Source organism: Podarcis gaigeae, assembly GCF_964106915.1.
Source record: "Podarcis gaigeae genome assembly, chromosome: 16".
In the NCBI taxonomy this organism is placed as follows: Eukaryota; Metazoa; Chordata; class Lepidosauria; order Squamata; family Lacertidae; genus Podarcis; species Podarcis gaigeae.
The window spans coordinates 22,920,151-22,972,252 of NC_139693.1; the positions used below are offsets into that span (position 1 = coordinate 22,920,151).

Here is a 52,102-nt window from a genome sequence, read left to right on the forward strand (position 1 = left end):
CACCGCGCTCCTCCTGGTCAACTGGATTGGCGGGTGAGAAGCAGGAGGAGGGGAGGGTTCTTTAAGCCTTTGATTGATTGGCAGCTCGGACGGCCAAGAGCTTTGCCGGCTCGCTCTCCCTTTCCCGCCCATTTTCCATTCAAGAGGCCTGCGAGGCCGCCGGCCCTCGCCCGCGCCCGAGAGCCAATGCCGGCTGCGTAGGGGCGGGCTCGGGAGCGATGGCTCAGCCAGTGGGCGTGGCCGGATCGGCTGAGGGAGAGGCGGCCCGGCCGGATCGACTGTGGGTTTCGTCCGATGGCGGCGCCCCTTCCTTCCCGCTGAGGCGGCCGCGTATGGCCAAGAGCCGAGCGGGAGGAAGCGGCGGCGGTGACGACGGGGAGGCTGCCTCCGCCGCCCAGGCCGGCGGCATGGGCTCTGCGCCCCGCGGACCCCTGGCCGAGGCGGAGGACGACGACGACGCTGCCGAAGACGAGGCGGCGTCGGCGGCAGCGGCCAGCGAGATGGACTCGCGGAGCTCCTTGGGCGGCGGCGGCAGCAGCTCCGACGGCGAGCGCCGCGTCGACAAGTTCGGCTTCCTCGTCGCCGACGGCGGAGACGGACCAGAGCAGGAGGCGCCGTGAGTGGCGGCGGCGGGGGGGGGAGTGAGCACTGGGCGCTCTTGCCATGGGCAGGGGCACTCTTGCCCCTTTCGGGAGTGGGTGCGTATGGGCTCGCCTTGAGCCCGGGAGTGGCCGGCCCGAATCAGGAGGCAAGTGGTGTCCCACCTCTTTGTAGTAGCCTCAAGTGCGGCAGAGGCGCTCTCGCCATGCGCAGGGGCACTGTTGCCATTCCCCGGAGATTGGCCTGTCTCTGCTATTGGCATAGGTTCCTTCGCCGCCGCCTCCCCCAATAAAATATTTGAGGGGGCCGCGCCCACCCCCAGAGTTGATGGACATTGCCTTACGAATGGTGTGCGCGTGCAAAGCACCATGCGATCGATTATACGGGGTGGGGCTTACTTACCTCTCCCATTACAGTGGGACCTCGGGTTACAGACGCTTCAGGTTACAGACTCCGCTAACCCAGAAATAGTACCTCGGGTTAAGAAGTTTGCTTCAGGATGAGAACCGAAATCACACGGAGGCAGCGGGAGGCCCCATTAGCTAAAGTGGTACCTCAGGTTAAAAACAGTATCAGGTTAAGAACGGACCTCCAGAACAAATTAAGTTCTTAATCCGAGGTACCACTGTATTTTATTCAAGTTGGCATCCCATATTCTTGGGGAGGGTGGTGGGTGGAAGTTTCTGTGTGTCACACACACACGCGCACACACACACTTAGCAGGGCACTCTTGCCATGGTCAGGAGGCACTCTCTGTGCCAAGAATGATGAGCTGTGGTAGGAAAACCCTGTGGAAGGGAAACTGCAAGTGGTAGCTATATGTTTGTGGTGTAGAGGCGCTCTGTCTTGTGGGCAAGGGTACTCTTCCCTGTTTGGGAGCTGGCTTTTGTCACTCCTGGGGGTGGGTAGGTGTGGGTGAGGGTGAACAGCTGGTGACTAAGTTTCTGTAACACCCCCCCCAATGGGCTGGAGTTTGCACCCAAGAGTTATAACCCCTGTTGAGGGTGAGGGCAAGTTTCTTTAGGCCCAGTGACGCTGAGGCATTTTTGCCATGGGCAGGATCACTCTTGCCTTTCTGGGAATTGTCCTGTCTTGCTGGCGGGCTGGGTGGGTGAGGCTGGCCATCAGTGGCTGTAAATTTCTGTAATCCCCAGCAGCCAGGGCAAGGGGGCACTCCTGCCATGGGGTGGGGAGGGGTGCTGTTTGCATCCCAGAGGGATGAGCATTGACGGGGAGCCCTGTGAAGGGAGAACTGTCGGTGGGAGCTATATGCATGTGTAACCCTGATGGCCAGGGGTTCTCTTTCCATGGGCAGGGATATTCTTGCTTTTCTGGGCCGTGTTAAAAGTTGTTTCTAGGCAGAAGAGAGGTGGGTAAGCAATTGCTTTGGTAGTAAAGCACAAAGAGCTTCCTATTTATGTAACCTCGGATGGGCTGGAGGACGCTTTCCCCATGGGCAGAGGTTCTTTTGCTTTTGAGAGTTGGAGTCTAATTGTGTCTGAGGGTGACCCTAGGCTGAAGAATATCGCTTTTGGCTACAGATGTCTGTTGCCTTCAGAGAGGTACCAGGCTCCAGCCTGCCTAGATTGGGGGGTGTCCCACACCTGGCTTGGAGGGATGTGTGATTAAAGGGATTCTGAGGACCTCTTGTTACTTTAAACTCCACTGTGGTCCAGAATAAAATGGGGCCAAGGCTACTTGGTTGAAGCCTCCTATCCAGCTCCTCCCTGGGATGTCCCAGGATATGGTTGAGTAGAAGGCACTTTTCATGAGCTTGGGTTTTCACACTTTTTATTCACCCTCTCTCTGTTTAGCGCTCTTGAGTCTGGAAACTGGTTTAGGGACTGAGTACTAAGGCATGGAATGGGGAGGATGTGTAGATTTTGGATTGCCAGAGTTAGGGGAGGCCTCCCCTGTTCTTCCCAGTGAGAGGTGGAGGAAAAATGGTTATTGTCTCAGTGCAACAGTAGTGAGAAGCTGTTGCTGCTGAACTTCCCCTCTTTAACAGTACCAGAGCCCTTCTGAGATATTGAAACAACTGAGGGGTGAAGGCTTTAGGCAGCAAACCCAGTCTACGGGCATCTGGGCCACAAGTGCCTGAGGGTGACCAAAGTGAAACCACCCTCATTGTTTCTGATCCTGGATGACGTGGGAATTGCAGTGCAGGGAGTATTCTTGTTTTGAAGTGAAGAGGTGCTTTATCTGAGGGTAGCAGAGTAAGGCAGGCTTTAGGAATGCAGATGTTGTGGCTTGGGGAATGGATCTTGATTGCCAAATCACCCTTCTCTGGGATACCTTCATCCCAGTCTCCACTGGGTGGGTGGTGGCAGTAGGCTAGAGCTTGCTATATGGGCCCTCTTAAAATCAACCTCTTTCCCCAAGTCTTCATGCACTGTTTTGGAGGGGGTGCCCTCCATTGTAGGATGTTTTGACTTCTTATGTAAGCACCTTAAGTTGCAGTCTTACTCTATCTGAGCCAGCCTGGAACTGGGCTTCCCCATAGCAATTTTCCCTCTCAGGGGCTGGTCTGCTGTAAAGCATAGATGATCATGTCCAAAGACACTAGGCAGTTGTCTTGGATAATTACCCTTCTCTCAGTTGACCGTGAGGCAGGTTAATGATTGTAAAGCATTTTTTCTGCTGCGCCACAGACGCAGCAACTGTTTTGTTTTGCTTTGTATGGCTTTGACTCTGTGGCCTGCTTCCTCCCCATTCTGAAAGAAGACAATTGATCCAGGAGGAAACATTCCCTTCAGCATGATTCTTTTAGGAACTGAAGAGCATGATATCCACTGAACTGAAGTAAAGGTGGGGGGAAGAAGCCACGTAACCCGTGACACTCTGGGGTGGGCGAGCCTGGAGAATGATTAATGCACACCTTGCAAATGAGACGTGTATTGCATTCCATCATCTCTTGTGTGAGAGTAGGTATACCTGTTTTGGTGAGAGCAGGGTCACTGTGGAAAGGTGGTAAGCTGGCTAGCATCCAACACTGGCCCATCCCAGCCAGTTGGCACTGTTCACTTACCCACGTGACGCTGTAAAACGCATGTCTCGATAGCAATATTTCCCATAGGGCAGCCTTCCTTTCATAGCCACCCAGCAATTAAAATATAACCCAGCCTTACAAATAAACCCGCGGATAATTTATTATATTTCTATAAGGCATTTATATACTTTCTGTCAAATGGATCCTGCAAAGCAGTTTACAATAATGTTTGTACAATGAAACGAGACAATAAAAATTTTGTATACATGCAAATGGGGGGGGGAGTTTTGAAGCAGCTGTTTTTCAGCTTCTTTTTCTGCTACCCTCAGGACAAAGGGGTGTTTCAAAAGCCCCTGTGGTGGGGGAAGGAGGAGCCATGGCTGTTTAGATCAGGTGTGGGGAACTTTCAACCTCCAGATGTTGCTGAAATTCAGCTGCCATCAGCCCTAGAGAGCACTGCCAGTGTTTAGGGATGGTGGGAGTTGCCATCTGGAGGGCCAAAGCTTCCTCGCACCTGGTTTAGTTTACCAGCCTGCTTGCTAATGTATATATAGTCATATATATAGTCATTTGTGGCACATTAAAAACTTGAATGCATGCTGAAGTGGAGATGCTGTCTTTTCCGCTTCCCAAATGATTTCCTGTTGGATCATGTGGAGAGGTGATTGGTTTTTTGTTTTGTTTTTCCTACAGGTGACCAAGTGAGTAGCCTGCCATGTCTAACCTTTGTGAGTTATAGGGACAAGATGCCTTGCTGTGAAGGGGGAAACAGTACTGTTGAGCCTCGTCCCCCTCTTCCTAGGATAGGAGCATTGGGTCCTTTAACTGCAGAACCTAAACTGCTGAGCTTCATTCAGTGAGCTGTGACTCACAAGTGGTTTGTAAATGGACCTTGGGTGGGGTGTATCAGTGGTGCTGCCACTGTCTCATTTCCCAACTTATAATACCATATTTTTTGCTCGATAGGACTCACTTTTTCCCTCCTAAAAAGTAAGGGGAAATGTGTGTGCGTCTTATGGGGCGAATGCAGGCTGCGCAGCTATCCCAGAAGTCAGAACAGCAAGCGGGATTGCTGTGCAGCGATCCCTCTTATTCTGGCTTTTGAGATTCAGAATATTATTTTTTCTTGTTTTCCTCCTCCAAAAACTAGGTGCGTCTTATGGTCTGGTGCATCTTGTGGAGCAAAAAATACGGTAGCTGCTTTTTCAGGGTAAAATCAGGTGTTAGATGCAGAAATAGCCACACTCCACTATGGAGTGAAGCTGCTTTTGGCCACTTTTGTACACCAGCAAGCAATATGATGGTTCAGACCACCTGAGGGGGGGGGGGGGGAAGCAGAAGCAGAAAGGAATAAAGATATGAAATAGAAGCACCTCCTACGACATAATGGGTAAGTGTGACCAGCTGTTAACCGGAAGGTTGTGGTGGAAGCTCACCCAGGGACAGCTGTGGGCTCTCTGTTGAAGCCTGAGATTGAAGGTGGATCCTGGTTGGCTGTAAAGGAGTTCCGCAGAATTGATTTGTTTTTGTTTTTTTCAAATGGGCTTGTCAATTTCACTTTTGCTGTCAGAAATGAGGAAGTGAAAATGACACATCCTGTTCACTACCCTGGAACAATAGGAGTGGGTGGCCTTCAAACAGTATGCCAGTAGGCAGATTAAAAATCGCAAGAGGTTCACAGAATGGGTGAGGCACTCCCTGACTGGGGGGTAGGGAGAGAGAGAGGAGGATAGACTTAAAGCAGTGAAAACACCCTGTTTTTGTTTATTAAAAAAACCACATAAATTCGGATTCGAACTTGTAAACTGGGGCTATACTGCGAGGGAGCACTGAGCCTACACAGTATATCCAAAATCTACTGACAATGTAGGCGTTGGACATGGGATGGCAGAGGAATTTGTGTTGCTCAACTTGTATCTCTCTGATTTCCCTTTCCGCTCATGCCTGCAGCATTGGCCTGTACCAGGGGTCAGCAAACTTTTTCAGCAAAGGGCTGGTCCACTGTCCCTCAGACCTTGGGGGGGGGCTGAACTATATTTTTTTGGGGGGGTGAACAAATTCCTATGCCCCACAAATAACCCAGAGGTGCATTTTAAATAAAAGCACACATTCTACTCATGTAAAAACACCAGGCAGGCCCCACAAATAATCCAGAGATGCATTTTAAATAAAAGGACACATTCTACTCATGTAAAAACACACTGCTTCCCAGACTGTCCGTGGGCCGGATTTAGAAGGCAATTGGGCCAGATCTGCCCCCGGGCCTTTGTTTTCCTACCCATGGCCTATACTGTACAGTATTACATATTGCCACTTATTAAAGGGTTCCTGCACTGTCTGTGCTTTTCCTTCTTCTGGTAGGAATCTCAATGAATGTGGTAGCTGGAGAGAAACGGTTATTTTCCTAGCAACTAAAAATAAAATTGTGGCACTGCCTTCATTGAGGAAATACATCTTGGATACTTGATTTTGGTGTGAATATACCTAGCTCTGAAATATTGTCCAGCACCTTCTGACAGCCTTGTATTGAAAGGAGCAGGGGCACAACTGGACAGCCTCCTATCACAGCAGACCTATTAGCTTTTACTGTGACCCCAAATGGACTGAGATATCTAAGAACATGCTACCTCCTGTTGGGGGTTCCAAGGTAAGCCATTGTTTACCAGGCCCAATTGACTTAATTCAGTTGCTTCCAGTATTGGGAGGAGATCTGGTGTGTTTAGGAAGAAAATAGTACGCTGAATCAAAGAGGCATAGGGATTGGAGTGTGGGTTTCTCTGGTTGAGTGTATGGAGACTAGGAGTCAATACTTGCCACCCACACATAGCAAACGGTTGATGTTCAGGGCTGTTGAAGGATATGCAGACTGAGTGAATGTTGCTTTTTATGAGAGCCTTTGCCAGACTGCGAGAGCTCCTTAACATGCAGGAGGAGTGTCTGGAATATGTAGCAGAGGAGATAAGTGAGAGTGAAGGAGAGAGCAAGCAGCCACTACTGCAGTGTGCTGGTGCCAGAGCTACTCCCTCTTGTTGCTTCGTTGTATATATGAGAGCAGGAATCTCATTCGCTGGGAGGCTATGGCTGTTGCACAAAACACCCAGAAAAGGTTGCAACAATGAAAGGAGATTTGGGAAATTAGTCCTTGTTACCTTGGCTGCTCTGAGTGTGGTAGTGACTCCCAAACTGGGTGCTGTGTCCCCCACTATCTCTTTGAGCTCAGAGGCCCCATGGGGGATTGATCCTGTCTCCTGCTCATATGAACAGTGACATCAACTTGAGGGCGGGCCTTAGGATGTATCGGGATTCCACAGTGCAGTCTGCTGCACTACTGTGGATGGGCACAGCATTACCATAGAAGCATCTCCGTTAGCTAGGGAACATGGTGCCATCCCTGAGTCCTGACTGACCGATCCAAAGGGTATGATCAGAGGTTTGGAGGCAATATAAACTGGGCTATTTGGCAGTCTTAAGAAGGTTTCCAGGTCAAGGTGATCAGGAAAACCTATGTGCATTTCATAAGTATACTTGAAAGATGACAATCTGGAACAGGCATCCCCAAACTCGGCCCTCCAGCTGTTTTGGGACTACAATTCCCATCATCCCTGACCACTGGTCCTGTTAGCTAGGGGTGGTGGGAGTTGTAGTCCCAAAAGAGCTGGAGGGCCGAGTTTGGTGATGCCTGATCTGGAACATAAGAGTCCGCCTTCTACTTCTCCCCACTGGAAATGGAATGAATGAGAAGAGGGGGTTTTCCTCCCTGGCTGGAGCCTTGACAAAAATTGCTCCTCTTAAGGAACTGGCAACAACAAAAAATTAGGTAGCAATTTAAGGGAAATACCCCAGGAAGCAGCCTTATACTGAGTGAGGGCATTGGTCCATCTAGCTTAGCATTGTCTTCATTGACAGGCAGCAGCTCTCCAGGGCTTCAAGTGGGTTTCTCTCCCAACCCTGCCTGGAGATGCCAAAGATTGAACTTGGGACCCCTGCATGCAAAGTGTTCTATCTCTGAGCTACAGGAAATATTAAAAGGGGGCAACAAACATTTGAGTCAAGGCAACTGTATGCAAAATGCATCTCTTAGGAACTTTCATCATGATCATTTTTGCTTGGAGTTTCTGTTCTAAACAAAACAATGCAATAATAATCTGAGATGCAGAATAAGTTTTTACTGTCCTATCTTATCCTGGAAGTCATGGATAGATTTAAAACTCCATTAAAAAAAAACACCAAAATCACAGAATCCCCGAGCTGGAAGGGACCCAAGGGTCATCTAGTCCAACCCCCTGCAATGCAGGAATCACAGCTAAAGCATCCATAACAAATGGCCATCCAGCCTCTGCTTTAAAATAGCATAAGGGTATAAGGTTTCTTCCATCTTAACCTACCTTCCATTAAACTTTTCAGAAGCATTTCAGAAGCTCTCAAATGGCCCAGAGTCTGTCTCTGCAGCTGTGAGGTCTAAAGAAACCAACTTACTCTCTCACGGCTCTGTGGCAGTTATCAGAGTTTGATTAGAGGCTTGTAGGTGCCTCCCCCCCTTTCTGTTTGTGGTGCTTTTAGATCTCTTCACATTCCTAGGTTGCTGGCACGAAAGTTGCAAGTGAAACCACTGACTTGGAACAAACAGTTACTGAGACTTCTGCTATCTCAGGCTTGCAGATAAATCCACAAACCTAACCTATTACTTATTTTTGGCTTACGAGCATTTAATAGCCTATCCTTTAGCCCACACATAATGCTGTAGTGTTGCTTGTTACCCGACAACAGCCTGAAAGGAAACTGAATGATCCAACAACAGTCTCTCTCTTCCTGTTTATCAGACTTCCCTTACCTGGTGGCCAGGAAGGCAATTATTCCACACTGCAGGTGAGCAGCAAGTGGCTGTTGTGAAAGCGACACTCTCATCTTAGTCTCATTGCCTAATCCTTGTTTCATGAACTGCCCTGTAGCTACAGGCACTTTGCATATGCCACGGGGCATGCTAAAGGAGTGCTTCATTCCATAGCTCGAGTCAAGAACCTAGAAAGTTGCCATGCTGAGTCAGACCATCGCCCTGTATTGACCACAGTGGGGCTGTGGAACATTTTTCAGCCTGAGGGTTGCATTCCCTCATGGGCAACCTTTCAGGGGCCACTGCCAGGTGTGGGCAGGGCAAAGGGGTAAAAAAATAGATGGGATCAGAGGCAAAAGTGGCTGGAGCAACACATGGCTCTTTCCTTTGTACATTACTCTGTTTTCCAGACAAGCAAACATCAAAGGGTTCTATACACACCCCTCTCCCCATACAGGTAGGAGAGAGCATTGATCACAGTTTAAGGACGCATTGAGAGTTGAAGCCTGGGAAGGAGGCACGGCTAGGGCGAGGCCTGAGGCCTGGATTGAGAGACCGTGCTGCCTAATTTATATGCACACACGCGGAATACACATCCTGTTAATGTGCAAGAAGCAGTTTGGTGCCTTTTCCAGATTACTCTGATTTTGCTGCAGTTTTAAATATTATTTTGGTCCATTTCCAGGAAAGGGGCTAGAGAACAGAAAAACAAAGATTAGAGGGAGAACAGATGCAGCTGTGGTAGGAGGCAAATACATCCTGCTTGGATGGGTGCCTGGGGGCAAACGGTGGAAGACCTGGAAGACCTCCGCAGCTGGGAGGTTGACCAGCAGACTGCATTAAGCACTTTGAGTGGTACATTGAAAGTATGCTTAATGTAGCCTTCTCCATTCAGGTGTCTTTCCAGACCCCCTTCTTACAAAAATTGAGAGGTTTTGCTTTGTTTTTCTAGTTTTGTTTGTGATTTGGGAGTTGCCTGTTTGGGGCTGTGCATCTGCTTTTGTCTTTAGGTTGATGCAGGAGGCAAAGTACAAGACACTTTCAACTTGCATAAGGGTTATGTTCCGGGGACATGGGCATAGCTAAGATTTATTTTAGGGGCGCAGGCTTTATATTCGGGGTCAAAACAGAGTTATCTGCAACACAGTTGGTTAGTTAGCTGCAGGCAATAATGCTTCAGAACACCAGTTGCTGGAAACCACAGGAGGGGAGAGTGCTCTTGTTCTCAGGTCCTGCTTGTGTGTTTCCCAGAAAAGGCATCTGGTTGGCCATTGTGAGCAAAGGATTCTGGACTGGATGGACCACTGGCTTCATCCAGCAGGCTCTTCTTATGTTCAAGGGAGGAGGGAAGGAAAGGGGGTTGGCAGAGAGAAAAAGGTAAGGTATTTCACCCCAGACGTCAGACCTTTCCCCATCCATTACCAGCAAGTGGCCCCCACTTGATTACCTTTGAAAGGAGTATAGCCTTCAAAGGAAAGAAAGTTCCCTGCCCTTTCAGTAAATGAGATGAACTTAAGCAATATCTTTGCAAAAGGCATGCAGCTTTGAGAGATCACCGTGCACAATAAATGAATAGTAGTAACTGGACAGGGCAGGTCTCCCTGTGGGGAGATGTCATGTAATATTATGTTTGCATACAAACATACTGGGTGGGGCATACCTGCAAATTGGGTGTGGGACAGCTCTTAAATATCCTCTTTTTAAAAAAAACACAAAAAACAACAGCATCAGTTCCCCCAAAAGCAAATGTCCCGAGCCCTCTTCCCTCCTGCTACCTTGTCTGTGTTATCCCTCCACAATCAGGAGGCAGAATGCCTCTGAATGCCAGTTACCAGGAATCCAGGTGGGGAGAGATGTGTGCACTCAGTTGCAGCTTGACAAGCTTCCCATTGGGGCATCAGATTGGCCAGAACAGGATGCTGGACTGACTAGATGGGTCACTGGCCTGACCAGAGGCCAGACTCTTCTTTTCCAGCTGAGCCAAATACACGTAGAAAACCTTCTTTAGCTAGAAGCTATTTTTTAAAGCCTAGGTTAAAGCTCATCAAGTCGTCATCTTGCTGCATGTGGACATTATAGCCCTATAACTGGCCGCACCTACGAAAGTTTGACTCAGAATTGTTGAGACAACTTGCTCCTGAGCTTGGAGGAGAAGCAGAACTTCCTTCATGCTAAGTTGCAACGACCCATTTTTTTACCTCAGTGGTTGTTTGCAAATGGTGCAGGTCTAATATGCCTTTAGAATTGGGTAAACCATTTCCTTCACCCTAAGGGCAGAGTGAGATGTCAGATTCTGGGCATCTGTCATTTAAATTATAATGTGGGGAGCTGTCCTCCCCATATGTTTTGACAATACTTGTACAGCTTGCCTGTAAATAACATGTCTTTTAAAAATTGGATTTATTAGCAGCTCATCCTCATCTGTTCTGTGCTGACAAATAGCATCAGAAGCAAGATCTAGCCTAATGAATCTGGTGGTTTGCTCTTTTTTAAAAAAAGAAAGAAAAAAGAAGGTTGACCGGTGTGTGTGAATTGTGGGTTTAAAACTAGGTCAAAGCAGGGCCTCTGCTCCCATCTAGTTCCTAAAGTAATGCTGCACTAGGCAGAGTGGTGGGATTGGGATGCTGTTGCAAAAGTGATTAGCCTAGGGGTGGCCTGCACCTAAGATGTGCCACATTCTAACTGAGCTGTTTATCACAATGAAGCAAGCGGTTCCACTGGTTTGTTTTCAGACAAAGAAGCGGAACAAATCTAGTGTGTAAATCAAGCTAGAAAATACTTCAATAAAGCCAGTACATGATTGATGGGGAAGCAGAAGCTTTTATTATCTCACTTCCCAATATTTGGTCATTAAAAAGCTGTGTGTGGTTATTAAGGCAGATATGGAAAACCTTTGGCCCTCCACACATTGCTGAACTGCAGTGCCTATCATCCCTGGCCATTGGCCACTTTTGCTGGGGCTGATGGGAGTTGTAGTTCAGGAACATATGGGGCAAAGGGGTGGGCAGAGGCTCCTCACACCTAGGTTAAGGGGAGCAGAGGAAAGCAGGAACCTGAGGAAGTGAAATGGGAAATGGGTTGTTGAGAGCAAGGGATCAGAATGAAGGAAGGGGTAAAGCCTTATGAGTCCAGGGTATAGGAAACCCAGGGCTTAACTTGAGAATAGAAGCTGGTGACTAAAGGGGTTGGCAAGGGACGTTGTGTAGTTTACAGTCCATTTTAAGCATGGTGGTAGGCCTTTTTCCAGAGTAAAAAGCTTGAAGGCTTTTTCTCATGTTCTTGGGTATGGTTAAGAGCAGTTGGCTAGCTGGAGGTGGTTTATTATGCTGGTGGTTGAAGTGTTCCAAACTTCATTGTATTGTTGGCCTGTGGTCGGAACAACCGGCTGGGGATTTACTCAGAGGCCTGCAGCCAAGGTTATATCCTTTGACTCTTCACCTCTTAAGCTGACTTATGTGGCCTCCTAGTTTTCCAACTCTGACTCCTTCCTCTGTTTTTCTTCCCTCTGCCCTCATTCTGACCATTTCCTCTTGGACCTTTTTTGATATTCTTGCTGCTTACATCTCCTTTCCTAGGCCCATCCATGTGCCCTGGTTCTCTAGGGTAAGGGCAGCTCAGCAAGACCTCTTAAGAGTCAGAGCAGCTGAGCCAGTGGCAGCCAGAGACTTCAGGGCAGCCCTGCCGATCACTGCCAGGACCTTGCCACTGGACATTACATGCTTTGTGTAATTTGAACATGACTCACAAGTTGTGCTTCTTAAAGTTTGACTTACTTTGGTGCACAATGTTGTGTTTAAAGCACAAAGTACACCCCACCTTTTGGTATACCTGCCTATTCAGTTTAACTAACAAGCTTCTTCATGCATACGTTACAGGTACATACAGTGGAACCTCAGGTACCCTCTGGTAACGTAAACTTTGGGTTGCGAAAGCGGCAAACCTGGAAGTGTTTCACCGCTCGTGCGTGGCAGAAACAGTCTACTGCCGCATGCGCAGAAGCGGTCTCTCCGGTTGAGAAAACTTTGGGATACAGCCAGACTTCCGGAATGGATCCCGTTCGCAACCGGAGGTACCACTGTATAAAAGATGCTAGGGAGATTTGAATAACCTCTACTGAAGTGGTTGGGCAAATTTTGCCTTTGTTCACCAGCATTCAATGGCACTGTGGAAATTGGGCTGGCCTGATTGATCTGGTAGAGCTTCTGCTTGGCATGCAGAGGGTCCCAGGTGCAATCCTCAGCATCACCAGGTAGGGTTGGGAGGATTCCCTGCCTGAAATTTGGGAGAGCCACTGCCAGTCAGTGTAGGCAACACTGAACTAGATGGTCTGACGCTGTATTTGGCAGCTTCCTATCTAGTGAAGCATGGGCCTGAGCATGTAGATTCAGCTGGGCCTTTACAGTTAGGAAAGACACATGGCTTAGATGTCTCATCTGCTCCACCACCAGTAACAGAAGTTTAGCAGGCACCAGCTACATTAAGTGGACTAGAAGAAGGCCCAGTGCTGTTACAATCTGCAGGGAATGAATCTCTGGCAGCTATTCCAGGCTCCAGGATCTTGCTGTTCCGTTTCCGTCAAGCCATGCCAGATTCTTGTCTGCTGCAAAACTGGTTTTTCCATTCAAGCTCAGGATTTTTGCGCATTGATGTGCACTTGGCTTAAGCATTGTCAGATAAGCAGCTTTATCTGGCTCCCTTCAGAATCTCCTTCCTACAGGAGGAATGGGAAAATCTCTCGCTTTTGTGAAAAGAGTGGGTGGGTGTCACTTTGGAGCTGCGGATGAGCCTGCTGTTAAAGCTCGCCCGTGAATTTTGGAGGAGTTCATACTTGGCAATTCTTGTGCAAAAGAGCAAGGCTGACTACCTGTACACTGCCTCCCATACTTCTTGAGACAATTGTCATTGACTGTAAAATGGCAGCTCGTATACAAGCAGGGACTGAGGTGCAGAGAGAGTGGGGAGTTTTGAAGCACTGACTTGGCATTCCCAATTCATGCATGGCCAGTGCATATTCAGAACTACTTTGGAGAGCCAGTGTGTTGTTGAGACTAGAAGGTTGAGTTTGGACTAGAGAGGGCCAGGTTCAAATTCTGTCACCAGCCCTCAAGCTTGCTGCCTGGGTGGGTGTGCTCTCTCAGCCTCACCTACCTCACAGGGTGGCTGTAGGATTAAAAAGGAGCTAGTCTGGAGAAGGAGGCTGGGAGAATACCTTAACTAAAAATGTTAGTTCTCCCAGTAGAGCCAGATTAGGTCCTTAATTTCCCACCCTCCCAAAAAAAGATTTGAAATTCTTCTTATGCCCAGGTCTCTTGCTGTCTTCTCTGCTCTGTAAGTAGAGAGGAAGCAAGGAGTCCTGAATAGTGTTAAGGTGGTGGGAGAGTGCAAATTCATCCTGATCTGTCTACTAGAGGAAATCCAGCAAGCAGATTGAGATGTAATGTTTGGAGACGATCACACCCTCTATACTAAGAGGGGTGTGTGTGTTGACCCTATGGCCCTCCAGATGTCATAGGACTCCATATATCTCTTTACAGAAGACTGAAACATCACTAGCAGAATTCTTGGAATCTCAAATTATGCAATAATACTCCATGTGTTGGTACATCTCCTTGAAGAAAATTGTAATTACCATATTTTTCAAGGCTTCTATTAAGCAAGGATTGGTGGAATTACAGAACTGTTTGAGCTGATTTCATCTCTCTCTTTTCCCCTTCCTGCCCCTTTTCTCTTTTGTGTTGTGTCTCTTAGACCGTAATATTGTCTCTTAGAGCGCTAACTGTTGGTGGGATTGATATTTGTAAGCTGCTCTGGGAGTCCCCTTTCTCCCTCCCCAGCCCCAGTTAAGAGCGGAGTCAGGATCCTTCACTCAGTCCAATGTCTAAATAAAATACTGCTGCAGCTGTGTGGGGGTGTTCCCAGAATGGTTTGGTTATAGAATTAATGTGTATTTTTGTTAATAAGCAGTTTTGAGCACACGGAGAGGTGGAGTTTTAAACCACATCCAATAAATAGATCTTGTGGCTACTGCTCTTCCTTGGAGCGGTTCCTCTGACTTTTGCCAAAGTCAGAGCCTGAGCATCTTTCTAGAAGTGCTTTGTAGAGATTCTCATCTTTGGGCCTGTTTTTGATGGCAGTCAATTCTTTAAGTAGGTGGAAGCTGGGTGTAACTAGGGATGGATGAATTTGTCAAATTTCACTTTCTCATTTCCCCATCCCTATAGGTTCTGTTATCTACATTTCTCCATCAGTTTCTGATTTTTTAAAATACAGTCGTACCTCAGTTCTCGAACAGAATGCATTCCAAGAGTCCGTTTGACTCCTGGAATCGTTTGAGAACCAAAACGTGGTTTCCAATTGGCCGCAGGAGCATCCTGTAGCCAATCAGAAGCCGTGCCAGATGTTCGGCTTCCGAAAATCAGAACACTCACTTCTGGGAGCTAAGATGTTTGGCTTCCAAGGTACGGCTGTATAAAAAGTTATCAGAAAAATTCATCAGCCCTTTACTGTGTACAATCTCCTGATAATGCTTTTTTTTGTTAGCAGTTTTGCCTTATATTAAATGTCTTTTGCTAGGTTTTCTACTAATATGTGCATTTTATGTATGCTTTCCCCTAACATTTGTACTTTTGTATAGCGTATTTTTCGCCCTATAAGACGCACTTTTCCCCCTCCAAAAATGAAGGGGAAATGTGTGTGCGTCCTATGGGGCGAATGCAGGCTTTCCCTGAAGCCTGGAGAGCGAGGGGGGTCGGTGCACACCGACCCCTCTCGCTCTCCAGGCTTCAGGAAGCTATCCACTAGCCGTGGGAGACCCAGCTCTCCGAAGGCTAGCGGAGACCTTGCCGGCACGCAGAAGCTTGGGGCGCGCTGAGCTCCGCACGCCCCAAGCTTCGGGATTAGCGCAGCGCTCCGCTAGCCCTGGGAGAGCCCCACGGCTCTCCCACAGCTAGCAAAGACCTTGCCGGCACCCAGAAGCTTGGGGCACGCTGAGCTCCGCTCGCCCCAAGCTTTGGGATTAGCGTAGCACTCCGCTAGCCCTTGGAGAGCCGCGCGGCTCTCCCACGGCTAGCGGAGACCTTGCCGGCACCCGGAGGCTTGGGGCGCGCTGAGCTCCGCATGCCCCAAGCTTTGGGATTAGCGCAGCGCTCCACTAGCCCTGGGAGAGCTGCGCAGCTCTCCCAGGGCTAGCGGAGACCTTGCCGGCACCCAGAAGCTTGGGGCACGCTGAGTTCCGCTCTCCCCAAGCTTCGGGATTAGCGCAGTGCTCCGCCAGCCGTGGGAGAGCCGCGTGGCTCTCCCACAGCTAGCGGAGACCTTGCCGGCACCCAGAAGCTTGGGGCGCGCTGAGCTCCACTCGCCCCAAGCTTCGGGATTAGCGCAGCACTCCGCTAGCCCTGGGAGAGCCGCGCAGCTCTCCCAGGGCTAGCAGAGACCTTGCCAGCACCCAGAAGCTTGGGACGCGCTGAGCTCCGCTCGCCCCAAGCTTCGGGATTAGCGCAGCGCTCCGCTAGCCCTGGAAGAGCCGCGCAGCTCTCCCAGGGCTAGCGGAGACCTTGCCAGCACCCAGAAGCTTGGGGCGCACTGAACTCCGCTCTCCCCAAGCTTCGGGATTAGCGCAGCGCTCCGCTAGCCGTGGGAGAGCCGCGCAGCTCTCCCAGGGCTAGCAGAGACCTTGCCAGCACCCAGAAGCTTGGGGCACGCTGAACTCCGCTCTCCCCAAGCTTCGGGATTAACGCAGCGCTCCGCTAGCCGTGGGAGAGCCACGCGGCTCTCCCACAGCTAGCGGAGACCTTGCCGGCACCCAGAAGCTTGGGGCGCGCTGAGCTCCGCTCGCCCCAAGCTTCGGGATTAGCGCAGCGCTCCGCTAGCCCTGGGAAAGCCGCGTAGCTCTCCCACGGCTAGCGGAGACCTTGCCGGCACCCAGAAGCTTGGGGCGCACTGAGCTCAGCACGCCCCAAGCTTCGGGATTAGCGCAGCGCACCTGGGGGGGAAATAAAAGTTTTTTCCTTTATTTCCCCCCCAAAAAACTAGGTGCATCCTATGGGCCGGCGCGTCCTATGGGGCGAAAAATATGGTATATTTTTTGGTTTGAGAATGCATTGCAAAATTTGGAGAAATGTGAGTTTGAGAAGGGTGGCTGCTTTAAAGTTTGCATATTGTTTCAGCAAGTGTGAGTTAGGAGGGTTCACTTTCAGATTCATACCAACCCAAATTTCTCACCCAATACGTAGGTGTAATGTTGGCTTTTCCATCAGCAGCCAGGAGTTGAAGAGCAAACAGGGAATTCTGAGTTGAGAGAAACCCAGCAGGTCTAACAGAAACTGAAGCAGCTTTCCACTGGGGAATAAAATGGGCAAGTCTTGGATGAAAGCTGCCTTGCTTATCGCTCTAGCTTCAGTTTTTATTAGACATGCTGGATTCCCAGGAATTTCATAGACTTGCTGGCTCTCGAAACCCCTAAACTGCTGATGGGGTGGAGGGAAGCCCCTGCATCAGGGACTCTCGATTTAGTAAGGCCACACACTTCTGTGCAAAGAGCCAGTTAGATCTCTGTGGAATGTGCTGTCCTGGCTGCCCCCAGTTTTAATTTCAGTCTGGTTTGGCAGCATTGCTTGTTTCTAGAGTTATGTCTCCTTTTTCGGCAACACCCGGAAAAACTGAGTTGTGCTGGTTCTGTTAGCTGTGCCTCCGGTCACCCTCCTGCACTAAGACTGCATCTGTCAGTGCAACTTTGCTTGGCTTCCTGCTCCTAGAACCTCTCCCACATTCATAGATTATTATTGTCTGTTACTCCTTCTCCCTAGCCTGAAACCGGTAATCTAGCCTGGAATAGGGCCAGTGCAGCTAGGCAATGTGTCGCCAAACTGTTTATAAGCTGGTGCAGATTGTATTATTAAATCAACCTGTGCAGGCTTCAAGTTCTCAGGAAGGTCAGGCAAGCACAGTTGATTTATCTGACACAAGAAGTCAGATTGGGATTATCGGCTTTGGTGACTCTGGTGCAAGCATAGCAGTTTGAATGTAGGTTTTGTGCCCAGGGTTCAGAAGAAGGAACCCTGGTTGATGTTAACTGTGGTTAGGGTTGCTGCTGATGGTACCCCTTAACCATGGTTGAGATGAGTGAATTTGCTCTCTGGAGGGGATTCAACTGTCTCCTCATGATCCCTTACAAGTGAGTCAGTGGTATTTCTTGACTTGCCCATATGGGGTGTGTATGGATGAATGGATGGAAGAGAGATTTATGGCCACAGCAGATGGTCTGTATCCATTTTGGATTAAAAGGATGGGGCTATCTAGGTCAGGAGGTATAAGAAAAACATGGCTGTTTTCTCTAGATTAAGTTTATCATTATTATTAATTACTTATTGGACTTACTAGGCACTTTTTATGGCATACAATACAATATAGATAAGCATTAAAACCAATGTAAAGCCAAAACAAAAGCTGAAAACATTGATATACATAAAAAGAAGTCTAAGAAATGCCTCCCACTAACAGAAACCATGATGTCTACCACCCTCCAAATTAAAGGCCAAAAGCCTAGCACCTAAAAGTAGCCTGTGTCGGTGCCAGGCTTGCTTCCCTGGGGAGAACATTCTACAAGCAGAGAGCTACCACTGAAAAATGCATTATTGTGCTGTCACCGTCTGGACGACCTGAGATGATGAACACAGAGTTAGAGCGGGCACGCTAGAGATGGCAGGTGTGGATGGCCCTTTGCCTCCTGGTATTCCCCATGTGACAGCTGTGGGGTAGATTAATGGGTTAGCAGCCAAATTTGTGGTGAAAGGGGATAAGTGCTCGTTCTTGCTATCCAAGGGAAACTGTGCCAGGGTGTGTCCTTTCCAGTCATAGTAACACCATGATTCTGCTGACTTTGTCGGTAATCCTTAACAGCCCCTTTAAGGTAGGTCACTATTCCTTCCATTGCAGTGGTAAGTGTGTGCAATTGAGGCTGAGACAAAAAGAACTTGCCTTAGGACAGTCTGTAACAGGTAGTCATGCAGCTAAACTATTAAATCCAGAGCCTAATTACCTTACCCCCACCACCACCCTCCCTCTTCTGTTGGTAATATGTATACCAAAATGTGGTGAGCAAGTCCTGCTCCATTAGGGGCCCCCGTCTGCTGACTGTGCTGTTGGAACCACTGGACAGAGGCACTTACCTGTTTAATGTTTATTCAGCTTATTAGTTGCTTGCGTGTGAGAGTCTCTGAGTGACTTAAAACATTTTAGCAGCGTAAAGCTTGACATAGAATTGGGGCTGGGGAATCAGTTAGTTGCAATAAGAGTCATACAATAACGTATGGAAAAAAACAGGGAAGATTTCAACAGCAAAAACATGCCATTAATAGAAAGCACAACTGCAGTAATTACCCAAATACCTGGGAGAAAATTTTTTAACTGGCACTGAAAGGTGGTTAATGGTGGCACCAGACAGAACCCACCAGGGAGATGTGAACTGAGTCGACTTTGCTGGCTCACAGCCCTGTCTCATCACCTGTGTGCTAGCTCTCCTAGAAAGATTGGGCAATGGTCATAGCTCAGTGGTAGAGCTTTAATGCAGAAGTTCCCAGGTTCAATCCCTGGCATCTCCAGGTAGGGCTTGGAGTGATTCACTTTCTGAAACACTGGGCAGATGCTGCCAGCCAGTGTAGGCAGTACTGGCTCTGTATAAGGCAGTATCCTATGTTCCTGTGCTTTCACCTAGCATCACTGTAGACTCAGAGGATTGGCCCTAGTGGGCTGTTCTTGATGCGAGTTCATCGGCACACTTGAACCGGGGCCTCAAAATGTGCCTAGGTGGCATTCCTGCTGTGTGTAGCACCAGAAGGCCATCACAGAGGCAACCTGGTATGTCTGCTGGCAGTGAGCTGTGCACTTACTTCCTCTTGAGGCCGTTCTGCATCCCAGCTTTTTTCCAGCCCCCATGTGAAAACAAAGGGGACCTTGTCCAGCCCCCCGAACTCCTAATGAATTGTCTAGCCTGTTCACAGAGGTACACAAAGGCCTGTTTAGGCAGCCCTGAGAGCCTCAAGCACAAGCAGTTGGGTCCATTCCAAGCATCAGATTAAAAGATCCCTAGCCCCCTCCTCTCTACCCCCCTCCAATGAGCAGGCCTTACTGCCTCAGCCAAATGATTCAGGAGGAAAAAACATTAGAGCACCTGTTCATCCTGCACCAAGAATGAGGAACCTGTGGCCCTCCAGATGGTGCTGGACTTCTTAGTAAAGCAGCTTCCAATGCTGGCCATCTGTGGAGAATGTTTGAGGCTTTCTGCAATGGATGGTTCCCATTTCCTTCATGCTTGGCTCAGAATGTGTTGAAGGAGTGCATTATAGGCTCCCTACCGCTCAGTGCCCGCAGCTGAATTGCATGTTTAAGCCAGGCACGGAGCTGGTTCTCTCTTCTCTCCCGCCCCCCCCCCCCAAAAATCCCAGGTGCTTTGGCACAATCTCAGCACAATCAGCCAAGGAATTCTTGGCATTTAGTTCTGTTGCCTACCTTAAGCCTTTGCTGGAGTAAGTGGGTTTAAAATGTACATTCTCTAGTACTGTGAGAATGCAAGTGACTCAAAAGGATAAAAAATGAATAAACCATGTACAGTTATTGATTATACAGTTATTGGCTGCTTGTTGAGACTTGTTCAAGGGAAACTGGCCTTGGTGGTGACTTCTGCCTATTGATACATCGAGGCATTGTTGCCCGATTACCATGCTTATCGGCAGGCCTTGGCTTATGTCTTGCATCTGCAGGTGTGCAGAATGGAATCTAGATTGAAACTGTGTGATGTGGGGCCGGGGGGGGGGAAACCCTTCCAGTTCTGGGGAGGATGTGTTTTTAAAATAAGCACCTGGAGAAGGTTTAGGGCGCTGGTGGAGAACCTCAATCCTGTGAACAAAAGGTGGCCTTCCAGGCTGCTCCACTTACTGGCTCTGCTTCACACCTGAAATGTGTTTGCTTGGCTTGGCTTGTCCTTGAACTCTGATTCTGCTTGCTTCCATGGATGGAGGATGCAGAGGGAAGTGTGAATGTGTGTGGGAACTAGCCTGCTGTACTAAGCTAAAGTTTGCATTGCTTGCTCTGCCCCCATTGGCCTGTGGCCCTTGGAAGGTTTTCTAGGAGGGAATGTGGCCCTTGTTCCCCACCTGTGGTTTAGGGCTGATTCTCTGTAAAGGGTGACTTAAGACTTATCATGGGCAAGCGCATCTGTGCATTGCCTCAAGAAGATTTTTCTCCCGACCTTCTTTCTTCCTACCAAGGGTGGCATTTGGCCCTCACTGGACTACAATTCCCATAATCACTTATTATTGGCCATGCTGGCTGCTGCTCATGTGAGTTGAAGTCTATTGACATCTGGAGGGCCCCAGGTTAGCCACAAAGTGGTGAGAGTTCAGCTCCTATTCTGTGCTTGAAATCCCACCTCCCCATTTCATAGTACATTGACAGGACGTGCATTGAGTTCAGTCACCACTGCCAAGCCTTATTGTGCTCTTGGAAAAAGCTCCTGCTAGTTGAAAGGATCTGTACAAAATTCTCCAGGCCAAAAAATCCTCTTAATTTTTGACCTTGTGACCTGGAAAAAATGGTCTGATTTATCCTACTGGGGTCACACACACACACACACACACACACACACACACACACCAGTATTTGGTATTGCTTGGGGACAGAGTTTTGCCCTAGTTAAAGCAAGCCAGTGAACTCCTGGACATGATGTTTAGGGCTCAATTTCCTTCACCAGCCATTCTCTGTGCATTGCTGTCACTCCTATCTGCCCAGTCTTTTGACTGCAGCCTGTGCTGGCTTCTCCCTTCTGCTACTCTTCTTGCATTGCAAGAGGCCCGGAGGGGGGAGGAAGTGAGTGGACTGGGCTTTGGCTTTTCAGTGTTAGAAATTCCATAAATGCACATTTCCGGCAGAGAAAGTGGGAGCAGCCAGCTCAGTTCCAAGGTGGGCGGGATGGTTTGGCCTTGTCTACTTCCTTTTTTTCTATTAAAAAAATGCCTCCTGATTCCCTGGCCCAGCTTCTGAAAACTTTGCCTGACCCTGATTTGCAGATTGTATGGTAACTAGTTGTGCTTGCTGAACCTAGGGAGTTGCGTAGCTGGTGCCTGTTCTGTGTTGGTGGTTGCTTTCCTCACTTATGGGGTGCTCCAGCTCTGCTACCCCCCTCTTGTGCTGCACAGATGGGGTTTATTGGGGCTGGCTCAAGACTGTTTGCTGCCTGAGGTGCAGGATAATATGGTCCCCTTCTCCCAGGTTTCCATGTATACTAAGCCAATTACTGTCATGTGCTGTGGGGGGCAGGGGAGGCTATGCTTGGGGTTGGTCCAGGGACTGTATCTGCTGCTGAATGCAGCATCTTACAATTGGTTCATCTGTTTTCTTTCCCTAAGGAATCCTGGGAATTGTGGTTTGAGGTTGCTGAGAATTCCCAAGCTGAGTTCCAGCCTACAATTCCCAGGAATCCCTAGGGAGTGAGGACTATGATTATAGAAGTCCCATTGTTGTCGTGGGTGTGCCTTCAATATTTGGCAGAATGTAGCAACCCTGTCAGATGGGTGGCATGTAAATATATTATTAATATTAATATTGCAGTTTGCATATTGGCAGAGTGACTCACGGATTACAATTGAGAGAGGGTTTGTGATGGAAGTGCAGGAGGTAGCAGATTATGATTCAAAGAAGCTCAGTGTGCACATGGACGTAGCCAAGGGAGGCGGGGGGGCAGCTGCCCTCATCAATAAAAATGAATACAATACAATACCATACAAATACCTTTATTGGCATTACAAGTTTAGACATTTCAAATCCGTGGGATAAATTTAAAAAGGACATGAGTGAGGCTGTCTAGGGTCACAAGACACTCAATTGTTCTGCTTCACCCTGTCTATTCCCTAGACTAGAGGGGTGATTCATTAAGAACCCTTTCGGGGGAAATCAACACATACCTGAGGTTCTGCCCTCCCCTATCAAAAATCCTGGCTACAACCATGAGTGTGTAAGTCATCTTTGAAACTTAGCAGAGCCTAGTTTTTGTCTCGCCTGGATGGGGGAGTGCTGAGGAATCTCTTGTATGCAATTGGCTTTTTACAGCTTGGAAAGTCACATGGAAAGACATTGAAAAGTATGGAGCGAATGGATGATTAACAGCAAATTGAGATGAATGTTAATTCTTGCATAACCGCCCCGTAAACAGACCCAAGCAAAAACCCAGTAAATACCAGACATAGCCTAACCGCTATGTAAGCTTTGTGCAACCAAATCAGGATGAATGAACAGGTCTTCTGGAAGAGCCCAAGGTTTTTAGACATGGAAGTGATTCCTATAGCCTGGGAAGGGTGGCTGTTAACTGGGTGGTTCCAGATGGGGCTTGCAAGTAGATCAGAGAGAAAATGGGAGTTTGGCAATGGTGTGGTTTTGTTGTTGTTTGGCTTCTCACATTTGGCGTTGGGAGTTGTAGTCCAGCCACGTCTGGAGGCCCACAGCTTTCTCACTACTGTGATAGACTGATCACCTTCAGAGGGGTAAATTGGCCTGTTACCTTCATTTTCCTAGGCTGGAGGAGGTGCCGTTGGAGGTGCTGAGGCAGAGGGAATCCAAGTGGCTAGATATGCTCAACAACTGGGACAAGTGGATGGCAAAGAAACACAAAAAGGTGAGTCGCTGGCCAAGCGTCGGGTGATGGCTGTTGCTCTCTTCCTCTTTCTTTCACCATATTATGTTTTTTAACACTTGCTGAACATTCCTTTGCCACATTGTCTTCTGCTATAGCCGCAGTTGATGTGTAGAGCCACTCTTGGGCAGGGCGATACATCCTGTGACCCAGTCACTACAGACTTTACCTTTCCTCTGTTTCCTGTGCTCTTTGCTTCCTTTCTTTGCCAGAATGTTAAAAAACAAAACAATTTGCAACATGAGACAATCACATGAATGATGCAAAAGTCAGTGCACCAATTTTTTTTGGGGGGGGGTTGTTCTGGGCTCCAGGTTAGGACTCCACCTTCCCAGGTGATCCGTTTTAGCAGCAGATCATCCTGCTTTTCATAACATCTTCCACATCAAGGGCTTTTGGCAGTGTATCATGATGATGCATCCGAAGGGCAATCAGACTGCCTTGCCCTCCCACAATTTCCCCTTTCTGCCTCTTGCATTTCAGCATCTTGATTGAGAGCAGACTGAGCACTCAAACAGGCAAGGCGGCCTGAACTATACTTCTACCCAAGGCAGGCTTCCTGATGCAAAATGTCTCCCTGTGATGAGGGCTCAGGGCTTGTGTTGCCCTGCCTCTGTGTGTCAGCGAAACCCTTTCTGCTTTGATCTGACTTGGCCATGCTGCAAAGCTTGCCACAGATTGCTGGGAAAGGCTTCCAGTCAGCCTCTTGGCAGGGCTTATTATCCTGAATCAAAGCTTTTGTTTACATAGGCTGGGAATTCCAGGATGTACTTAACCCGCTGTGGGCTTCTTTATACTGTCAGTTTATCCCAAGATGATAACATTTGGATTTGTGCTTGCATGGGCATGCAAGAGTTTTCCTAACCTTGCTGGAATCGGTAACTCACACCCTTGTCCATTCTCTATATGGACTACTAATGCATGGCACATATAGAGCACTCTTTGATTATCTCATTTGTAAAACACCCCTGTTAGGTAGCACCATATGCTGGATGAAAGAGGGGGACAAGGAGAGAATGCTTAAGTCCTGCCTGCTAGGTTGTTGTTGTTGTTTATTAAATTTATATACCGTCCTTCATTCAAAGTTCGGTTCAGATACAACACTCATGATCAGGGACATACTGAAAGCTCATACCCTCACATCAGGAAGAACTTTCTGACAGTAAGAGCTGTTTGATAGTGGAACAGACTACCATGAGAGGTGGTGGATTCTCCTTCCTTGGAGGTTTTTAAGCAGATGTATGATTTGGCTGAGATTCCTGCATTGCAAGGGGTTGAACAAGATGACCCTCAAAGTCTCTTCCAACTCTACAATTCTGGGATTCTATTTTTTTCTATTTAGCACAAACCACACTTCACCATAAACATCTGAGCCATGATCAAACTGCAGTGGCTGGTAGGATAGAAGGCAGGGAGCCAGGGACAAAGACAAGCAGAGCCAGCTAATTCTGGTTTTGATGGCATTCTCTCCCCTACTGAGTTCTGCAAAGGTAACACTGAAGCTAAGGTTTGCCACCCGCTGGCAGAGCTGGTGAGGGCTGGCTGAGGTTAATGGGGCAGTATTTTATTCACCCTCGTGAACCAGCCTCCACTGATCAAACTCTGGTTCACAATTCTAGCCTGCAGAATGAGAGTCAGGGGCCTTCACTTGCATGACTTCTGAATTGTGGTTTGGTGACCAAATAGAGCCATCCCTACTGGTTGATAATCCTCACTGACTTCCATGGCAGTGACTGCAGTCCCTCTTAATCAGTATGCTGACCAACTTGGCCAAGTAAAGCAAACTCATTGATAAACCTCACAAATCCATTGTGACATTAAGCAGCCTGCAGTGATTCAAGATACTTGTCAGACGGAGCTTGGCCCTAAGGTGCTTCTTAGGTCTTCCAAGTTTTTTCCTGTTCTGGACTCAAATAGTAAGAATTTTTTTTAAAAAATCAAAATCAAAAACAGTAAGAATAATTGTGGCTTGATGGTAAGGCTAAGCATTTCCTGTTAACATTTCATTATTGGTCTTAGTGCCCCCTCCTCAACCCAATCATTGGGGGGCAGCTTAAACATACAGACTTTGTGGACAGGGCTTTCTCAACAGGACTTGTTATCCTGCATCAAATCCCTTGTATGCACAGGCTGGGAATCCCCCCTTTTTTCCTGTTTACACTGTCGGCTCATCCCATGATAACAGCTTCTGCTTTGTGCAGACAGAATCTGCCATCCCTGCCAAGATCAGTGACTCTGTACCCAGAAATTCCCAGGGATCCTTTGTCCTGCTGGGCCTTTTAATTGTTCTGTCTCCCTGCACCTCCCCCATGCAAAGCTGGAATCCATCTGCTTCCCTAATCGAGAGGAGCTTGGCTCAACTTTGTTGAGACAGAGCTTTCAACAAGCGGTATCCAGTTAAACTCCTCCTGTCTGTTTCCTTCCTGCCTGTGAAGTCACCAAGCAGGATAGCACTGCTGTGTGCGTATTTTGGGACACTCCCTGGCACTTTTGAGCCTGCTGTCCTACCAGCTGTGGCATAGGACAGGCTTAGAGCTCCCCCTGCAGAACCTCCCTTGGAGGTGATCAGAGTGGGCTTTAAGAGTGCAGTCTTAAACTGGAAGAACTAGGAACTTGGGATTGATGTGGGTAAGCCTCACCACGGAGCCAGAGTTTGGAAGGTAGTGAAAGTAGCCATAAACATTCTAGCAGGTTGTCTTACCCAAAAATACTTTGATCACTTCTTACACAAAAATCCCTCTGTTGTATTTTTTGGAGGTGCAGCCCAACCCCCCCCCCCCGCCACCGCCTTTCTGGAGAGATCAAAGGTGGGAGTGTATGGAGATAGAAACCCCAACTGAAGTGTAATCAGATTGGTGAACTGGATCAGTGTCTGACATGCCTTGTCAAAGTGTGTAGGGCACAAACTAGTAGCTTCTACACGATACCAAAGGCTCGTCTGGTAAAGTCCCTGGTTTTCCATGCAACCATGAAGACTAGGAACTTTTGTCCTAAAAACCCATGCTGCTTAGGATTTTGTAGGAACTATTGAAACAGACACCATGCTTCATCATATGGGGCACAGCCCTGCCCTGGACACAGCCCTGCCCCACCCCCTTTCCCCAACTTCCCTCTTAAGTAACGAGAGGAGTTAGAATGCAAGTAGCTCGGGGGCACCTGTCAGGCCAACTTCCCTGGTTATGGGTGGCTGGGTGGGAGAACCAGAATAAATAAAAGCATGTTGCAAGTACCATTCCAATGGAAAATACATTTCCCCTCTTATTTTTGTGCCCAACTTAACTTGTATTCACCAGCACAAAAGGTGGCTGGATTTTGCAACCTGAATCAATGGTGCCAAATCACGCCTGCCCATACTTCTGTTGGGCACGGGGTGGGTGGGTTTAAAGGGACTGTGCGGTTCTCTGAAGCCTCCTTGGCCCTGGCAAGTTCTGCCCACTTCCCCAGGTCAGCTTTTGAATTTGCACCTGGCACGTCCCAGAGGAGGCCTTTCCCTTTGTGACTGCAAATTCCTGGCAGCACTCACTCTGTCAGTGTGCCAGCCCCACAGGGAGCCCATCGCCTCTACCGACTGTGTTTCAAGCTCTTTCCTAGAATGGGCTGAACCTTGCTCCCTGTGGGGCCCTGACAACTGCAAACTTTTCAATCCTTCCCCCTTTCAGGCTGTCTGTTTCTTCTCCTGTGCTTTCCCTGGCTCCTCCTCCACCCCAACATCAAAGAGTCTGGCAGGAGGTAGGAGTTTGCATCCGAAGGTGCCTTTGGCACTAGCAGTGGAAGCTGCCTTTCCCACAGACCCTGGGGTGGGTGGGGTGGGGAGAGAGAAAGGTCTGCCTGCAACTGGTTTTCGCTGATGTGGACTCTTGTGGCCAGGCCCTGCCTTATACTGCTGACTCCTCTGTCTGCACTAGACCTTCAGATTTCCTTTTTTTCCAGCATTTAATCTCTGGCGCCTTCCCATGAATGCAACTGCATCCCGTGTAGACTTTTCTCTCTGCCTGCCCACAGCCCCCCCCATCCATATCCAAACATGCTCTGCTGTTTTGGAGTGTCTGTCCTTGATTTTTTTCTAAGGAACCCCTTAGCTTCCCACCCCCATGCAAATCTGTAGTGTTTGATTTAGGGGATTGATATTCACTGCTTCCTTATATCAAAGAAAATCTCAAGCCATTCACAGCAACTTAAAAAGATCACAGATAAAATGACAAACACAGAAAAGTAGTAAAAAGAAATTCACATTTTAGAGCAGCACAGATAAAATATGCAAGCGTGTAGTTAGAGTTGGCAGCACCACTTTTGCTTCTGCTGCTGTCACCCTAGCTTAGATTTCCTGTAGAGTCGTGTTGTTGTTGTTGTTGTGGCAGTTGTATTCTGCAGCACATCACTGATGCAATAATAGTGCATTAATGGTGGATTTATACTGAACTGTCCACACGTTGCTCCAGGTTATTAGCTGTTCTGCTATGCATCCCCAGTGTTGCAGCAATACTGCTCCATGGAGGGGCTCTCTTGTGCACTGCAGCTCAGTGAAAGTAGGTGACCCCCACCCCCACCCCTCTGAACTTTTGTGGCATGAAAAGTTACAAGGTTTTAGCAGGAAGCTACGGGATGTGCACTGTTGGAAATGAAGCAGTCCATCCAACTCAGTGTTTGTAAGTGCAAGCAGTATTGAGAACAACGTTCATATGTCACCTTTCCAGTACTGTCAATGCACAATAAAACAGATGTCTAGAGGGGGCCCTGAGTTCATGGTAAAGAGATAGGGTCCTTTGTATGGGCCTGTGAGCTACTAAACACACAGCTGCCTTCTGGGTTTCATCCTACAAGCAACCCAGTCAGGCATTGGGACGCCTGACCCTGCTTTCTGGGTTCGTGTGCAATTCTTGCATGCTGTGTATAATATGGCTTTCTCACACCTCTGCAATAACTCTTTTGCCTTTTCAGATCCGGCTGCGATGCCAGAAGGGGATCCCACCATCGCTGCGGGGTAGGGCCTGGCAGTACCTCTCTGGAGGCAAAGTCAAGTTGGAGCAGAATTCTGGGAAGTTTGATGTAAGGCGTTTCTCGAGGCGGGATAAGACGACCTCTCTGCCCCCATTCCTACAGTGCAGAGTTATTCAAGGGCATCTGCTACCGTGTGATGTGCTGACTTCTCGGTTGCTTAGATGGAAAAGTCCATGTGACTTAGGAGGACTGTAAAGATGCATTTAACATTTTGTGTAATTCGGACCCTGCTCTGATCCTGGGAGGCAACTCACTTTTTTTAAAAGGGCAAAGTCTGCAAAAAGGCGCTAAAATGTAACCAAGTCTCTGGACATTGCACCCTTAACAAAAAATTGAACATGTCGTTTTGGTGCTGAATAATTTCTCTAGCGCAAGTAATGAAAAGGGGTTCCTTCTCTGTGGCATTGTGCATGCATATATAAACGAGAACAAACATGGGCAGACGCAAAGATCAAGAGGTAAACACTGCCATCAGGGTTGATAGCCATTGATGGACAAATTGTCTGACCTGCTGTAAGGCAGCTTTCTCTGATCCTGTTATGTGCACCCTAGTTCAGGGATACTAGAGTGTTTTCTGCTTCAACCCCTCTAGTGTCAATCACAGAGGATAAAGCTATCAATGGCTATGCTCTGCCTTCATAGTTGGAGGCAGTAATGCTTCTGAAAACCGGTTCCTGGAAGCCACAGCAGGGGAAAGTGCTCAGGTCCTGCTTGAGGGTCTCCCACAGACATCTGAGTAGCCACTGTGAGAACAGGAGGCCGGACTAGAGGGACCATTGGCCTGATCCATCTGACTCTTCTGATGTTCTTATTGAGCTGTACATTTCCTCCTTCAGTCGTGGAGGGAGGTGGTGTTTGTTGTCCTCACCTTTAACCCCCAGTGTCATCACTCCCTCATTTGAGAAGTCTGTTTTGTCGTTGCCCATTTTAGTATTTCCCCCTGCACAAGGATCTCTAAGCATCCACTTTGGTGTATCTTTAACAGCATCAATCCAGAGGAGAGCACCATGGATACTTGGGGGAAAACCTCTCCCAACAACTCATTTTCTATCACAGTCTCGCAACTAACAAAGTGGGTACTCTGTCTGTTCCCCAGGAGCTGGATTTGGCGCCGGGAGACCCCAAGTGGCTGGATGTGATCGAGCGGGATCTCCACAGGCAGTTTCCCTTCCACGAAATGTTTGTTGCTCGTGGAGGACATGGGTAAGCCAAAATGTCTCTCCTCTGGTCAAATACCAGCTGATCCTTATTGTTCAAGGCAAACACGTGGGCACCCACCTTCCCCGCCCAGTGGCTTGGTGACCCCAGCGTTGGGCAGGCTTCCCAGCTTTTCTTTAGGTGTGTGTTGCAGGTTGCCTAGCGTTGCGTTGTTGGCATTGTCTGAAATCTCTTTGGCAACCCCACTTGACCCTCTTGTCTTGCTGGCAGGGGCTGAGGAAAGTGGATTAGCAGAGGGCAGTGACTATAAGGAAGTTCTTTCTGCCAGGTATTCAGGTTGCCTTGACCACCTGGGCACGTCTGGCATACAAAGAGATGCAGTTCTGGGCATGCCTGACAAATCTTTGGGGTGGGAGGGTTGCCTGGGGAGGGAATAAAACAATACCCTGGGGCAAATAGAAGCAGTTCACTTTCCTTTCAGACCATGGAAGCCATCAGCTGCCATCAATCTGTTTTATTTTTGTTAGGGATATTCACAGGGCTGTGAGCATTTGGTGCAGTATTTCAGGTTACCTTTTGGCACCAAGGGCAGCTGAATCCTGCTGCCTCCGTGGCTCAGGCAAATAAACAAGCTTGCATCATGATTTGGTATGATTACATCGGTTGTAGTTCTACAACTTTGTACTCTTACCTCCCTCTCCCTGTTTTTGCTAGTAATGGAAAAGGGCAAAGGGCCAAAGTCTCAACTCTGGTCGCTAGGTTCCTTGCCTCTTTGGAGAACTGAAATTCAGCTCCTGGTGAGGGACAAGGAGAACCGCTTTGAAATTTCATTGAGAACTTCCAAGCTTAGCTAATCTCCAAGGCTCTGCCAAGGGAATGGAAATTCTACTAAGCAAACCACAAGCATGATTGTTTTCAGGTAGCCAAACATGACGTTTTGTTTTTTGTTTTAACACCGCTTTTCAACCAGTCAGAGCCCTTTCAGTAGAAGCAATCCTTCTTTGGACAGGGCATGGGAGCCTGTGGCCCTCCAGATGTTCATGGGCTCCTGTCTCTCCACAGCCAGCATGGTCAATGGTCAGAGATGCTGGGAGTTGCGGTCCAATGACATCCAGAGGGCCGCAGCTTTCCTACCCCTGCCTTAAAACAACCTTGCAAAATAGGCCTCCCCAGAGTGGCAGATGGGGTGGTGCAGCAGCAAAGAGGCAAGATTTGAACCCAGGACTCTGTAAACTGAAGTTCGTTCTGTGGTCCCTACTGTGGACGTCATCTCTCTCCTGGCTTGCGTGCAATTTCGAGTCCTTGGGGGCTCCACTTATGAGCGGCAGATTTTGCATTCCCTTAGTTCTCATGCCTGTGGTGTGGGTTGCTCTTTCCCTGCAGGCAGCAAGACTTATTCCGGGTACTGAAGGCCTACACACTCTATCGGCCGGAGGAAGGTTACTGCCAGGCCCAAGCTCCAATTGCTGCAGTGTTGTTGATGCACATGCCTGCAGAGGTAGGTGGTGCCTTGCTTTGAACAGAGGTTCCCCGATTGATTTCTTACATTTGTATTCCAACTTTACCTCCAAGGAGCTTGAGATGCCATTCATAGTTCTCCCCTCATAGTTCAACCTAATCAACCTGTTGGGTTGATTCCCGCTTCCATCTAAGACGGGGATAGGAAACCTTTTTGGCTCCACAGGTCAGACCCTCATTGGACCCCCTGGCAGCCCCATTTTTTTCTGAAGGGCTGCATGATCAGTAATTGGATTTTTGGGCTTTTGAAAACCAACAACTGTAAAATGGGCACATAGGACTCTGAATTTGTTTGGGTCAGCAGCACTTGGGGGGAGAAGGTGTTTCGGCCCCCATACACATCCTGTGCTGTCTGTTAAAATTTGCTTAAAAGGGGAGGTGTCTGTGTGGTCTGACATGGTCCTTGCGGCTCTTCCTGCAGTGGTACTTCACATTTCTCTTATTTGGAATCTGGCTTTGAAAGCAATTTGCGACCCAGTAACCGTGGCCCTGGATTTGCACCCCAAACTCCCAGGAATCTTTAGCCAGACTTATTCATATCCACACAAGGTGTTGCATGTCAGGCACAGCTCCACATGGTGAGCTGAAGAAGCCCCTTGTGCATCCCCCCTCCCAGCTTCGATGTAGTTGAAACAGCTGGAGATGTCTGGGCAGCTTCTCTGTCCCAATGGCTGTAGCTTCCTGCTCTCTGTGTACTGCTCACTTACAGTGTTGCCTCTCTGGGAGCATTGGGAGTGAGTAGGGTGCATGAAGCAGCTATGAATAGTTGCAACAGAAGGGAGAGTTTTCTTTGTTGCAGCTCCTCCCATCATGGGACTGCACAGATGGGGAAAGCAGTGGGGTAGGTGTTAAATCAGTCTGCACAGTGACCACCTTGAATGCACGTTGCTCCAATCAGCTCTGTTCTGTGCTTCAGAGTGATGCCTTTCCTCCTTTTTCCTTCCTGCCCTCAGCAAGCGTTCTGGTGCCTTGTGCAGATCTGTGAGAAGTACCTTCCTGGCTACTACAGTGAGAAGCTGGTGAGTTAACTGGAGCAATCCTGAATGCCCCTTTTGATGGGGGCAGGCTAGTCCAAGGGATGGCAACTTCTTCGATCTTCAATCTGTGTTGCCCCTTGTAGAATTCAGCAGGGAGGAGGAAGGGGACATGGAATAATAGAATTGTAGAGTTGGAAGAGGCTGCAAGGATAATCTAAGTCGAAACCTCCACAATGCAGCAAGCACAGTTAACGAATCCCTGACAGAGGGCCATCCAACCTCTGTTCAAAAGTTCTTCCTAATGCTTGGTCGAAATCTCCTTTCTTGTCATTTGAATCCATTAGTTTGGGTTCCTCTGCTCTGGAGCGGCAGAAAGCCAGCTCACTCCCATCTTCTATGGAACAGCTCTCCAGATTTTGAAGATAGCTGTTGTATCAGCTCTTTGTCTTCTCTTTCGCAGGCTAACCACACCCAATTCCCTCAAAAGCATGCTCAGTGGTAGAGCATTGCCCTTGCAAGCAGACAATCCCTGGTTCAATCCTCTAGAGCTTGGGGAGAGACAGAAATGCCACAGAGGTGCTGCCTGTCAGTGTAAATAGCCCTGAGCAGCATGGGCCCAGTGGCCTGACTTGGCATAAGGCATCTCCCTATGTTCCTTTCGGCCTTCAACCTGTCATGTGACCAGCAGGAGTTGAGCATGTGGTCCTGTGACAACCCAGGCCTTTCCTTACCCTTTGCCTGCCCTTGACCCAGGTTCCTTCCCCCCCCCCCTCTCTCTATGTGCAGGAGGCCATCCAGCTGGATGGGGAGATCCTCTTCTCTCTCCTGCAGAAGGTCTCCCCTGTGGCCTACAAGCATCTAAGCAAGCAGAAGATTGACCCCATCCTGTACATGACAGAGTGGTTCATGTGCGCCTTCTCCAGGACATTGCCCTGGAGTTCCGTGCTGCGCGTCTGGGACATGTTTTTCTGCGAAGGTACTGTCTTGGGTGGGGCCCCTTAAATCGCATTGCTAACTGGAGGGGGGAGACCAAGGGGGTGAGGCACACTTGGCTGCATGAGGGTGAGGGATAATCCCAGCTCATCCTCCTGCCTCTGGCTCCACAACCATAGAAGGGGTCTTTTTATGCCCAGGCTGGGGGATCCGTGCCCCCCACCCCCCGATATCACTGGACTCCAGGAGTAGCCAGCATCACTAGTGGTCAGGGCTGATGTGAGGCATTTGGAAGGCCACAGCTTCCCTGTCTCTGTATTTTAAGCCCACTGGAGAAAGTTTCCTTCTGGAACAGGCTACTGTTCCCAGGTTCCTTGATAACAAATTTGTCCTACTTTATAGCAGGCTCTTCCTATTTTTGCCTCTGGCCCTGCCTAGCTCCGGAAAGTGGCCCCCGGAAGGTTGTCCCATATCTTGGTAGGTTACATAAGCGTGAGGGCCTCCTAAAACTGCAGATGTGGGGCAAGCAGCATTCTCAATGCTGACCTTTCATCTTCCACTTTGGGAGAATCCATTTGTGTTGAAATGCTGCCTCCTGCTGGCAGTTGGCATATGTGCATCTTTATATTGAGGAATGCCAGAACTTTATTCCCAGATTGTGTATATCTGGATGGCAGCAATATGCAGCATGTTTGACCCTTGTATCCACACTGTGGGGTCTCTGTGTGTGAGAGAGATCCAAGATCACCAACAGACTTTGTAGCTGAGGACAGGGGGATTTCAACCCACACCCTTTGGCTCAAAATCTAACACTCTCTTTCCTTCTACTACTCCACACTGATGGCTCTCCTCTTAAATGTAAAGCCATACTTCCTTACTGGAGGAAGAATGGGAATGTGGAAGACCCCTGTGCATGTTGAGTGTGTGTTGATCTGGTGGTATTGGGCATTTCCTGCTGAGGAAGGTGACTAAAAAGCCTAGATTGGCCCAGTTTTTACCAGCATAACAGTGCTTGAGCAAATTCTGTCTCTGAGGCAGTGGTGTGGGGAACCATTTTTCAGCCTGATGGCTACAGTTCCTTGTGTGCAACCTCCGGCGCGGCCAAGGCAAAAGTGGGCAAGTCTCACCTTTGCATGGAACACACACCTCAAAGTCAGAGAATTCTCCAGACACCCCTCTCCATCCCTCATCCAGACAAAGATGGGATTCCATCCAGGCAACAGCACCTGGAGGGGGTGCAGCAGGATCTGTAAGGCAATGTGGCTTAGGGAGGGTGTGTGGCCCCTGGGGCAGGTCCTGAGAGCCAGGTGGAGGGCCAGGAGGGGTTGAATTTGGCCCCCAGGACTGAGACTTCTCCATGCCTGTTTTCAGGGTTATAAAGCAGGACAGAAGTATTCTAAATAAATTGGGAGGGACAGGTAGGTTGACTTGTATTCTGCCTCTTGATGACTGTTCCACACATTGATGGTTAACTTGACAGCCTGTTCTTCTTTTCCAGGAGTCAAGATTATATTCCGAGTGGGTCTGGTGCTGCTGAAGTACACCCTGGGCTCTTCTGAGAAGCTCAAGTCCTGCCAGGGGCAGTATGAGACAATGGAGCGGCTGAGGGCCCTGAACCCCAAGATCATGCAGGAGACTTTCCTTGTGCAAGAGGTAAGATGGGAGTGGGGGCTGGCCCCAGCCTGTTCAGTGGGTTTCCTCACTGCACGTGGCTGTAAACTGGTCACCTGATCAGACTGAAGGAGTCACTTTTCCCCAGTGCAGCTCATAGCACTGATCGCTGCCTCAGTTCCCCCAAGTCAGTAGGCAACCACACCAGCTCAGAGTTCCCCAAAAAGGCCCAACTTGTGGTTCTGGAGAACTGCATCCAGAACTGGATGACCCTGAGATTCACAGCAAATGTGCTGCGTTTGAACCGCTACTTCCCTTTCCAAAAAACCAGATTTGACTATACTACAAGCTGTGTCATTTGAAGCAGTGTGTGTGTTTCCAGGCTACACAGAACTCTTTGTCAAGCTTAGTGAACTAGAATTCTGTGTCACATGGGCATGTTGTTTAGTTTTTTGTTTTGCTCCTGCTGAAACAGTTGAGAGTTGGAAATCCTTATGGATCTACTGCAGATCACCCCAAGATGTTCAGGTAGATCCAAGTCTACCTTCTGCCCACCCCTCCCCGTTGTTGTTGTTTGTTTGTTTGTTTGTTTGTTTATATCGACTGGTAGAGCATGAGACCCCTTAATCTCAGCGTCTTGGGTTCGGGCGCCACGTTGGGTGAAAGATTCCTGCCTTGCGGGGGGTTGGACTAGATGATCCTTGTGGTTCCTCCCAACTCTGCCAATTCTGAGATTCCTTCAGCAGAAGGTCCCAGAGTGTGTAAAAGTAATATAAAACACAGCCCATGCCTGCCCAAAGGTTCAGTCTCACTGTGCACACCTGCTTCTAGAGTCTTGCCTGATGCCTTGGCGAAGCTTCCAGCCAGAACTGACAGTAATGGGCTAGGCAGACCAATGGGGTGCTCTGCAGAAAGAAACTTTATTCGTGTTGGGATTTTGATGTGTTCAAGGCAACACTGCCCTCTGCTGGAATAGCCCTTTTATAACTGGTTTACAAAAGGGCAAAGTAGAGTGTTTCCTGGTTGCAGCCAGGCTGTGTTATACAGGCAGGCCTTGCTTTTTGCCTTAACTGTTCAAGAAGAACAAAGTGTAATCAGTATTCTGCAGGGGGTTGTATCCTGAAGATTAGTCAATTGTATATTAATGACTCTCCTAGGCAAGAGGCAGCTAACCTTGTAACCATGGGGCAAATCTGCCCCCCCCCAATAGTTCTTTTGTGACCTGGAACTCCAGCCTCCAGTTTATTTATACCTGGCTGCTCCCATGGGTACCCGACTAATGTGAAAAGATTGCCATGAACTCTTCCCCCCCCCCCTCCAGACCCTCCAAATTTGTCCTTTAGAAATAATTGGCCACACTGACTTTGACATGCAGCCCCTGGGGTGGACTCAAGTTTAGGGTCCCCCACTTGCAATAGGTTCTTTAGCACCCCTCCTTAAAGAGAGGTGGAGGGAGGTGGGCCCTGTTTTCAGTCCCAGGTGTTCCCAGGGCAGAAGGAAACCCTCTCTGACTGAGGTGAGCGATGTGTGGCAGAGCTCTCACTTCTGGAAACTTGAGTGCAGGCTCAGACAGTTCAAGAAGAGAGACACTCTTTCATCTTTTGAGTAAGCCTGTGCACTTGTTCCCCTTCAAAATGCAGCTTGCGTCTTGAGAGCAGAAGTCAACATTTGTTCGGTTTTTATTGAATGGAAGTTAAGATGTGGATATCGATGCGTTTCCACGTTTAAGAAGCTGAACCTGGAGGATATTTGGGGAGGGGGACAGAATACCCTTAAACTTTGGGTGCTGGCATTCCTCTGTTCCGTATCATGTTCTGACATGATGCCCAAGGATGAACTGGCTATTGATGTATTTATTTATTTGTTTGGTCCTCCTTTAGATCATAGAGTTGCCAGTGACGGAGCGTCAGATAGAGCGGGAGCACCTGATCCAGCTGAAGAAGTGGAAAGAGACCCGTGGGGAGCTGCAATGCAAATCCCCTCCCCGCTTCCACGGTGCCAAGGCCATCAGCGACGCCGAGCCCTACTCCCGCAAAGCTCTGGAGCCCTCGCCCTCCATCATCCTGCCCCCCGGCACCACACTTTCGCCCAAGGGCCGCAAGACCAAACCGCTGAAGGGAAACAAGAGAGGCGGCCAAGGGAAGAGCACCCCAGTCAACGGCCCCATCCCCGAAGAAAACGGGACTCGGACATTGCTGGCGCCAGAGTCCTCTCTCCACCAGTCCAAGGAGAGCCTCAGCTCTCAGGAGAGCGAGGACACTTACCTGTAAACTTGGTGGCTGAACACTCCAGACCACCACCCCCTGGCCTGCTCTTAGTAGCCTCTGCAGCCAGAGGGAGCCAGCGACCCATAGGTGGGGGTGAGTGGGTAGCTGGGATTCTGAGAATTTCTGCTGTTGCACTCAAGGTGAGCTAGGACTGCAGGGGCTCTCTAGCTTGATCTTAACTGTATGCAGCAGTGCCCCCCGGTGGCCCGAAGGTGAGGCACAACAAGTGCACCTCTCTGTGTCTCCAGTGGGAAAGGCTAAAGCAAGTAGCTGTTGTTCTGCCTTCTGTTGCGAAGTCTTCACAGGATGGGGCGGGGTGCTGCCCTTGCTGTGCACCTGCAGGGTTTGGTCTGTGAGGATCACGCAGGTATAGATACAGGTTTAATTCCTGCTATGCACCCACCATCATTGCTTTGGCAGTGCTGGGGACAGCCCAGCGAGTATCTGTTCTGTGGGGAATTGGCAGAAGCCAAGTTGGCTGTCTGATGGTGGCCCTCTCTGTTCCGGCGGATGGGACTTGCATCCATTCCCTGGCTCTCTTGGCCTATTAGCCACCTGTTACTCTTTCCTCACGCAGTCAGGGTTGCGGTCAAGACTTTGCCTCTTACAGGACTTGCATTCCAACCTCAATCATGGGAGTAGCTGTGTGCTCTCGTATCGTTTTGACATTCCCTTCCCAACATTCCCCTCTGGGCCTTCTTCCCTTCCCTTTGGGTTCCTCACATCAGCTGATGAAACTATTCCTTCTACTGCCCAAGCATTGTGGGTGCCTGCTGGTACTCTGGTGGCCCTGACCCGGATCTGGAAATCCTTCTGCTCCTGGAGGGCCCGACCTCTTCCCCTCCTACCCCAGTGTCTTCTGCCCTGTACGCCAGACCAATCAGGTGACCTGTTCTGTGCCTACATGGTTCAGAGTTTTGTGAAGGTCAGAGAACTAACACATTCACCTTCCCTTGCTGTCTTGACCAAAATCTTCAAAAGGGTTTTCCATGCTGGAATCGGGAGTACTGAAATCACCATTCACTTCTGGACCAATTTTCTTTATAGAAGAAACTGCTGCAGAAATATGTTAGCTTTTGCTGCTTCGTGTGTGCGATTTGGGTCTTTGAGCATTGGCTTGAGCTGACTTATGGTCCAGCTCTGCCGGTGGCCCCCTGGAAAATGAAGCAGCTTGTTTCCAAGGCATTAGTCACTTCCATTGCCCACCCTCTCATTCTTCAGAAGGCTGTCCTGGTCCTTCACCTACAACCTCCCCCAGTTGATGGAATTAAAGCTGGAACCCTGAATGGCCAGAGAGAAGGGACTGAGCAGCACCCATTGGTTGCTGCCTGTGGCCCTGCCTCTCAACTGATATGGTGCTGTTCATAGAATGGTTGGTTCCAAAATGCAAAACCCCTGCCACTGTTCATTTTCTCTCTAGCCCCTTTGCAGGCTGAGGTTGAACCTTCCCTGGTCTTGAAGGCTCCCATGGGCAACACTTTAATTCCTGGCCCAAAGCAAAAAAGTGGGAGACTGCAGTTTATTAAGAAGGCTCAAGGAGAGGCCCCTCCCTCCTCTCCACAGGCCCCCTTTCATTCCTTCAACACAGATCCGTCAGTATGGGGTGACACAGTGGCACTTGAGGCCATCTTTTCTGATAGCCGACCTCGCCTGCACCGTCCCATCCCAGGGGGTTGTATGTGTCCAGGTTGGGTGGGGAGCTGGAGGCTTGTCTTCCTTCTCCCCCAATGTTCGGTTATTACTGATGGGTCTGGAGTTATTTTTGTGCATTTTTTAAAAAAAACGGGAAATCATTAGCTGAAAGTGTTTTGTACAAAAGGCAAAATAAAACCATAATTATGTAAATGGTCTGCATTGTCTGAGTGGCTTTCTGTTGGGTATTGGGGGGTGGGGCAGGGGCGGTTAAAGAAGTGAGTATTTGGTAGCTGCCTGGCAAGTAGCCTTTGTGAGTGTCTTTGGCAGCTGAGCCTGCAGCCACTTCTATAAATTCCATTCTGATTTTCTCCTCAATGGCCTTTGCTGCAGAAAAGCCCACCCTGTGTGTTGCTTTCCTAAGCATCTATGTCATTGTAGGCAAACTAAGGCCCGGGGGCTGGATCCGGCCCAATCATCTTCTAAATCCGGTCTGCTGACAGTCCGGGAATCAGCGTGTTTTTACATGAGTAGAATGTGTGCATTTATTTAAAATGCATCTCTGGGTTATTTGTGGGGCATAGGAATATAGTCCGGCCCTCCACAAGGTCTGAGGAACAGTGGACCGGCCCCCTGCTGAAAAAGTTTGCTGACACCTGATCTATGTATACTGCTTGTCGACTTAGCGGCCATCATTGGAAAGCAAGGTTACTCGTTTTATGGCATCCATGTTAACGTGACCTTGGGTTGGAGTCTAGACTGAGCATGGGACTTTTGGGGGGGAAATTAAGCTCTGTCCCATCACCTTTGATCTGTTTTGACGCTCCAGTGACGTGTTTAGGTAGAAAGGGGCTGCTTTCTCCTTGTCTGCCAAATTCCACTAGCATTTTAATCCTTAATCCAGAGCAGTGGGGCGTCAAAAGTGACATTCTGCTAAGGAAGTGAGTGAAGGGGTGGTGGTGGAGTTCTTAGTCTGCTTTCCCTGGAATCTGGCTAAATACATGTATAGGCTATTCTGTAACTCACATGTATTTCATGCTAGTAGATCATTTTCCCTCCCTCAACCAGCTTTCTGTTGGTTTGTGTGTGTCTGTTTTTTTAATGTTTTCTGACTCCTGCACCAGGAATCATTTGTAGAGCTTAACAGACTCGTGAGACTGGGTGTGTTCCCCACGCAGTTCATCATGCTGCAACATCTCCACTTGCTAGATTGGTTGAAAGCCCTTTGCAAGGCAGCAAGCAAAATCTTGAGTGTTTTTGCAGAGCCTCGACAGTTGAAGAAAAAAAGCAAAGGGTTTTGCACAAACCCTTCCTTGGTTTCCCCTGCCTTGTATTCTCAGTAAACTCTTTAGTTAGGGTTTGGAGGGAAAACCTGTGCCCCTGTAGAATCTGGATAGGGAAACCTCTTTTCTACCTCCACGCACCCTGGGTGGGGTTGATAGTGAAAAAAGTTTCTCTCATAACACTAAAACTTGTGGCCATCTAATGAAGACGATTGTTGCAAGATTCAGGGCAGTTGAAAGAAAGGACTTCTTCACACAGCGCATATATATACTGTAGAACTCGCTTCCCCAGGAGGCAGGGATTGTTAGAATTCCTGCTCTGTGATTGCAGTCATGGGACTGTTGTCTTTCACATGACGATGTATATTTTGACTCCACAAAGTGGGAAGTGATGGAGACAGGATGTTTTTGTTACTGTGTTCCGTGAAGTGGGACTATTGTCTCTACCAGGGTCCTACTCGAGTGTAGGACGAGCTCCTGATAGGGATGGCTACCAACTTGGAGGGCTTTCAAAGAGGATTGGACAAATCCATGGAGGAGAGGGATAGTGATGGCTACTAGTCCTGATGGCTGTGCTCTGTATCCGTGGTGAGAGGCAATAGTGCTTCTGAATACCAGCTGCTGGCAGCCAGAGGAGGGGCAAGTGCTCTTGCGCTCAGGTCCTGCTTTCTGGTTTCCCACTGGGGCATCTGGTTGGCCATTGGGAGAAGAGGATGCTGGACTAGATGGGCCATTGACCTGACCCAGCAAGCTCTTCTGATGTCCTCTTTCAAAATGCTGGGCGAGGTGTTTTCAGAAGTCCCTCTCATAACACTACCTCATTCTGCACTGTGAAGGCACTGCCCATCAGATGAACAGCAATGCCTACAAACAAGCCTGTCAGCAGTGCCAAGTTTTTACCTGCTCTAGGTGGCGCTGTGGGTTAAAGCCTCAGCGCCTAGGACTTGCCGATCGAAAGGTCGGCGGTTCGAATCCCTGCGGCGGGGTGCGCTCCCGCTGCTCGGTCCCAGCGCCTGCCAACCTAGCAGTTCGAAAGCACCTCCGGGTGCAAGTAGATAAATAGGGACCGCTTACCAGCGGGAAGGTAAACGGCATTTCCGTGTGCGGCTCTGGCTCGCCAGATGCAGCTTTGTCACGCTGGCCACGTGACCCGGAAGTGTCTCTGGACAGCGCTGGCCCCTGGCCTCTTGAGTGAGATGGGCGCACAACCCCAGAGTCTGTCAAGACTGGCCCGTACGGGCAGGGGTACCTTTACCTTTACCTTATACCTGACGTATGACACCAGGTGGTGCAGGATCAGTGACCATGACCATGAGTCTGGCAAGGCTAATTAGGCCTGCAGTTTGCCACCCCTGCTCTAGATGTTGGACTCCAATTCCCATCAGCTGCAGCTTGCATGGCCCAACGGTCAGGGATGATGGGAGTTGTAGTCCAACAACATTTGGAGATCCCCAACGTCTTGCTTTAAGAGCAAAATCCTTGGTGGAAAATCCCAACAGTAAGAACTAATTCTGCGTGGGTTCCTCCTTCAAAAAGACGGTTCTCTGGTCAACAAAACTCAACGTGGGGATGGCTGGTTAATGTGAAGCTGGAGATCAAGATATAATGTGGCAAATGGGTAAATCATTGAAGGGATTTGCCCATCCATATTTTTTTTTGCTTGACCCCAATGCCTTGTGTGATGCTAGCTTTCAAAGTTAAGGGGCATGGGTTTTGGATGAAGTGATCTTTGAGATTTGGACCTGCATGCTGAAACTCCTCAAAAAACATTACCATTGGTCTCATGCATTATTGGCTTTATCATTTGGAGAAAAGGCTAGTGAGAGGTGACATGACAGAGGTTTATAAAATTATGCATCGGGTATATACGAGATGAGAGGATCTTTCAGGTCTCCTGGTCCCAAGTTGTATTGGGCTTTCATGCACCAAAACCAGGACCTTGAATTTAGCCTGGTATGTAAGCTTGAAGTAAGTAACTCACTACATATGTTAGTACATGACATATGTAGTTATCAGTCCACGGTTGTTTGGAAGGTTACTTGGGAGATGAATGCAACTCTGTTTGCTGTTCAAGGACAAGCCTTAGGCAGGAAGCCAGGCTCACTGGGCTCAAAACCTTGAAGAAGCCATCACTTCAGGACTTAACCGTGATCTAATGAGAAGAAATTCCTGGTGGTAATTGGCAACTCAGTTCCTCCAAAACTCCCACCAAGGGTGAAAGCGTGAAGCAAATCTATCACACCAGCAATACTGACTCCAGCTTTGGTGATGCATTGCAGAGCTAAAACCTGCTCCCTACTAGCAGTTTAGTATTGTGGTCCAGCTAGATTTGCGTCAATACAGTGGTACAAAAGAGGTCGAAAGACATTACAATTATTATCTTCTTCCAAAGACTAAACGATTTAAAGGCTGTATGCTAGACAGACAGCCAAAAATGGCGTTTGGAGGATATCATCTGTTGAGTCTTGAGATGAAGAAATTGCAAGCAGCTTGTGGACTTAAACATACAGAATAAGAGAACAAGAAGAACATACGTTTAGAGAAGATTGGAAAATCTCTATTGAATATATGGGGGGAAATTGTGTACACTTGAAAACATTGGCAGCATTTAGATAAATTCAAAGTTTTGATGGTTGTAATCAGCGCTTTTTTCCTGCCCCCTCCCTTCTGGTTCTGTTGTCATTATCTTGAAACTGGATAACTCCTCCCTAAGCTGTTCAGCTTCTGTCTCTCTGCTTCTGAACACGCTGTGAACAAGAGGAGCGACTCTTCCCTCTCCAGCTCTCCATTGGAGAGAAACTGGTCTGCCATAGAATGCATTCCCCGGTCCTTGTCTTCAGACCATTCCCTGACACCAGGCAGATTCCATCGACATTTGCAATGACTTCCTCTGTGGAAGATGCACCTTGGCCGAAAGCTGCCCTTGTCACAAGACCCGCTTTCCGTACCACTGACGGTTGAGGAGAAAGCATTCTCTCACCTGGCAGAGTTTGGATGATGAGGGTAGGAGCACTTGGAGAAGATTTGCAGTGATGCCAGCAGACAGGTTGGAACAGGAAGGAGGCATCTTGCCTCTGCAGAGAGAAAGTATAGGGCAAATAAAAAAGAAGTAATTTAGCGTCAGTCCAGGCCTGCAGAGCTTGTGGTGTGTCATGTGCATAAAAGGAGACGTATTAGAGGGAAATCCTGCGAGTTGCATCATGTCCGAGGAAATTGCACGCAAAAATGTGTCTGTTAGGAGAGGTGTGCCCAAAAATGCTGGTGAATTTTCACGAGGCCATTGAAGAAAAATTGCAAACTGATGCGGAAATGAGGTGAACTCAGCTTTAAAATTAGGAAAATGGGAAACTGAGAGAAATCCACAGTGTCGGATTCACCCAGCCGTAGCTGGAAGAGGAAGGTGTTAAACCTGCTGCCAGGCTTCTTGTTCTCATAATAGGAACTTGACGGTCAAGGTGGTGCAGCAGTTAGAGTGTTGGACTAGGACCTGGGAGACCCAGGATTGAATCCCCACACGGCCATGAAGCTCACTGAGCAACATTGGGCCAAGTCACTCACTCTCAGCCTAACCTACCTCACAGGGTTGTTGTGGGGATTAAATGAGGAGGAAGAGAATTATGTAAGCCACCTTGAACTCCATTGAGAAAAATGTAGAATATAAATGCAATAGATAGACAGATAGATAGCACTCTCCCCTCCTGTGGTTCCTGATGGTGGAGTCAGAATGTAGCCACAGCAGCTGGTAACCACTGACAGCCTCCTTCATGAATCTGCCTAACCACCTTTTAAAGCCATCCAAGTTGTTGTTGATGCTTTTGAATTATGGTGCAGGAGGAGACTCTTGAGAGTCCCATGGACTGCAAGAAGATCAAACCTCTCCATTCTTAAGGAAATCAGCCCTGAGTGCTCATTGGAAGGACAGATCCCGAAGCTGAGACTCCAATACTTTGGCCAGCTCATGAGAAGAGAAGACTCCCTGGAAAAGACCCTGATGTTGAGAAAGATGGAGGGCACAAGGAGAAGGGGACGACAGAGGACAAGATGGTTGGACAGTGTTCTCGAAGCTACCAGTATGAGTTTGACCAAGCTGCGGGAGGCAGTGGAAGACAGGAGTGCCTGGCATGCTCTGGTCCATGGGGTCACGAAGAGTCGGACACGACCAAACAACAATAAGTTGTTGCCCATTGCTACCTCTCCTATCCAGTTTCACATAGTTCACCTATGTGCTGTGCGAAGGAGACCCTTTATTTTGTCTGTCCTGAAAGTTCCAACACTCGGTGTTTCTCTTGAGGTGTGGTCACCAGCATTTCCAGATGTGGTTTTGAATGAATGAATGCAAAAAACAGCAATTATCTCCATAAACAACAACAAAAAGCCACCGAGAACCCTCTTGCCATTCTCACATGTCTGGGCATTGCATTAGCACCCAGGAACCATTAGCCTTTAATGAAAACAATTGTTTTTCAGAAGCTTTCAGCTTCTTATTTAAAGAAGGTGCTCATTAGGAAGTGCAACATTCTTAAGTTTAGCTTTTCCTCACTCCTGGAAGCATCTTCTCATGCTCACAGTCATAGCTGCTAAAGGACTTTTTCTTTTTCTTAAGCCTGATGAGGACAATACTGATCTTAAAGAATCCTGGAAATCTTGAGGGGCAGAAAGCAGGGAGGCCAACAGCAGGTGGCGCCAGAGCCCAATGGCAGGTCAAAGCAACTCCTCCTTGCCTTGTCCCCATCTTTGGCCCTGCTGAGTTCTACAGGGACAACCCTGAGGAGGAGGAAACGGATAGACAGGCCCACCCCCTGGGCTGGCTGTTAAGTAGGCAGGCAGGCAGGCAGGGCAGAGTCCCATTTGCCCATTTGCCTTCTCTGAACATGACACAACTTAAGCCAGGCATAGGAAGAAGGTCCATGACAACAGTGTGTCTCACTGAAAGTGGAGACGGAAGATGTACTCGCCCCCCCTCCATTCATCTGTTTGTTTTGTAGCACAAGAAAAATTTAAAAACAAACAAGCCACGTTTTTATTAAAGTGGATAAGACAAATTAATGAAAGCTATCAATGACTTCTAGCCATAAAGGTTACACTCTGCTTCTTCCATGGTTGGAGACAGCGAAGCTTCTGAATGACAGTTGCTTGCATAATAATAATAATAATGATTTATTATTTATACCCCGCCTATCTGGCTGGGTTTCCCCAGCCACTCTGGGTGACTTCCAACAAATTATTAAAAATACAATAAAACATCAAACATTAAAAACTTCCCTAAACAAGACTGCCTTCAGATGTCTTCGAAAAGTCAGATAGTTGTTTATTTCCTTGACATCTGATGGGAGGTATGTATATTGCTGTATGTGTGTGAGAGGTCATGCATTTAAGCTCTGGGCAGCAAAGCATAGACAAATTTGCAAATTCGTATACCTGTGTGAAATTCCAGAGGGGCCATCTTAGGCTGCAATAGATTGTAATATATTGCTTTGAAGTCATTTCAGCACCAGGTGAGGAAATAAATTTCACCGCAACCCCCTGCCCTGCCCTGCCCTGTGTTTTGCCAGAACAAAGGTGGTACCCCAAGAGAACTCTTGCCCTCGGATCCTGCTTATGCCTTACCGGGTTCCTATGGACATCTAGTTGGCCACTGTGAGAAAAGGATGCTGGATTCGATGGGCCTAATCCTGCAGGGCTCAACTTAGGTTTTTGAATAAATTAAAACTTGTGGTTGGACTCAATTTCTCAAGTATTATGTTTCAGGGTTTTTTAAGAGCATGCACACACACAAAAAGGGAACTTAACGAGAGCAGAGGGGGAAATGATGACATTTGCTATGACAACCTCTGCAACCTCACAAGTGGGAGTGCCTCAGCACAAAGACTTCAAAGGGAGGTTCTGGGGTAGAAATGCTGAATCGAAAATGTGTCAGCAAATTCCTCTCTATTCAGTTCTGATATAATCAGGGCTGCTTCTGCTCTTGTTTCCCCACAGAGGTGTTAGATTAGCAAAGGGTAAGGAGAAAGACAGCATTGTCAAACGGACACACATGTTATGATTGGATCACAGTTTTATCTTGCGTACTTTGGGGCTCCAGTTACCCTTTGGATTGCAGTCTTATCTTATATAGTAGTCTTATCCAGTTACTTGTGGTATTTTGCACGTGGTCCAACTGGTTTCTAAGGGACAAGTCTCTTTCCCCTTTTAATGCTCCTGTTAAATCACCAAATCATTCCCATTCAATGCACCCCCAGTTAGTATGGGTTTTATCCAACAATAGGCCGCCTGTAGAGACCTGTTAAAAACGATGGATATGTCTAACTTCAGTCTGTTCTCTAAACTTGCAGCCTTTCCCCATAGGGCATACCCTTCAACATTTCCGCAATGAAAATAGGGGTGTCCTAAGGAAAAGTGGGACATTCTGGGATCAAATAAGAAACCAGGATGGCTTCTGTAAATCCAGGACTGTGTCTGGAAAATAAGGACACTTGGAGGGTCTGAATCCATTTGGGTTTCTCTTTCCTGTGAAGTGTCTTCTAACCAAGTGTCTTCTAACCAAGTGAGGATACATTTGCCCTTTGGAGGAGACGTCATAGAATCAAAGAATTGTAGAGTTGGCAGGGACCCCGAGGATCATCTAGTCCAGGGGTCAGCAAGCTTTTTCAGCCGTGGGCAGGTCCACCATCCTTCAAACCATGTGGTGGGCCGGACTATATATTTTTGGGGGAAATTAACGAATTCCTATGCCCTACAAATAACCCAGAGATGCATTTTAAATAAAAGGACACATTCTACTCATGTAAAAACACGCTGATTCCTGGACCATCCGTGGACCAGACTGAGAAGGCGATTGGGCCGCATCTGGCCCACGGGCCTTAGGTTGCCTACCCCTGGTCTAGTCCAACCCCCTGCAATGCAAATATCCCATATGGGGATCAAACTTGCAACCTTGTTGTTGTCAGAACCATTCTCTAACCCAGTGTTTTTCAACCTATTTTGGGCAAAGGCACACTTGTTTCACAAAAAAAATCATGAGGCACACCACCATTAGAAAATGTTAAAAAATTTAACTCTGTGCCTATATTGACTATATATAAAGTAATTCTCTTGAATAGGAATCAAATAAATACAAAGAAAGTATTTTATAATTACTTTATTATGAAATAGTAAGTAAACAGAAATATGAAAATTATAAAATACTTTATTTTTAAATCTTTCGATTTTTTCGATTTTTCCCATGGCACACCAGGCAACATCTCGCGGCACACTAGTGTGCCGCGGAACAGTAGTTGAAAAACACTGCTCTAACCAACTGAGCTATCCATGTGAACACAGACTAAAACCTCAGCACTGGAAACTCAGGGGGTGCCCAATGAATGGGAGCATAAGCCCAGGTTGTCGAGTCCAGAAGAGCTTATGCTATAATAAAAGTGTCCGTCTTCAAGGAAATCCCAAGGCTTTTGGTGGGTTGCTTTTGCTGCAGCAGTCTAATGCGGTGACCCCTCCGGAAATTGTGCTTCCTTAAGGGGCATGAATTATGTCCTGGTGGTGGCATCAGTCAGAATGCAACTGGTTGATCATAGACAAGGGGATAAGACGACACAAAGGTGTAAAATCAATAAGTAACCCAGTTTGGCTTAACCTCCTGGCTCCAGATGATTAATGAGTGGCAGGGATTAGGAAAAAGAAGTCGGTTCAGAAGAAAATTGCAAAATAAGGATAGGGGATATTTTTCAGACCGGGGGTCACCTTTCCTTCTGGAGAGCCTTCCAGGGGCCACATGGTAGGTGGATCTGGAGGCAAGAGTGGGCGCAGCATTGGATGTAAATTCGTCCTTTGCACACTAGAGTAGTTTCCATACAAATTCACATGCTCCTCTGTCCTTTATCCATGCAAACAAAGGGCATTCTTGAAAGGGTTGCCAGATCTCCAGGTCTGACCTGAAGTCCCCAGGTTTGCCTGAACCCCTCTAGGTAGAAGGCATGGATCTCCCGGTGAGTGAGAGTGCCTTTAATAACGATGATAATAAAGTTACAAAACTTAGGTGCCACCCCACTCTCTGCCGAGCAATAGGAAGATCTCAGGGGGTTCCAGGCCCTCACCCAGGGTCTGTGTTCCTTCAGAGGATTGAGACACAGTGGAGACTGTCACAGCTTGAAGAAATATGGTTTATTCACCTATTTACACGACTGGGCCGCATGGAGGGAGTCCAGATCTTACAACATGGTTATTTCAAGAGGGGCTTGTACCTCAGTACAGCCCTGGAGTCCGAGACCTTTCTCCCAGGCAGCAAGCAGCCAGCCTGCCCAAGATGGATCCCAGTTGTTACCGGAAAAATCCGAGGGCTCCCTTGGACAAAAACAAAGACACCAAGCAGGATAACTTCGAGCAAATCAGCAGCCCGTAGGCTTGGCCTTTATTGAACTGTTGCAACAGGGTGTTCCCCTCACTTGCAGGAGAGAGGAAAGACACAGAAAAATGGTGTGCAAGACCTTATAAAAACTTTTTGAAATTCCCATCCTGTAGGTCAAGCCCACCCCCATCATGCATATATTACAGAAAGGAGGGGTTGAGGGAGGAGTGGTGGTGGTAACCTGAGTGTCCTGTCACCTGGCTGGTTCCCTTCTCCCCCTCCCCATGAGTCATTTTCAGAAGACAACAGGTAGTCGCAGTTTCCTGCCCCCTGAGGGAAGATCTGATCATTGTCCTTTGTTCCATGCTGAATCCACTCCCATATGGAAGTTCTTTGTGATCTTGATTGTCTTCTGTCTAGGACCATCAGGGTTGGCATAACAACTGGGCAGGGCTCCTGTGGATGTGCTGGGATGTTCAAGGGATTATGGCTGGTCTGTATCAAACCTTCCCCATTTTGTAGTCCTTCCTTCATGGAGTAAAATAAAAGTGGAACAGTGCAAATCCGATGTATGGTTGATTTTCTATGAATTTATAACAGAAGCGTAGCGTATGTAGTGTGTGAGTGTGTGTGAAGTTTGTACAAAAACTGAATGATTGGGGGGGGGGTTTCCTGCTACACAGTCTTTCTTCTCCCTTATTCTTCCCTGCAGAACACCTTACTGAAAACTCTCTTTTCCTGTCACCTCACACCCAGTTATCCTGACAACCTTCCAAATCCGCAGTCTCTATTCACACCTCAGGGCAAGGAGGGACTTCTCGGGCATAGCTTAGCCAGGTCGTTTTTTTAATGGGCTAGCCCAGGAACTCCTCTGCAGCTTGCATTTTCCCCTTCACATCCCAAATAATCAAAATCCTAGCATTTTTTAATTTCTAGGGTTTAGCATACCCTCCAACATTTCTCCAATAAAAATAGGGACATCCTATTCAACAACAAAAACAAAAACATTATTATTTATATCCCACGCATCTGACTGGGTTGCCCCAACCACTCTGGGCGGTTTCCACCATATATAAAAACATAATAAAACATCTCACATTTGAAAACATCCCTATACAGTGCTGCCTTCAGATATCTCCTAAAGCAGGCATAGGCAAACTCCGGCCCTCCAGATGTTTGGGACTACAATTCCCATCATCCCAAGGAAAATAGGGATGTCCTAAGGAAAAGTGGGACATTCCAGGATCAAATCAAAAACTGAGCCGGCTTCTGTAAATCTGGGACTGTCCCAGGAAAATATGGACACTTGGAGGGTCTGGTTTAGGAGTGTCTCCCCCAAATCTATAGCAAGAATTATTCAGACAACTGTGCACGCAGTTTGCAGCCTTCAGTCCACCAGGAGCCGACTGCAAATTATAGAATACTCTGTGCTCTGTTGCAAGGATTGTGGGGTGTCTGTGTGTGTGGAATCTGTCACCCTCCAAATGTTGTTGGACACATAGTTCAGTTGGTGGAACACAGGACTCTTAGTCTCAGTCGTGGGTTCGAGTCTGGTGTTGCACAAAAGATTCCTGCATTGCAAGGGGTTGGACTAGATGATGCTCATGGTCCCTCCCTTTGAAAAGACTTTGATTCTATGGCTCCAACTCCCATCAAACTGAGCTAATCGTCTTAGGCAGACAACACACATGGGGTGTATGTAGTAAATGGCTCCCCCCTCCCCAGCTCTCCTGCTGCTTGATCCTCTTGCTCTGCTGCTGCTGGCCATCATCCGCCAATCTCATGAGGCTTTGACTTGCTCCTGTCTTGCTCTGAGGAAAGCCCAAGGGGTCCTTGATTATTGATTGATTGATTGATTGATTAAATAAATAAATAAATATGACACCGTCCTTCATCCACAGATCTCAGGGCAGTTCACAGCATAAAAATACGAGATAATAACACAAAATATATAATAGAAACAGAACAGAACAGAACCCTCCATACCACTGTTATAAGAATTCTAAGGTCCCAAATACAAATAAATATTCATAAATGTACAAGGCAAACACATACATAAGTATTTAAACCACGTCTCTGAAATAGAACAGGAGAGCAATTCTGAAGCCATTTTGACTCTCCCAAATTGACCTCAAATATTTCTCTGCAAGGAGGAAGGAAATGGGGAAAGCTTTCCAATTGTCTTTGGACTGTAGGGGCTTACACCTCCCTTTTCAAATACAGCCTGGCAAGTGTCTGTTAAGCTGAGCAAACCTCCTACCCCAGGAAGTGCTCAGAGGTGACAACTGCTGAGCTGGTTGTTGGCCAAGGAAAGCCTGATCCCATCACCAGACTTGCCAAAGGGTCCAGACATGCAAAGGAAGTTCTATTGTACTTTGGGTGGTGGGACTTCAGAGGTGTTTTCCTATGCTAATCTTATACCTGGGTCTTGCCCTGACATGTTTACTTATGCTAATCGTGTACCAAGGACTTGTCTGGACATGTTTGCCAAGGTTAAACTAGTGTAACCCCTGTCTACCCCTCCCCTTTTGTGACATGTCAGTGATGTAGCAATGATGTATCAGTGATGCTGTACAAACTGTATTCTGGGATATGGTGGGAAAGATTTAAAAGTCCTTGTCACCCCATCCTCGGGGTTCAAAATTCCTCTTTGAACCTGTTGCGCAATAAACTTTGGTCTACAGCTATTTGCTCTGGTTGGTGGCTGGACTCCTTCCTTTATTCTGCAGGGACCCGCGGGCTCTGCCCGACGAGCTGGGTGACTGAGCAGCCTTGCACCTAGATTTTTCCGTAACATACGATTCTTTGATGTTTGCGTGTGTGTGTGTATTTAAACAGAATTTCCCAGCTGCTTTGCTCTCTTGCCCTTTCTACACAAAAGGGGAAGGAGGCGGGAAGAATTGCCAGCACTTGGGCTGATGGGAATGGTAGTGCAAGCCACTGGGAGGGCACCACGTTGTCAAAGGCAGTGTTGTTATAACTTTATGACATAGATACGTAGTGGTGTTGTAGGAATTAGAACATTTGTGCAGGAAAACAGGAAAGGAAAAAAAGAAAAGAAAAGGAGAGAGATCAACAAGAACAACAAGAATAACAAGAATAACAAGAATTGGATAAAGTTGGAAGAGGGAACATTTGGGACATCCAGATTTGAAAGGTTTAAAGAAATAAAATTGGAGTTTTTACTCCTAATGTATAAAAATCTGGATGGAAAAAATGGGCCTTTTTGAGACAGACTCCTTCCAAGATTGGACATTTGAAATTAAAGATGACTGGTAAAGGGCTATGGCTTAAATAATTGTGGGAGCTCCAGGAAGACATCAGATGTTGATAAATTTTGGGAACGCAACCGGGAAAAGGGGGAGGGAAATTTGGAATCCAAAGGGTGTTAAACTACATTTTATTCATTATATTTTAATTTGTAATGTATGTTAAAGGGGGGAACGCATGGAAGGGAACAGGTCGATTTTAGGAGATGGGAAAATATTTTTAAATTGGGTCAATGACAATAAGTTCAAAATTTGGGATAAGAAATTGCTGAATTTATAAGTAAGAATTGGAATACAAGAGGGGGAGGGGAGGGGAAGTCCTGGAAAGATGTTATGGAAAACAAGATTTTAAATTTGGATGTTTTGGTTTTTTTTATTTTGTTGTAATTGGAAACTTTTAATAAATATTATTTAAAAAAAAAAAAAGATACGTAGCGGTGTGTTGAGGATTAAGCAGAAAGACAGCTGCAGTTCTTGACTTTTTGAATGCTGGAGATAAAACATATCCTACAAACCTGGATTTACCAGAAATAAAAACTTAGTAGCCAGGCCATTGCACAACAAGTCTCTTTATAACTGAGCAGTCATCAACGCTGCCTGTAACTTTCCACAAAATTTGGCCACGGGGCTGAAATTTTCCACACTTGGGAGAGGCGACTTTTTCCATGCTCAGCGTTTTCATTCGAGGGAAAGAGAGCAAGGAGGGTGCTTCTAGAGGCGTGTTTATTACACTCTTGTGGATGCAAGATTTTTGCAGCTTCTACATGATGTTGGCAGCATCAATAATACGCCAGTCCACAAATCCCTCCCCTCCCCAATTTAATCTGGATTTCCCTTTTCCAGGGAATAGCTGAAAAGTAAAAAACCACCAACCCGTTGACAATTATTTGCAAATATATTTTTTATAATGGAATTTCAATCCCAACAGACAGGTTCCAGAAAAAAGGAAAGAAAAAAAGGTTTAAGCAAAATAAAGCGTTGCAATTGCCAAGGAAATATGGAATACAGACCTAAGGCG

The 52,102-nt window shown here is 47.8% G+C and overlaps 1 protein-coding gene across 1 annotated transcript; it reads left to right on the forward strand.

Moving 5' to 3' along the window:
• Positions 1-203: 203 nt before the first annotated feature.
• On the forward strand, positions 204-38,407 carry TBC1D10A (TBC1 domain family member 10A). The gene is made up of 9 exons (XM_083717363.1): positions 204-616; positions 22,983-23,082; positions 28,039-28,146; positions 29,195-29,301; positions 30,640-30,754; positions 31,728-31,793; positions 32,538-32,727; positions 34,183-34,337; positions 36,176-38,407. The coding sequence occupies exons 1-9, from the start codon at positions 219-221 to the stop codon at positions 36,563-36,565; spliced, it is 1,629 nt and encodes a 542-aa protein (XP_083573489.1). The 5' UTR covers positions 204-218; the 3' UTR covers positions 36,566-38,407.
• The last annotated feature ends 13,695 nt before the right edge of the window (positions 38,408-52,102 follow it).

Excerpts from the sequence above, each read along its gene's own strand:
- TBC1D10A (XM_083717363.1), top strand. The coding sequence starts at position 219 with ATGGCTCAGCCAGTGGGCGTGGCCGGATCGGCTGAGGGAGAGGCGGCC. Across the intron at positions 29,302-30,639 it reads GTTGCTCGTGGAGGACATGG|GCAGCAAGACTTATTCCGGG; the intron begins GTAAGCCAAAAT and ends CTTTCCCTGCAG. Across the intron at positions 30,755-31,727 it reads TGATGCACATGCCTGCAGAG|CAAGCGTTCTGGTGCCTTGT; the intron begins GTAGGTGGTGCC and ends TCCTGCCCTCAG.